This window comes from Saccostrea echinata, unplaced genomic scaffold (genome assembly GCF_033153115.1).
Source record: "Saccostrea echinata isolate AGI-Se365-2 ecotype Australia unplaced genomic scaffold, CSIRO_AGI_Sech_v1 ptg000058l, whole genome shotgun sequence".
NCBI classification, from domain to species: domain Eukaryota; kingdom Metazoa; phylum Mollusca; class Bivalvia; order Ostreida; family Ostreidae; genus Saccostrea; species Saccostrea echinata.
In genome coordinates this window covers 3260436-3332524 of record NW_026889807.1, presented here as the reverse complement: position 1 = coordinate 3332524, position 72089 = coordinate 3260436, and the positions used below count along the sequence as shown (strand labels likewise).

At 33.0% G+C, this 72089-nt stretch overlaps 2 long non-coding RNA genes and 1 pseudogene across 2 annotated transcripts; all 3 read left to right on the top strand.

Moving 5' to 3' along the window:
• The first annotated feature begins 21619 nt into the window (after positions 1–21619).
• On the top strand, positions 21620–25664 carry LOC133174555 (uncharacterized; annotated as a pseudogene).
• A 10541-nt stretch (positions 25665–36205) lies between these two features.
• LOC133174421 (uncharacterized) lies at positions 36206–38607 on the top strand. The gene is made up of 3 exons (XR_009719138.1): positions 36206–36285; positions 37379–37424; positions 38550–38607. It is a non-coding gene; the product is annotated as an uncharacterized LOC133174421 (long non-coding RNA).
• Positions 38608–45913: 7306 nt separating this feature from the next.
• LOC133174420 (uncharacterized) lies at positions 45914–47462 on the top strand. The gene is made up of 3 exons (XR_009719137.1): positions 45914–46044; positions 46940–47044; positions 47370–47462. It is a non-coding gene; the product is annotated as an uncharacterized LOC133174420 (long non-coding RNA).
• Positions 47463–72089: the final 24627 nt, after the last annotated feature.

The following is a 72089-nucleotide window of genomic DNA, read 5'->3' as shown; positions in this document are numbered from 1 at the left end:
TGGTCAATTGCTAGTGGTAAGATCCTCTCTGCGTATTAATGGACTTTTGCGAGAAGCGCTGACTTTTACAAACGACGGCTTACTTTTACACTATAACAATATACGGAAGCCCTTTTGCGATATAAATATTAAGCTTAACGTTAATTAAACGATAATAATGGGCCATTTCAAAGCACATATTACGTTGTCTAGGAACGGAATGGCAACCACCCTATTCTCAATCCCCTCTCTTCACACATTGACCAACTCTTGCTTAGTTTTCCTCCCGGGGATGTTTTTCTTCCTTATTTGATTCCACTAGAAAATGAGATTGAAAGGAGATACTACCCCTCACGAATAAGGTAATTTAGGTTATGTAATTCTGCCTCCCATTATCTCTTGCATTGATATACCAGTTAATCATGTTAGTGCCCCTAACACGATATCTATAACCACTATAAGGGTTTTCATGTCTATTATGAATTCCGTACATTAGGCAGGTTTAAATGTCCAGGTAAGCCGTCAACTGTAAAAGTCAGTGCTTCTCGCAAAAGTCCATTAATCACAAAGGCAATATAAGGTAAACAAAGGTTTATCATAAACATTTCTTCTACCGGCGTATCGGGTGATTTTGGAAAAATTAACACCACTAAGCTCCAAATTTCGCCGTAAATTATCACAAAAGCGAAGATTAATTAAGTAGATTATGATTTTTTAAATCCCACCCATTTCTGTTTAAAATCGAGAAAATCTTTCAGAAAGTTTTTAAAAGAAACAGATAATAGCAATTTCCTGTTTACTGCCAATTTTATTTATAAAACTGGTTCTACCCTATAACCTTTGAATGGGTCAACCTACACCACGTGCCTTGAATATAAATTACAATTACATTAGTTATTAGGGGTGCATATGTGAAGTATGAAAGCCCTAGCACCAACTATTCAAAAAGTAATAGCCAAGCTTAAAGTTTGCAAAAGTAGGACAAACTCCAAAGTCAAGGTCAAATGGTCAAAGGTGATGGTATCCAAAGGAAGGACTTGTCACAGGAACAACATATGTGAAGCATGAAAGCCCTAGCACTAACCATTCAAATGTTATGGTCATGGTTAAAGTTTTGCAAATATAGGTCAACTCCAAGGTCAAGGTCAAAGGGTCAAAGTTGATGGTATCCGAAGGAAGGCCTTGCCACATGGATTACACATGTGAAATATGAAAGCCCTATCACCAACTGTTCATAAGTTATGGCCAAGGTTAAGGGTTTTTTTTTTTTAAAGTAGGTCAAACTCCAAGGTCAAGGTCAAAGGGTCAAAGGTGTTGGAATCCGGAGGAAGGTCTTGTTACAAGATATGCACATGTGAAGATTGAAAGTTCTAGCACCAACTATTTAAAAGTTATGGCCAAAGTTAAAGTCTGAAAAAAAAAATAGCAAAAGTGGGTCAAACTCCAAGGTCAAAAGGTCAAATTTTATGGTACCCAAAGAAAGGTCTTGTCAAAAGTAATGTTCAAAATATGTTTTTAGTCTGCTATATGTTCAACATATATTTTAAACATAAGTTCAACATATTTTTTAAACATATGTTCAAAATACTCTCGAAAATTCATATGGTCAACATATGTCCAACGTATGTTCAACATATGAAACTCGAAACATATGTTGAACATACGTTGCAATTTTACCTGTGTAGTGTACATGTAGTCTGCTTGTATGCCAAGTTATATTAAAATCAGACCAAAACTGTAGAAGTAGTGTTTTAAGGAATTTCACAGATATTTCTATTTTTAGTAACCATGGCAACACTGTTCAACGAAATAAAAAAAAAAAAAACAATGCATTAAATCATGTACCTAACTGAAGTCCACTTGTGTGCTAAGTAATATAAAAATCACATCAAAACTGAAGGACGAGTAGCGTTTTAATGGAATTTTACAGAAATTTCTATTTTTAGTAACAATGGCACACCGTTCATCAAAATCAAAAACAATGCACTAAATTATGTACCATTGTACAGTCTACTTGTGTGCCAAGTTATATTGAAATGAGATCAAAACTGGAGGAGTAGCGTTTTAAAGGAATTTCACAGAAATTTTTATTTTTCGTAACCATGTCAACACCGTTCATCGTAATCAAAGCCGATGCACTGAATTATGTATCTTAGTGTACAAGTAGTATGTTTGTAGGTCAAGTAATATTAAAATCAAACCAAAACTATAGGAGAAGTAGCTTTTTGAAGGAATTTCACAGATATTATTTTTTAGTAACCATTTCAACACCGTTCAACGAAATCAAAAAACTGTTAACTAAATTATATATCTAAGTGAGACTCACTTGTGTGCCTTTTAATATTAAATTCAGACCAAAACTGTAGGAGGAGTAGCGTTTAAAAAAAAAAAAAATACAGAAATTTCTATTTTTAGTAACCTTGGCAACACCGTTCAACGAAATCCAAAACTGATGCACTAATCAATGTATCATTGTACAGTCTACTTGTGTGTCAAATGAGACCAAAACTGTAGGAGGAGTAGCGTTAGAAAAGAATTTTAAGGAAATATCTATTTTAGTAACAATGGCAACACCGTTAATCAAAAAAAAAAAAAAAAAAAAAAAAAAAAATATGCACTAAATAATGAACAATTGTACAGTCTACTTGTGTGCCAAGTTAAATTGATATCAAAGGAAAACTGTAGGAGGAGTAGCGTTTTAAAGGAATTTCACATAATTTTCTATTTTTAGTAACCATGGCAATACCGTTCATCGTAATCAAAACCGATGCACTAAATTATATATCTTAATGTACAAGTACTCTGCTTGTATGCCAAGTTATATTAAAATCAAAGCAAAACTGTAGGAAAAAAGTGTTTTTAAGGAATTTCACAGAATTTCTATTTTTAGTAACCATGGCAACGAAATCAGAAAACTATGCACTAAATTGTGTATCTAAGTAAGATTCACTTGTGTGCTAAGTTATATTAAATTCAGACCAAAACTGTAGGAGGAGTAGTGTTAAAAAAAATTACAGAAATTTCTCTTTTTAGTAACAATGGCAACAACGTGAATCGAAATAAAAAAAATGCACTAAATAATGTGCAATTGTACAGTCTACTTGTGTGCCAAGTTATGTTGATATGAAACCAAAAGTGTAGGAGGAGTAGCGTTTTAAAGGAATTTCACAGAATTTTCTATTTTTAGTAACCATGGCAACACCGTTCATCGTAATCAAAACCGATGCACTGAATTATGTATTTTAGTGTACATGTACTCTGCTTGTATGCCAAGTTATATTAAAATCAGACCAAAACTGTAGGAGAAGTGTTTTTAAGGAATTTCACAGAAATTTCTATTTTAGTAACCATTTCAACACCGTTCAACGAAATCAAAAACCAAAGCACTAAATTATATATCTAAGTGAGATTCACTTGTGTGCCATGTTTTATTAAAATCAGACCAAAACTCTAGGAGGAGTAGCGTTTTAAAGGAATTTTACAGAAATTTCTAATTTTTAGTAACAATGGCAACACCGTTAATTGAAATCAAAAAAACAATGCACTAAATAATGTACAATTGTTCAGTCTACTTGTGTGCCAAGTTATATTGAAATGAGACAAAAATTTTAGGAGGAGTAGCGTTTTAAAGGAATTTTGCAGGAATTTCTATTTTTAGTTACCATGGCAACAACGTTCAACGAAATCAAAAACCGATGCACTAAGTTATGTACCAATGTACAGTCTACTTGTGTGCTAGGTTATTTTAAAATCAGACCAAAACTCTAGGAGGATTAGCGTTTTAAAGGATTTTTACAGAAATTTCTATTTTTAGTAACATTGGCAACACCGTTCATTGAAATTAAAAACCGATGAACTAAACTATGTATCATTATACGGTCTACTTATGTACCAAGTTATATTGAAATGAGACCAAAACTGTAGGGGGGGGGGTTAGCGTTTTAAAAGAATTTCACAGAAAATTCCATTTTTAGTAACCATGGGAACACCGTTCCTCGAAATCAAAAAGCGATGCACTAATGTATGTATCTTAGTGTAGTCTACTTGTGTGTGAAGTTATATTAAAATCAGACCAAAACTGTAGGAGGAGTAGCGTTTTGAAAAATTACAGACTGACGGACAGACAGACAGCTAGACAGAGGGACGACGGACACTTTAGTATCGCATAAGCTCTTCTGGTCTCTGACCAGTAGAGCTAAAATCATTGTTGTACATACAGTACCAACCAGACCCAACCTGACACAAAGCAGTCCCAGAGCAGTCCCGGGGACTGCTTTCTGGGACTGCTCTTGGACTGCTAAAGCAGTTCCAGAGCAGTCCCACAGCGGTCCCAGAAAGCAGTCCCAGAGCAGTCCCACAGCGGTCCCAGAAAGCAGTCCCAGCGGTCCCAGAAAGCAGTACCAGCAGTCCCAGTGGGCGGGGTTAATTAATTTAATGGGCGGAGCTTCCTCAGAAATGAGATTACCAATAAACAATGTAACTATAAAAGGCAGTTGAAATTGATGATCCATTTCTTTCTGAGCAGTATCAATTCTCATGCGACAGTCATTTTTGAACTATTAAGAAAACCACACTACGCGTATAGAAGCAAATAATAAATATTGAACAAAGAAGACGTTCACACCTACTAATAACATGAATATTTAAACACAGTTTTGTGGTATATTGATTTTTCACCAAAATAAATCAATTTCTTAATTTACTGTGATTGATATTGGTTTCCATATTTATTTATTTTTATTTTTTATAGAAAATTAAACTTGAGTTATTTATTTTCTATCAAAACAAGCTTTAAATAGATCTTACATTTATAGAGCAAGGCCGATTTCCGTACTATACTCTGAATGCAGTTTTCTTAAGTACTGGAGCTTTTGAAAAATTCTTTGAGCATTATATTTCAGTCATAATTATTTTCACTGACTTGCCAATTTAATTATCGTTAGATTATCTATGTAACAGAAAACAATAATACTTTTATCATATAAACGTTTGAGTGTACATCGGTAAATCAAGCGAATGGAACCCTCAGATTATGTTCAAAATTAATTAATACCGAAATAAATTTTTACACATTTATTGAAACGAAGATTTTTTGCAGTACATAGATTGAAACTAGTGTCATTGTTGACCAGCATGATCAGTGATGTGTAACACTGATATCCAAATAACATGCATTGACTTTCTGCTAATCATGCCCGAAGGCGATTGAAACCTCAGGTGTTGACACCATTTTATACATCTGTATTGCTTTTTATTAATCGGCCAGGAAAACACAAACAAAACAAATAAGAAATAAGTCACAATTACCAATATTTTAAAATGTTTATAAATTTACTCTTTTAATAACTTGTTTATAAATCAAAAACAAATTCAACAATAAATCCCCCAATAATTGTTCACAAATATAATTGTTCAAATGACTGAAGATTGGTAGAATAATTTGATTTCATGGTCATTTAATAAATTATTAGGTTTCATTTGAGGGCGGTAAAAAATAGCATGGACTGCTCTTTTTTAGCATGGTTTTAGCTTTTTCAATTAAAAAAAAAATCCAGTTCAGTACGTCCCTCTGAATATCTTATTGTAATGACAAGTTTGTTTGTTTTTTGCTTGTTTTGTTTCTTTAATAGTGCTAATGCAAACTTTGAGTACGTACCGTAACTTGACAGCATTAATTGATAAAATAGGCCTAGAGATTTTTCTTTTTTCAAACACCCGTATTAAAGTTTTAATTAGCATTAATTAATTAAATAGGCCTAGATATATTTTTTTCAAACACTTGTAAGTTTAATTTAAGGGATAAAAGTCATCTCCTGACTCCCTTTTAACTACTTTCATTTTTTAAAATTAATTCTAGACTACAATTGTGTAAATTTACAGCCCCTGAAGACATTTAGTAATTACATATATACAATGTATCTATCTCTACTTATTAAAATGTTGTAAGAAATCCCAGTTTTTTTTTTTTTATTTTTTATCTTAAACACCTCTCTGCTGAAAATAAACAAAACATCAACAGGGACCCTGCAAATTCAGAATACACAAGGAGCGGAGCTATCATGTCCCTCAGAACCTTTTTCATGCATGAGTGAACAAAGCAGTCCCAGAATGCAGTCCCAGGGACTGCTTGGACTGCTGGGTCTGCTTTCTAGAGCAGTCCCAGAGCAGTCCCACAGCGGTCCCAGAGCAGTCCCACAGCAGTCCCAGGGCGGTCCCAAAGCAGTCACGGGAACTGCTTTCTGGGACTGCTTAGGTGTCAGGTTGCGTCTGGTTGGTACTGGAAAGCATTATATTCGTACGTTCCAATTTCGATAAAAATAAATGGATTAGAATTCTTTGAACGCAGGACGTTGCCAAATAAAAGAGAGGTGTTTGTAAACAGTGAAAGATACTGTTTACGTTATTGATGAGACATTGTTTTTTTTTTCTTTTTTTTTTTTTTTTTGCATAAATTGGATGGTAAGCATTACTGATCTTTTCTAAAAGTAATAATTAATTCAGACATGTACATTTTAATCCAAAAAAAAAAAAAGAAAAAAGAAATTAAAAATTAAATAATTATAAGCAATTTACTAAAGAAGGGAGAATTATTAAACTGTCGGAGAATTTTTCAAATTTGATTACCTAAATAATAGTAAAGAATAAGTCAATGAAGTACCACTAATAGGTCAATAATTGATTTTTAAATGACCACTGAAAGATTTTTGAACAGTCAATGATCGATTGGATTGGCATAGAAAACTGAAAGTTCTGTCTGACGGTAAGTTGATGATAGCTAAGAGGTTACTGAAAACTGCAAGATATTCGAAAGCTCTAAATAATAGGATAAAATACATATTGAAAATTGAAAGGGGCCTCCAATTTACTTCGATATATGGTATTCGAGATATCGATGTTTGAGATTTCACCGTACCTTTAACCGTACCTTCCCTTATGTGATCAAATAGTTACTGTATGTTGCCTTTCAGCTTTGATTGAAAGTTCTCATTTTTGTCGTTTGAAAGGATACATATTACACACATCAGAACGTGTGAAAATGAACCGTCTTTCTTAAACAGTACTTCAGACAGTGGTACGGTACTGTACTATCTGAGGAAGATGGCTGATTTCCACATGTTCTTAGAATTTTAAGGCTAGAAACGTTTATTGATTTTTTTAAATCTGCATTTAGGAGTATAGTTCATGACAAATGATGATTCACACTGAGTGGGTGTTTAACTCTATTTTTTCTAAGATAAATGTGCAGGTTTTCAAATTTTTGCTTTTACCAACATAACCTTTGAAGGAGGACTGTACAGTGTTGGTTATAAACATAAAAGAAATGCATCTGTTATGTGTTGGGGGTCCGTGACAACGTTACAATGCTCTCAAAAATGCTGGAGAGGACTCTAGTGTTTAGAAAATAGAACACCCACAGTCTATAAAGAAGAATGCGAGTTACTACGTGGTTTTCCATGAAGACGGAATACCTTAAAAAAATAAAATTTCTTTTCTAATATGAATTTGTGGCAATTTTTGAAGTTGAGGTAAAATCGCAGCTAGTTTAAGGAGGCCCATGACATATTCGCCTTAATATATTCAGAGAAAATAAACACAATTTTAAAATTTTTTGAACACATTAGTTTTCACGAATGTGAATTGTGGTGTTTGTACTAGTATAGATCGGGTCTCTGCTGAGTTCGGCCAAAGCGACATCACTTTCATCAGCTGTTTGTCATGTAACAGGTTTAAAATTAGAACATATATGTACTACTACAAAGGTCGTAAAAGTTCAACGATACACGGGTATCTCTCCGCTATAAAATTTATTCTGTTTTGTTTGAGACAAATTCCTTGACATCAGAATAGCTGGGAACAACTTTCTCATGCTTGGGAATTGTGTAAAATTTGGCCGTCTTTCTATAAACTCCAGACATTGATGTAATATGCACTTGAATAATGTCACCTTACGGAATAAATAAACAATGCACAGCCAGCTCCAAGAACTTCTTTTATCTTGCTGCGTCGGACGTTATTTTGCAAGGAATAAAAGGGGAGGTGATAGTAAGTAAGTGTACAATCTATTTCAATTGTATACGTAGCTAAAACTGCTATATAATGTAAACACCGTATATTTTATGCGAGCCGTCTCAACATATAGATATACTGATATATCGACGACGTATTATCAATTAACAATACTTCCTTCCATTCACATGTCGACTGGATGTATTCCAGTGAAATTGAAATGAAAGATACCACAGGGTTTCACACATCTGTATCATATTTGGATTTTTTTACCAGAAAAAAGAAATTGTTAATGGTAATCTAAAACACTATGTACAACGTGGTCCGTGTAAGAGGTTAAGTTTGACCGATTAGCCATTGGAAACGCTCTGGTTGAAATCAATGTCTTGTGAGACTTATATTTCCATGATAGCAATTTCTCTGCTAGAAAAAGAGCAGCATTCCATGGTTATTTCAAGCCTTAGATTAGAAACGAAACCATGTGCAACCTACATAAAATTGCACTTACTTGAGTTTTATATGTTTGCAAAAGATATCGTTGGCTCGCGTATATCACAGTGATAAGCATGAGAAATAGTGCAATTGTTTTAATTCAATTCCTGCACTATTGTTTATAAAGTAGAGCTTTACTAGGAAGATCAGGAGCTATTAGTGTAATTTTGAATAATCCTTGAAATATCTTCTTTTTTTTACCTTATGTCAAAATTCTAGACGCGAGCCCATTGCAATTATAATTATCTATCAAAAATACGGGTTTGTAAGAAACGAAAAGAATTCTTTTTGTTAGTTTGTTTTATTTTTATTCATTTTTCGAGGGTTGGTGAGGTGTATTACCTAAATGTAACAAAAAGTCCTCGACACAAAATAAAAGTCTTTAGGCATTTTTTTAGTGAAAAACTATAAAGAAAAAAAACAAGTTCGTTTTCTATTAAATTCTATATACATGTATCGCTTTGGAGTGGACACAACAGTATGAAAAGGTTAAAAGGTTATACATTAGTTGTTATCTATAATGAACTATAGAGAGGCTAACCAATTTAAGGAGATGCCCTTCTCTAATCTTAACCGATTCTATGGTCCCGATGTACGAGGGGTTATCAAAAAGTTCGTGGACTGACGCGATAAAATTAATAATATGTAGTCTTTGCTTACAAAATTTATGCGGAACATAAAACAACAGAAGTTTAAGAAATGTTGAAAATTTTAGCTTGATACGTTGATAATTTGCCAAATTATTCTAAAATTAAAAAGACTTTATGTGATCACCCGGCGCTGTCGCCGTTTAGTGTCATGACGTCCGCTTAACGTCATTGTTTCTTAATGTCCGCTCTCTCTACCTCATACAATTATCTTGATGAGATTACCTGGAGTTAAGTATGGACTTAAACCCGTCTTATTTATATGAATTTATAATGTCATGAGCAGCTGTTTTCAATGCATATAATTTTGTAAATGGATCTTTATATGGGGAAAGATCCTCACCTGATTATGCCAGAATACTTAGCTTGTTGGAGTTCAATTTCTACCACACATGATCAACGTCACTTTTCGATGTGACTGACTTTTGACACCCTGACTACAAATCGACACTAACTGTGCATATTTCATCTCTCTGAATCTTTTTGGGCATTAAAAACAAGTACTCTGGATGCATTTTATTTTTCTGTAGCCAGTTTAAACATTCCTTAGGTCAATACCAGTTTTTCCAGGAGCGAAACTCTATAGAGTGTTTGAAAAAGAAACCCCTCCCCCTTTTTGACGTTATTTTCAAGCCCATAATTGTTTGGACACTCCATATAAAATTTACGATAAAATTTCATAGAAATTACAGAATGGGGTAAAAATTGCAAATTTTACTGAACAAATGTGTCGTACCACATGCCTGAATTAACGAGATTTTTTGATGACAAATACTCATATCTAAAGAGTTTTTCTCAGTTACACTCAGGTAGAAAAAAACGTCATATTAGAGGTTGCGCCGCCTGGACATACGTTTGCTTACAAAAACACTAACAATTTATTAAAAAATAAAAATTATGATTTATGGTTTATTCTGTAGATAGAAAAGATGATGCTAACTAAATGTGTAAAAATTCATTGATGTATCTAAAGCGGTTTTAATTTTATGACGCTAGTCCACGAACTTTTTGATAACCCCTCGTATGTACACATTAGTGATATCTTCAGTAAGAAATATACACGTTACAAAACATTAACTTAAATGTCTCCATCCTGGAGCAGTGGTTAGAACATGTGCTCTAGACCAGCATCGCGGCGTACTGAGTTTGAATCACACTACCAGAAGTGGAGATGGGTCTTTCGGAGGAGACCGTGTAAACTGATGGTCCGTGTAAGACATTAAGTTGGAGAGATTAGCCACTGGAAACCCTCTGATGGAAAACAATGTCTTGTGAGTCTTACATCTTCAATGAGAGCAATTTCTTTGCATACCAAGGTAATTTCAAGGTTAGAAAAGAAATCATGTGCAACCTACAGAAAATCCAACCAACCGATAAAATGGCTCTTACTAGAATTCTCTATATTTGTAAAAGATATCGTTGGCTTGCGTATATCACAGTGATAAGCATGTTGTTTGTCTAATAAGGTGGAACTGACTAAGTAGGTCTAGAATTATTAGCTTGATTTTGAATAGTCCTTGAAGTATCTTTTTTTTTTTTACATTATGTCAAAAATCTTGAGGCGAGCCCATTGCACAGGTGTCTGAGAAAGTAACGAACGACAATTCTTCGACGAAAATTGTAGTCTAACAACCATCAAAATATAAAAGGAAAAACACAGCAGTTCACACAGAGGAATAGATCACTGCTATGTACATGTATTTGGATGTCAGTCCTAGCCTGCTTCTCTGTAAGATTAATGATAAGTTTTGTATGTGTACAAGTAGAAGTACAAGTAGAAATACAAGGAATTCACAAGGTAAATGGAAATACCCAAATTCAAATTTCACTTAACCTCCCATCGCCAAAATTTAAATCAACAACAGAGACTTTTCAACCATAGATATCCGTGTCCTAACATTTCATGAGAATTCCATGTATAAATTACATACGATTAACATTTAAAATATCTGGGAATAAATGTACTTTGTTTTCTATTCAAATGTACGGAATGGTGCATACACGTTTTATTAAACATTATTGTTTCAACATACCTTCAGATCTATTTTCAAAAATAATCATTTGAATTATTTTTTCTATGTTCACGCACTTTTTTATATGTTTTTACATAATATATGAATTATTTGGAAAATCAAGGAAAAATGATTCTATGCTTTTGATGAAATATAAATTTTCATGATAATAGAAATCGGAGACAAAAAGGATGCCCCAAAAATTCCTTTTTCCATGTAATACAATTTTTTAAAAGTTTAACAACTTTAAATTAAAGCTTTTGCTATTACTAACCATTAAAAATAATCACTGAAAAAATTCAAATGATATTTGAACAATGAAATTTTATTCTGTAAAAATCTAAATATGTTAATTTTACATTTTCTATCTATGTTATATTTAGAATGGCTAATTAAAAAAAGTATCTGATATATTAAAGAATTGCTTGTCTGTATCTTTAAAGTACAAATACATTGTTATTTAAAATAGAATTTTTCCCGATGACCAATACTTGGCTAAATTCTGAAAATAGAGAAAAAAATTAATATCTGATGAAATGTCAGTATTATAAGTTATAGTCTTCCTTATGATAGACAAAGTGTTATTTACAGAGTCACATTTGTTCGACTAAGGGTGATCGACAGTCTGGTGCATTTTAGAAGTTATCAAATAAATGGAAATGAAATGTAGACTTGACATATTTATTTATAATAAGGAACATTACAGCTTTTTTTTTCAAAACTGTGAGGGGCAGCTATATAAAAAGAAAAATGAAAAGCTTTTTAAGAATAACTCACTCAACTTATGCGATTTGATTACGTCAATCCTGGTTGATAACGTTAACTAATCTTTACTACGGATAACACAATACACTCTGTTCTCCTCGTCAATACAGAGGCTTTACAGTGGGTGTGACCACATGACAGGGGACACATCCTCCTCTTGATCCTTCTTCTAGTGGTTTAGAGATCAATAATGTTGTCCTGATTACGATTCTTATTGCTTTTAATCCCCTCGCAACGGAGTTAAAGGGGATATAATAATTCTCTTGTGGGGCGGGGGGGGGGGGTAGTTTGTCCTCGTTAAAAAAGGAAGTGACGTGATTTCCATCGGGATCGACGTCAATACGTTCTATTTCCATTACTGGAACTCTTCAAATAAGGGACGCGTTTGGTCGTCTGACTGGAACAACATGACGTAACGGAGAATACAATAAATGACGATTTCAATTCAGATAAGAATGCTTAATGTATTTGTCATTCGCATTAAAGAGCTGAGGAACTAATAGACGTGTGTGAAAGTGCCAAAACCCTGAATCTATCATCTATTTGAGGAAATGTCGACTTTTCTGAGGCATGTACATTGCATTTCGAGATGGACCGTCAACAATTATTATTAACACCATGTAATGTATATAAATTGATATCATCGTCTTTTTTATTTCTGATGCATGTAAAATCCACAAGAATACAGTGTCTCACTTGCATGTTTGTTATGTGTTTATCACCAACATTCATTATATTGTTTACATGTTGTTACAATGGTCCCAGAAATCCCTCGAGATTTTTAAATGAACACATTCCAACCTTTTCACAAGAGAGTGCACTAAGAACTATAACTCTTCCCCGGTGGAAATAGAACGTATTGCTATCTTGATTCATTGATGCGCTATTTTGCGAGAAGATGCTCCGCTTTGCGTTGCCCTTGGACTTATGAGGTTGTTCACTTTTTTTTTTTTTTTTTTTTTTTTGGTTTTTTGGTTTTTTGTTTTTGTTTATCTTCTTTGTGTAACAAAATACAGTTCAAATAGCTTAGCATATTTCTTATTTTAGTACAATCACGTACGTGTAATTTCGGTAGCAAAATGTGATCAGAAAACCAGAAAAACTCAAGTGAGCTAAAAAGTTAAGATCACAAGTACTTGGAAAGAGTTACAATATTTGAAAAGCAGTTTTTTTTTCATGCATTGTTTTCAGAAGCTGAAAATGTATGACTTGTACCCATGTTGAAAAAACTGCACATTTCAGAAAACAGTATGATTAAAAATAGTTAATCAATTTGTTTTGAGTAGCAAAATAATGCTGAACTTGTATGGCTAATTCAACCATAGAGCTTAATCAGTTTTAAGATGCACAACCTTTTCAACTCTTAATCATTCTTAAAATATTTATATCATCATTTCTGATTCAGAACTAGAGATATGACCAGAAGTATATCTGTTGACTAACAAAAATGTTTATGTATATTGTGTTTTTTAAGTCAGTTGTTTGTTTGTTGTTAAATGTCCCTCTCGGGAATTTTTCACTCATATGGAGACAACACCACTTAAAAATAATGAAGACGTACGAGCCGGATTTGAGTTTAACATTCATTTTAGGAGTTTTCAACAATTAAGACGTAAAGAGATTACTCCTTCCACTCGCCCCTTCCCCTTCCCAGTCCCCTGTTTGTTCATGTATGCAAGTTTTCTACTACATGTACTTGGAGTCACATGATCATTTGTCATTTCAGAGACAGGGAGCGGCTAGGGAGATTGGAACCTCCCCCCCCCCCTCCGAAAACATGGACCCCACCATCACCACCACAAAATGGGATTTTTTTAGGGTACCTGTTGGCAAAGGATTTTAGGTTGTTTTTTTTTTCTTTTGTTTTGTTTTGTTTTGTTTGTTTGTTTGTTTGTTTGTTTGTTTTTTTTTTGGGGGGGGGGGTTGGGGGGTTCTCATGAAATTCTGGGTTGGAAATTTTTTGATTGGGGTGGACCTACCCCCCTGAAAAAAATCCTTGATCTGCGCCTGTAACATACAAAGGACTTAGAAATGTATGTAATGTCGACAACGGGAGATAACTCTTCAGAATGTGAAATTCGCCTGTTGTGGCATCCGATGATCTTTGATCCTTTTTAAACTTTAAAACGCTTTGCACTAAAATAATATTACTTGTTGTTGAGAAAATAAATGTAAAAAGTTCCTTCCAATTATTGGCCAAAAATTTATATCCCCAATTTTATCAAAACCTAATTATATAATTAACATCATTAATTAAATTCTGTAATTTCAGACTGGTAATGAATTAAGTATATAAATGTGTGTAAGAGGCTAATGGGTCACATTGTCACCTGAGCATTTTATGCTCGATTTGACAAATACTAGTACTTGTTCTGTGTAAATTATAGAATCATTTTATTTTGGATTTTTCTTTGGTTATCCCAATATAAAGGGGTGTGCATTTAGAGGCAAACACTCTGGTGCGGGTATTACTGTCTTATGACAGTATCTAGTTTCTCTTGCTTTTATTTATAGAAAACTATATCTCGTCTACTATCTTCGACATTCTTGTGTATTACACTAGATTTGTGAAGCATTCAGAAGAATGATGCTTTTCTTTTCCGTAAGAAGAAGTTAATCGAGCTTCAATTTTTGACCAAATACATCGCATAAAACAATTTACAATTTACGACAAACGTCCATGCAATATGCACCTATGATTCAATGTTTACATGTTGCGAATGGTGGAGCGGATCAATATCCTTTGCGATATTAATAATATAATGTCCTTGTTTAGCACGTATTCTCAAACTGGTCCACATATATAAAATCGCATTCATTCTTACATGTATTCAATATGAAGCTTCTGACAGAAATGAATTATAGATCAGACACTACATATACCAGAGCTCTACCTACATGTAGCTCGATCTTTACTATACGCGGGTATGTTAAGGCCACACCCAGAGTTATTCTACTTTTCTCTACAATATGACGTCATAGTTAGCTGTATGACGTGAAGTTTAGAAATAATGATTTCTTATATCTATATCCTCAATTCTCATTATATCGCGGGGTTCCATTGTATCGCGGTATAATTCAAAAAAATCGGATACATAGCTCATATCCTTTTTGTTGATGGACTATCTGGTCGTCTGAATGTTGACTTTTGTGATGATTAAAAAGTATGGAACATCCATTGGATTTTTTTTTATTCGAAATTAACGGAAGTTTACAGATTTCCATTCCCGTTTTTATTTTATTTAGACCATTGAATTTATAACCTGTAAAATCCATAATAAAATTCATATTTTGAAAGTCTTAAGTTTGTATTATTGTTTAGTTTCATGTAGAATTACATCGTAAATCTAAAAAAATAAAAATTGATGTCCATGTCAACTACAAGCTTCCATGTTTTCCCATACCGCGATACAATGAGACTCTCCAATTTAGGAGGTAAACAAGACTTTCTGTTTAAAAAAGATTTCTACAAATTAAACGATGCAAGCTTGGAAAATAATTTGACATTAAAAAGTTAGGCCATGGCTAGGTTTATGAAAATCATTTGATGAAAGGTTAAAGTAAAAATTTGGAATTACACTTTTATGCAAAAGAATTAAGTACCGTGATATAATGAGACAACAGTATATATAAAGTTTAATTTCAGGTTCAAGAAATGAATGGAATCATTCAAAAACATAATATAAACAAAATTTGTCGTTTTTGGTTGGTATAAATAGCTAGTATTTATCACGGGGGTTAGATAAACCTATGACGCCATAACTATTGATCAAATATTTGCAGAGTGAAAATTAAACGTGACGAGAACTCATGTAAACAAATATATAAAATGGGAGTTTTAAAGCATATCCCGTGAATGTTATATGTGATTCATAAGGAATTAAAGATTAAAAATCAGGTACGTTGTTATATTGTTATCATGTTTTCTTATAATGAACACAGGCAGTGCTTTGAAATCCCGACCAGCCTTTCCCCTGTCATTCTATAACAACAAAGTTGCAAATGCTCAACTCTACGCCGCAGACTTTGAAATATAATTTTGGTTTGTATCGAAAACTTGTATTCTGTAGTACTTGGAAAGTGCTGCTAGAATCGTGTGATTTACATGAATTGATGACAATTCCTTGATTATTTGTACAAAATGAAATAATTTTGGTAAGGTTTCATGCGAAACTTTAGAATATTTTTTCTGCGTCGGGAGAGTAGGATTCTAGCAGCACTTTTCATGATCCAGTTATGTTTTTAAATTTTCACAAAAAGAAATGAATTATCCCTGGAGTTGTATTGAATTTTTCATTAAGGCAATTTTCTGTTTATAGACGTCACGTGATGACGTCGAAGTGGAGTGCTTCTTTTAGCCTTAGACTCAATTACGTTTATACAATAGATTATACTAGTAAATGTTTTATCTATGGCTTTTCCGATTTATCAATGTTACATTTTACGAAAAAATCCTAAATTTGCCGAAATATGATCTGGATACTGCCTTAACATACCTGCGTAGTAAAAAAACCGATCTAGAATAAAATTCTGTCATATCTTTATTAAAACCAGTGGACATAGAGATTAAATAAAGAAATTAAATATACGAATGAACATAATTTTTGTTATTATCAATATTCACATTTACGGCAAAAGTTAGTATCAAATCGTTAACAAGTGGTAAAAAAAAAAAAAAAAAAAAAAAAAAAAAAAAAAAAAAAAAAAAAAAAAAAAAAATCTGCGTTGACGTTCACCGTCACTCTGCAACGTCATCTTTATGACGTTATTTTTCTGTTTTAGTAAAAATGCCATAAGCACCCTTTTCTAATGGGTGCAATCATATAAGTTTTTCTTTCTGACATCAGCTAAGTAAATATGTGCATGCAATCTTGTTTTTTTTTTTCTTTTTAAATGTCAACTGTGGAAACTTATCTTATAAAATGTGATAAAAAAATTGAAGAACACCCTCATTTTTGCTCTTATTGTCATAGAATATCACTTTAAAGCTTTGAGGCTGCTGATTTTTTTTTTACAGCAAGGTATTTGCCTGACTAGAATACATCTGTATTCCCACCAAAAAGAGTTTTTGTTAAAAAAAAAAAAAAAAAAAAAAAAAAAAAAAAAAAAAAGAAAAGAAAAAAAAGGATCATTATTCTACAGGATCATTTTTCTACAACCCGAAGAAGAAAAATGACCCCAATGCCATTATTTCTACAAAAAGTGGGTCATTATTCTACGTAGAATATTGACCATGGGGTCAATATTCTACGGGGGTCACTTTTCGTCGTTACACCGACAGTTGTATTTTAAATTGGCAGGGAGAATGTTTCAAATTCCAATTCTTAATCATTCCAAGTGATTATGCCCAATGTATTTTATTTGTTTTTTATTTATTTATTTATTTATTTTTTTTTTTTTTTGAAAAGATGAAATCAGATCTAGAAATGATCAAAAAAATGTTTAATCATCTTGAAAATACTACAGTATAGCACTTCGCCTTTGGTGTGACGAGACTTTCACACTTGCACGGTGTCGAATGATTTTGATTGACAGGACAAGCAAGTGGACTTCATGTGAACTTGAAGCAGGAACAAACTGATTATGACTGTGAAACAAATGAATTTGTTGATTAAAAAAATGGTTACTTTAATTGCCTGAAATATTAAAAAACATTTTTTTTCTTTGATCAATACAGGTACATGCATTTCGGGAGGGGGCTAAAACGGAATCTCTCTCTCTCTCTCTCTCTCTCTCTCTCCGATGTGTCCGTTTATTCACAACTTTAACAGCATGCTATACTTAAATATCAAGTTCTGACATTTTAATCTGCATATAACAAACAATGTGTATGTTTCTTTGTATCATATTGTCCGAGTATAATCACGGGGTATTGTTACAGATACATGTAGAAGTTAGATAAAGAGTTCTATTGTTAAAATGATATTATCCTACGGATCGGGTGTAACGTGAGGGCTTGTCCCGGGGCACAGTAAGATTATTCTAACTATGTAGAAGTTTGCTCTATAAATCATCATAAATAATAAAAAAAAATACTAGAATAATTACAATGTTTTACAGCGATAAAAATCGTGTGATTAAAAAGTTGAATTTAAACATCATACATGTGTGCAGAGAATATTGTAAGAAACTTAGTCAATAGTTTTACTTAATGTGCATGTTTCATCTTTCTTAGTACAATTTTTGAATAGTTATTTATTTATTCATTGAATATTTATTTATTTATTTATTTATTATTTATTTTTTGGTACCTGAAATTAGAATACAATAGAATAGATTCAATGTAAGGAAAAGATCAGAGGCATTCCGAATAATCGTTCATCTTGCGTTCACCGTTCGTTCACCGTTCACTTTGCGCTCGCGTTCGCGCCTCGTCTGCGTTCTGCGTTCGCTTACCGTTCACCTTCCGTTCGCCAAGTTGCGTTCAGCGTTCACACATCGTTCACTCACCGTTCGGTCTGCGTTCGCCCACCGATCGCTCTGCGTTTGTTCAGCGTTCGCTCACCGTTCAAGTGGGAAAGTAGAACGTTTCAGGGACTGTAGGTATTTCAAATGCAGGCCAGTGTTTAACTGCTGTTTTGCTCTACTCCTAGTAATACCTTGTGGAACATATCAATCTAGTTTTAGATTGGAATAAATAGCAATGTAGCGTTTAGCTATTGCTAAGCATTCCTCGTGATTGTTTAGGAGACGGTTTGTACCTGATATTTTGTTAAACGAGGTCAGTGAATAACTGCTGTTAAAAACTGTTAGCATCCCCCTTACTTAGCTTGCTTGCTGCCTCATTTAACAATAGTTTGGTTTACCAATTACTGTTAAATTAGTATTCTTTTTGATATTTATGGTTCATAGTCTTGTATATAACTATGTCTATGGAGTAACAGTAGTTATAATTGTAGTATACAATTTTTAAAACCGCACTTTCAAAGGAAAGTTCGGGTATTTTGTTGTTACTCATGTCCGTCCGTCCAAGTTAATAAATCACTTTTTGTTAATGTTTAGAGCTTCCTTAAACGGGGACGGGGTTTAGAAGCAAATACCATGAATATTGTTTGTGAGTCATAAGAAATCAAGTTTGTTAACTACGTATGCTGATTTATTATCAATCAATTTAACCGCTTAATAAAGAAGTTGTTAACTAATACCAGTCATTCGTGAATAAAAAAATGCACAAGAACAAAAATACTCTGGATACTTTGAAACAAAATGTTTCTACAAATAGAAACTCTGCAATACTCGAAATGTGCTCCTAGAATCCCGAACTAAAGATGTGTTGAAAAAAAAATGGATGACCGGGTACCAGAATTCTAGCAGCATTTTTTTTTACTATGACACTATAGTGATCACTTTGAAAACGTTGATTCACTATAGTGATAATTATGTCACTTTGATTTACTATAGTTAATTATAGTAAACTATAGTTAACTATAGTATTTTTTTTTTTGTTAGGGAACGGAGCAGAACAAACACGGACCCCTAAAACCCAGAAGTGGGATCAGGTGCAATGAAAAAAAAAAAATGTCGCTCAGGCCAAATGGAAATAAAAAATTTAAGATATTGTTCGAATCATTCACATTGTTGTCTCATACATGCTAAAAATCTAATCAAAATCTGCCATCAAACGTGCATCAATGAAGCTCTATATTAAAGAACATCATATTTAGCTTAGAGTAGATTATGTTCAGGGCTAAATTTGCTCTTTTCTAATACCGTCTCTCCAATATACTTTACAACATTACTACGTGTAGAAAGCTGAAAGTGGCAGATGTTTCCAAAAGTTATGTAAGATTAGTCCGTAATGAAAATAAATTGCATATTCCTTTTGCCCACGTGTTCCTATTACATTTAAAAATAGTCCAGAAACCACATCATTAAATAAAATGGAAGGTTATCCATGGATTACGTTTTATTAAAGGCATCTTTTTAATTTCAGAATTCCCCTGCACGATTTGTTTGTATGAAATTCAATATCCAATGTGTTTAACTACATGCTTAAGCTATATTTAAACACTTAAACTGAAATGGAGGTAACGTGCTTAAAGTATTAAGGCCTTCATCTACAATATTCGTACAATGATAACTTTATTTTTCTAGAATGATTTCAAAAGAAGCTGTGCTTTAATATTATTTGCCTGTTAAAGAATGATCTTAGAAGTTATACAATATACTGCATCTAACGTACCGTAAATACTCGCCTATAAGTATGATTTTTGGGAGTTAAATTTAAGTCAAAAGTCAAAGTTCGACTTATAGGCGAGTCCTAGAAAATTATAAAAAAAAATCTTGCAAGAAGAATATAGTAAAATCGAACAATCCAACGATAATAATGTAAAGATCGGAAATTAATCTAATTCAGGTAATGAAGATCAAATTGTACCATATGCACATAAGGCAATACTTATAGACTTAAATGATCTTGTATTTGTTTAAATTATTATTAAAAGATCAAATATCGATGTTTTACCACAGAATATACTTTGAAACTCTGGTAAATACAAGAGATTATTAATCAAATTTTTTTACAGATTCTAGCAAAAACTGCACCGACTTATAAGCGGTTCATCGGCTAATTCTTCCAAATAAATCTTAAAAAAATTAACAGACTTATACGAGGACCGGATCAGAAGGTCGTGTGTTCCAATCATGGCCGCGACTGACCTAATTCGATAAGAAAGGTAGCAACTGTTCCTTCGCCAAGCGCTCGGCACTTTGAAGTGAAATTTGCTAGACCTTAAAAACCGAGGCCCCGTGTCACGGTTGGCGTTGGCACGATAAAGAACCATCACTGGTCATTGGCCCTGAGTCCCGATTTAAAGGTCTAAATCTGAAGCCCTTCACCGGTTTATGGTGACGTCTCTAAATGAGTGAAAAATTCTCGAACGGGACGTAAAACAGCACACAATCAATCAATCAATATACGCGAACCGACTTATAGGCGAGTATATACGGTACGTAGAATATTTTTTAAGAAAAAAAAAAAGATGGGCGAACAAGGCGTGCGAAATGCCTTTTAGTGCGACAAACACGAAGGTGAAAAATTAAATCTCAATTTTAACAAAATTTTCTTTGATATTTCATTTCAGATTAAAGTATACTTTATGTAAAATTTCTCCAATTAGCAAAAATCTCACATTGAAATTATTAGCCTATATAGCATACACACACTAAAGAGGGCAAAATAGATCATTTTCTAGTAGTATAACACAATTTTTCGATATGCATGGCACTTCGCTCCATTTTGTTGAACGTTTATCCTGAAAGTTTGCGTAAAAATATATATGAGCCAGTGTATGAGAAAAGGGGTCTTATGACATAACGTCATAATGCACAGAAAACGTCATAAACGTCAGAATATTGCACGACGTCTGCATTTTCAAAGACGCTCCATTTCAAAGTGGAAATAGATTACCTACGCTATTGAACGTTATCAGTTGACCATAGTAGTCACCACCATCATGTGATCATGGATGAGGTCAATTCTGAATTTCAGGTATTTATTTAAGATAATTTTACACATGTATGTACAATTTAGTCAACAATTATTAAGATCGATTATGTAACCTACTGACGCTACGTACAGCTATAAAGACCGGCATGGAATAAGATATTGTATAGCTGCTATAGATAACACGTATTAAAAGTTTTATGAAACATCAATATATTAATTTAATACCAAGGAAATAAATATAAGATTAAATCCGAAATGAACTGCAAAAAATGAATCAACATGAGCATGTGAGTCTTATTTTCTCGGTCAGACAGGGGCGTAGCTTCCATTGTGGCAATAAGGTAACTGCCATCACCCCCTCCCATAAATAACAATACATTGCAGAAAATATTTTGTAATATTATCAGCAAATCTTTAATGTACGTTCATATCATCAAGATCGGGCTCTACCTCCTTTACCGAAAAACTCCAGGCAGGTAGTGATGGGAAAATATTAAAAATCGATGAATGTTTGACAATTATAGTTTTGACGAAATAAAAACTAAGTTTGATAAAATGTGTATTCATCTGAAAATGCGTTACAGTTTTAGTAAACATATTGATTAACTTTTTAACATCACCAGAAATCCGAGGTCGGTGAGCTTTTAAATACTTTCATATATAATGTATAGTATCATATCCACGCTATGAAATTGGTAAAGTTGACGAAAATTCTGTGCAGGACAAGTATGATATTTGCATTTTAAAACCCCTAAATCCATTTTCTGCCCGGGGGGGGGGGGGGGGGGGTCAGTCCACTAAACGCCTACCAGGGCTCTGTTTAACTTTTGGACCTACTGGGGGCCCATAACCCCGGACCCTATGGTTTGACTCTTTTTTGACTCTATAGAATGTATTTAAAGTCAAGCTACGCCCCTGTTAGAATAATGCAGCTATGATGCGTTGAAGTAATTTCTCACATCACTTGTAAAACTGCATTGTTCGGTAATAAACTGAGAAAACAATACACACGCGCACACTGCAATGTGCGCGTGTGTATTGTTTTATAAGTTTATTACCGAACAATGCAGTTTTACAAGTGATGTTTAAAATCACTACAAGGAATTTACTTATAAATAACTTTTAGTCCATATCCACGTTATTATAAAAAGAAGGAAAACAAGTCACCGGCACAATAAATGTTCACATATATGGTAACTAGTCGGACGAGTGTTTGGATTTCTTACAGAACTATAACTTTCAGATTAGATGTTATATATTAAGATTTTAACACACAATTACGTTTTGTACAGTATTTTCAATTTTACGTTTACAAATTGCTTTAAATTAATCCTTGAACTTTCTTTAAATAGTTACATGTACATTAATGAATAAAAACGTCCAATAGATATTTTAAATTTCCCTCTGTTTACGTGGTGCTTAGCATCAGAGTCGTCATAACTCTCAGAATATTGACGGACAGACTAGATAAAGTCTACAAAAATCAAATAAATAAAAATAATAATGAAGATAAATAAATAAAATTAGAGAAAGAGAGTATATACGAATTAAAAAGTAAATCATATTCTTTTCTCCAGTTTTAAATAGTTGAACACAAATCAAGATTAAAAGAATAGAAATTAAAAAAAAAAATTATAATAATAAGAAAACCATACATTTTTTGCAAAATTCTACTATTTAAAATCAAAGTGGATCTTTCAAATTTAATTCTATGTCATTTATATAGGACTAATACATTTAATAATTATAAATGAACATGAAGTACATTTAGGGGATAGATTCGTTAAATAAATCAAGTAATTTATTATATTTCGTCGATTTCAAAGATTTAATAGTCTTTTAATTTTTAGGAACTAGATGATCTTTTCAGTACACACTTTGGGTTGGAATCAGCTGCCAATTCACACTCAGATTTTGAGGAAGATCGTTCAACAAGCGATCAGGACGATACACCCTCTGATCCGAATAGATTAGACCGAATACGCAATTTTGTTCTCTCTCAATCAGGAAATGAATTGTCTGACTGTGAGAGTGAAAATGAAAATGACACCCCTTCAGAACTGAATGACATTAAACAAAATTGTAAATGTGGTCAGCGTTGCTTTTCAAAGTTTGAGAATTCCGTAATTCTTGACCATGTATTTAATGTTAGAGAAATGGAAAAAGATGTAAAAGATTTATACATCATGGGTTCTATTAGCATTGCCGGGTCATCTGTCACTCGAAAAGGATCAAGAGTCCGGAACTCGTACCACTACAGTTTTAGAAATGTGAAAATTTGCAGATCGACTTTCCAGTGTTTATTTGATGTCGGGAAAAAGTCTCTCTCTAATCTCTTGAAACATTATTCAGCAAATGGGGCCGTCCCTAGACGACATGGAAATCATGGAAGGAAGCCGAAGCATGCAGTCAGTTTTGACGATGTACAGAGAGTGGTAAATTTCATTTTGGGCTACGCCGAGGAACACGGCCTCCCTCAGCCTGCAGCCCCTAGAGGTAGGGATGATGAGCCTCCCATTTTTCTTCCTTGTAATTCGACGAAGAAAGCTATTCATGGCCAGTACAAGTCGGCATGTGATACAGATGATGTAAGGAAAGTAGAGTACCACACATTTACAAATATATGGAACTCCTGCTGTTCACATATTAAAATATGCGGTCCTCGATTTGATGTTTGTCATAAATGTGAATTGCTGAGGAAGAGGGTACTTGATGCAAGATCAGAAGAAGACAAATTAGAGGCCTTAAGAGAATTTCAAAATCACATCGATATAGCACAGAAGGAAAGATATCTCTACAAAAAACTGGTTAAAGATTCGCTGGAAGAATTACAAGATATCGATTGCCAGGAACACCATAACCAACCGTTATCCTCTGATATGACTAAAGTTCACTATACGTTTGATTTTAGCCAAAGTGTTGCTTTGCCTCATCATGCACGTCAGATGGGACCCCTATATTTTCTTACTTTAAAGAAAGTACGCATATTTGGTTTTCGAGTTGACGACAAACCTATGCAATATAACTACTTGATCGGGTAAAAATGAAACACTTGGACTGCATGGAACGCATTCGCATGGTCCAGATACTGTTATTTCCTTGGTGCATCATGGCCTTGGCAACTATGGTTATGGAGAAAAAGAGTGCTTGATACATGCTGATAATTGTGCAGGTACACACACACACTCTCTCTCTCTGTTTATAACCGTAAACCGTATCACGATTATGTGTAATAATCTTTTAATCCAGTGTACAATATTAAATGTAGAAATATTACTAAGCAAAAGAAAGCAGTTTTACAACAGCACCTCATCTCATTGATGCGTTGTAAGTTTTTTAAACACAAAGAATCTAATATATTATTTTGTTGCAGTACCATTTATAATTTTTTTTTAATAAATATTCCGCCTTTAGAATATTAAATCTCTAATGTTAATTTCCGGGGGTGGGGGTGGGGGGTGGGGGGGATATTATAATTTATGACATATTGACTCTGTATGAAGGCAACCTAGGGGCTTGTATATTTGAAACTAAATGGCGAGAATTTTAAGCAGTATACGGACAGTATTTGTTAATTTTCATTTGGGTTTGAATCATGTTTGTGTGCATGAATAAAAAAAAGTATTTGTACGTTTCACTTACATCAAGATAAAATGCCATTTAAAGATAAATACAACATTCTCTAGTAAATTATTGTTCCTGTATTTTCAGGTCAAAACAAGAACAAGTTTTTGATTGCGTACTTTGCATGGCGAGTGATTACTGGTTTGCATCATCAAATTACTTACCTGATGCAGGTAGTTGGTCATACACGATGTCTGATTGACGCAGGTTTTGCAAGGGCAAAAAAGCTGTTCCGTCGCACAGACTGTGATAGTATGAGTGAACTTCAGAGAGTTTTTGATCATTCTTCAACAACAAACAAAGGTATTCTCTACGACAACGGAAGAGAGTCTACATGGAAATACTACGGTTGGAAAGAGTTTTTGGGCCGTTTTTTCAACTCATTACCTGGTATTTCAAAATACCACTCTTTCCGATTTCATGTGGACTTTCCAGGATTTGTATTTGTAAAAGAAAATAGTGATTCGGCCGAGAAAAAAATCAAAATATCAAAACCAGATGGACTTCAGCAGATTCCGGGAAATTTTCCTAGGGAACTTGCACCCCTCGGAATGTCTAGAGAAAGAGCTCAGTATCTTTATAAGAAGGTCAGACCGTATGTACGTCCAAGATGTCAAGATGAATTATGCCCTCCAGCCCAGACTGAAGAATAGCTTACCTAGGCTATTTATTTTCCATTAAAAATGTGACAAATGCCATATTTTGTTTATTTCACAAACAACAAATATTGATTGTTAAACATTTTTTGAAAAATAGAATTAATGCAAAAGAAAAACAATTTTAAATAGTACTCTGTTCATTAAAACCGTAACTTCACCGGGGTTGATATATGACGTTTTTGACGTCAAAATACAGGATTATGACGTTTTAGCCATTTTTGCACTCTTTTGTAACCATAAAATGAAGCACTTATCATTAAGATATACTATTAAAACTTATATATTCTGATTCCTTGCGTTTTATTCTACAAGAATCAGCAAAAATCTGATTTTGTGATTTTTATGTCATAAGACCCCTTTTCTCATACACTGGCTCATATATTTTTTTGGTTAACAAAAACATGAAGCAGATCATAAATAATATAACACCTTTTAAAGTGTAAATGAGTAATTTCCTTCTTTTACATCCATTTCCCAGCAGCGCCCTATTCATACAAATAAATGATTAACGCTTTGAACATTTTCATCAATATTTGCTTCCTTTTGATTCAGTAAAATTCATGAAAAAGTGAGGTTGTATCTTGGTAAAACTTGTGTTTTTTACTATAGAAATCATCGGAAAACGGAAATCATTTTTAAAGCATCCCCCCCGTGAAACAAAAAATCCTTTTTACAGGTATTATGAATTGTTATTTCACAAATTCGTACCAAAGCTTTTATTGTTTCACTGGGGGGGGGGGGGGGTGAGGCATGTTTACAGACAAAAAACAGCAAAAGTGGTCAACTTTTTTACCAATTTCAAATGAGATTACAAATAAAATTTTATGTACACCTGTACTTTATCAATCATATATGTTGAATTTAACATAAGGTAAACATACGAAAATATGTAAGGGTCATTTATCCATTTTCATGCGTATTTGAAAATCTGGTTATGTTAAAAAAGCCTGATTTCAATGGATAAAATTCCCTAACCCCTTAATACCCATACATTATGACATAATCAACATTCAAAATTAAGGTTACTACCGTGGTTGCCATTGTAACGGACTTATATAGATTTTTGTCCCATTTACTCTCATTTCAAGCATAAAATGCTATATACTTGATTTCATGTGGTCTAATCATCTTTATTATTTTGAGATAATTCATACATTATATGAATAGAACAAATCAAGCATTATATATCACAATTAAAAAAAAAATCTACAAGTCACTGCAAATTCTTCAATTAATGGTTCAAAGATGTCCAAATTCTTCCGTTTTAAAAATGGTCATTTTTACCCTGTATTTCAAGATGTCTCTCAAGAAATACAGGCAATTCAAGAAAAAAATCACCTGAAATTTTAAAAACACCATAATGATATTAGTTTCCTTTTATGAAAGTAGAGTGGGGGTTTATTCCGTTTTCAGTATTTTTAACTTCGAAACCAAGCAAGAATCTACATTTAATTATTATCCAAAATGTGTATTTAGAGATAAACAAAATGTAGAAAATAGCTGTCATGTAGCAATGCTGTAGACAATAGAAACAGCTAGGCTTGATGTTTCCATGATTTCTCTTTACACCAGAGGTTGACCATTATGTAATGTGTCTGACCAATCAAGAAGAATTTTAAATAGGATTGAAAAGTGATACTTGAAATAATCATCTTCAACTTATCCCCTAGGATAAAAAAAAAAAAAAAAAAAAAAAAAAAAAAAAAAAAAAAAAACATACATGTATACTTTAATTTAAAATCAATTGTTTAATATCTACTACATATTAGTGGCCAAGCAATTCTGGTCCTTACAGAGAATCGATGTTAAAACTGACATGATTTTGAAAAATCCCCTCCATTTAAAGGAATCTAAAAAAGTAAAAGTTATATTTCCACTTGTAGAATTGATTCTTTGTTCCTCTAAATTGCAACTGTAATAGTGAGTCTCAGCAACAAATCCTATTTTGTTACCTGCTTTGTCAGCTGGGACCACTATATTGATTCTGACATCTATCTAATTCTTTTTTTTTCTTTCTGAAATATGGACGGCAGAAGGTCAACTGATCTTGCAACCTAGCTCGAAAGGCCATGATTTGTGTTTCTTGAGTGCAATTTAAAGCCTCAAGCAGGCTTATGTAGTTGCGTAGGGCAGCTTCGGAAATTGAAAGATAATTTGATGGATTTCAATAACTCTAGGTGAACGGGTGACTGTCGATTTTAAGAATATGTGTGACCAAGCTGGGTGTTCAATCCGCTGCCTTCCTTAATTCTCCTCTTAATGTTATTGTGATTTAAATTCAAGACGCTCCTGGTTTACTCATTAAAAGGTTATAGGGTAGAACCGGTTTTATTGATAAAATTATCAGAAAGCAGGAAATTGCTAAAGTCTGCTTCATTTAAATACTTGAAAAAAAAAGGTTTTCCAGAACGAACTTTTTGATAAATAAATATTCATGATTTGAAAAAGGAAAAAGGAGGGGGGGGGGGCGGGTTGAGGGTTAAAATAACATATTATGTAATCGTCCATTTTGTAATAAATAACAGCGAAGATTGCAGCCCATGATCAGTTGCGACTATATTTTTTTTTCCAAAGTTGCCAAATAGGCTTGTAGAAAAAAAAAAATTGCAATATATATCTACTGTTTATCTGTGAAAATAAAATGACCCTACTGGATACAGTTTTCCCTCTCCTTTTTTCCGAATTGTATTCTTTGAAATAAAACGTGTTTTGTGATTGCAATTGTAGAGAACAGTATTATACACATATATTAAACTGCTTTGCCGGACTATCTATTCTATGGATATGGTAGTTTCCCTAAATTTCTATTTTCAGGCAAGTTAAGCAACAGCGATCCCGAGAGCCCTTCAACTAACCGCTTCACGTTATGATGATAATTAACTGATGTTGAATTTTTTTTTTCCCGTGTACATGAATAACAATCAATATCAGTCTATAAATATTTTGTATTATATTGCAACTTACAAACCTCTGTTTGCTTATGTTTTGATATGAATCGTAAGTGAATAGTAAGTAGTGGATGCTGTCTAAGAAACAGGCCATTTCGAGATGTGCTCTTTTGCGTTTGGGTGCTCTGCTTAATGGTGGACTTGTTTTAAAGATTTTTTCATATATACATGTGTAGACAGAATTTGATTCCAATTTCTAGCCCAACCCTAACCCTTATGATGCACAATTTGAAAAAAAAAATATATAAAGAGCGTTTTCATATGATTATTTCTAAACATATATATGCCACAATCAAATTCTGCTTATAAATCTCCTCCAAATTCATATATATTTTATATCTATTTAACATCACTTTTTACAAATATGAGCCTTAAATGCATATATAGAGGTTTATGCATAGTAATATGAGTCAATGCAGGCAGTGTTATACATCTAATTTTGTTTGAAGCTGTGGAGAAATGTTAAAAAAAATGTCCCGCCTTAACAAGCACAAAGAGAGGGGGACGTCAAGGGCTTCATTTTATCGTGAGCGTAATATTTCTTTTTTTTTTTTTTTTCTTCGTGGTGGTGTTGGTGTTGTTGTTGGTGTTGTTGTTGGTGTTGTTGTTGTTGGTGTTGTTGGTGTTGGTTGTGGTTTTGGGAGAGGGGCATTTTATTCAATCAGATGCAAAAGAACCTGTGTTGACTGTGAACTATCGCTTTTAACGTCGATACACAATGACATGCTTCAGACAAAAACTATTGAGGGAATAAAGAGCGGGGTAGTGAAAAGAGAAGAAAAAAAAATCTCTGATTGATGAAGGTAGTTCGCTACAAAAAGCGAGAGCTTCTGGACTTTGTATTCTTTAAAAAGAATTAACTGTAAGGAAACGTTAAAGGTAAAGTAGAGGTAAAGTATCCAACATCAATAATTATCCCACCTGGCAGTTAACGCCGAAACTACACTCCCCTCCGTAACGTAAGAGCGCACCGAGGGAGAAAATCTCGAAACTTACGTATTGAAAAAGACACATGCAAGTTTGTTATTAACCAAAGACTATTCTTATTATGTTTTTCTCTAAAAATGTTTTACACTCACATAAATTGTTCAAAATTTCTTTAAAAGGACTAGGTATGGTAACGGTCGAATTTGGCCCATTACGCGTTCACTAAAGAACTTACGACTAAGACCAAAAAGTTAAGTAGATTGTAAAATCTTGCAAAATGAACGGTTCTGTTAAAAATTGCTTGCATAAAAAATCGTTCTAAATTCTTTATATTAACAGTTTAAAGCCATTTCAAAATGAAATTAAATTAGAAAGTTATTCATAAAATTACATTTTGGTCTAAGTTGTAGGTTTTCTTTTGTAAAATTTTTGTTAAAAGTGTACGCGGGGGTTTGAAGATGGTGCCAAAGAAGTACATTTTACCGAATTTCCTCAACTCTGATAGGATCTTGTCATATTTGAAATACTCTTCACTTTAGGAAACTTGGAGTACAAACTTGCCTATCCGTGATTTTAATACACAAGATGCAATCGGATACTAGTGCATGGAATACATAAAATTGGTAGATAGGTAAGATTGTGCTTTTTGTTTTCTGAAAGAAAGTGTGCCATACAATTACTGAATATTTGCATAAAACTGAAAAATAAAGGTTTGAAAGAAGAATGTACGGTTTTGGCTTTATTATGCACTTCAAATTTGATTTTTTTTTTTTCAGAATGCTTTTTTTAGTATGATTTAATATAATGAAGATATGAATGTGATAAATCATGAAAGAATTTGGCATAAAGGAGGACTGTTCTGGAAGTATGACGTCATTAATTTGTTATATTTCTAAGTTTTCAAAAGGAAGGGCCTCTCTATTACTTAAAAGAGTGTCCACAGCCATCGCTAACATCAATTTTAGGATATGTAATCATATTTCTTTGTGGTCGATTCATGTGCCGTATATTGTCTGAAATTGATTCCTTCTGCAAACTTTTTGAGGAAATTCTGGGAAAAAATACATGTTAATGACGTCATCATTGGCATATAGGAGGTCATATAAAAAAAGCAATCTGCATGATCTTACTGTATGAAGTTTAAGCAATTCAGAAAGCATGAGTCATTACCCACAACAATTTCATATTTAAAAAAAAATAATAATAAAAATGAAAAAAAAATAAGGGCCAAATTTTTATCGAAACCGTACGTTCTTGACATTTGATATTTTGTCCTTCATTTTACCTTCTTGTTACCTTTTGAATATCTTATAAATTAGCCTCCATACCCATTGTGTAAGAGTTTTAAATGAAGAACTATTCCATCGTTCAAGGAGAAACAATATTCATTTTCATTCCTACGTTGATTAGATATATATTTTTGAACTCGAAATAAAGGATACAACAGAGACAAAGTATACTTGATATTTTGAGAAGGATAATTAAATCTAGGTGATTTTTTTTTTACTATATATACTACTGATATGGATGTTATCAGTAATTAAGAAAGAATATTTATATAAAAAAGCATTCTGAGAGTTTTGCATTAGCAATACTAGTTACCTACCGGCAATTGTAATCTGGTTCCGGTTAAAAATTGAAAACGCCACAATTCCATCAAAAATCAATGAAGCAGAACGAAATGCGAACTTGATCTCTAACTCATCAAGGTAAAGTCACATGCCAAAAATCAGCCCAATATCTTCAAGCGTTTAGAAAAAAATTGCGGAAAAAACTGAAAAATTGAAAAGGTCGTAATTCCGTCAAAAATCATTGAAGCGGAATGAAATGCAAACTTGATCTGTAACTCATCAAGATACACTCTTATAACAAAAATCAGCTCAATATCTGCAAGCGTTTAGAAAAAAGTGTGGAAAACCAAGTGGGACAGACAGACAGAGGAACAGACAGACAGACGGACGGACATACTCAGAGGAAACCTATAGTCCCCTCCGGTTTCACCGGTAGGGGACTAATAATGTACCGGTTTTTTTAAAGCAATGTTCTAACTTTTTCATTGACTGAGAAGTTATTTTATCTCGGAACATTGCAATGTTTTCGTTCTTGGATGGTATTGATGATCTTATTGAAATATCAAAATAAAATACTTTTTAAGATTAAACATTATTACTTGATTAACATCACTTACCCGTTATATTATGTACATGTATTATTTGTCAACTAAAAATGAATTGATAGAAATAGACTTAAATCTGTGTCACTAAAGGCAATATGTAGTTACTTAATTTTCTTAAAGCCCTGTTTCCCCCCTAAGCTGTATATGACGAAGGCTTATAGGCTCAGCGGTTAATGTTGTACTTGAAGCTTTAGGTAAAATAAAAGAGTAACCACATATATTCTATAATTAGAAAGAAGAAGCTTAGCTGTATGTATACCTTACTGGGATTGGAGAATGAGGACGAGAGGGGTGTCATTAACTGCTTCCACTGTTAAACAAAGCTGAGGTGGAAAGAAAGAAATGACAAAACAAGCTGTCACTGAAAAAATGCTTTGCTGTCTTTTCTTAGGTTTTTCTTTTTTCATCATAAAATGATGCAGTCTTCATATACGAAAAATGTTATTTCAGATTTATACAATATATTTAACAATTCATCCACTAGACAGAAAAAAATGATATTTTTCAAGTTATTTACAACATTTATTCCATTTTTTTTAATGCAAATTAAACAACAATAACGTTTCTCTCATTTGTAAACACAGAATAAAGAAGCATACTTCATTATAGAAATTAATCTTATTATTTAACTATTCATAAATGCATTCTACTAAATTTTGTCGTAAAAAAATGTCATAACTTTGTATTTTAAAAAAATAAACAATCATTCATTTTTATCAAAAGTGTACAGTAAAAATAACAACCCTTCATTTACTGAGAAACCTGGTTGCTTCGGAGATTGATTATATTGCATGTTGTAGAAAAAAAAAATTAAATAATCAATTTGAATATTCTAAAATCAATCATCGTAAAAGGTTCTAAATACAGAGAGTACCAGGCTTTTAGTTGGCGATAGAACGTCATTTCTATTTTGAATTCTGCCGAAGATTATTTCAAACCTTGGGCTAATTAGGGAAAAAGAAGATCTGAACACCCTGTCAAAATGGATTAAATGTATTATTAACATATTAAAGAATCGTAAACGGAAATCTAAAGGCAAACGGTGAACCATCTATCCTTCCGTTTTCACTAAATGGAAGGTGATTAAAGAATGAGAGAAATTGATGATCAATATGTAATGGTTTTAGCAGACAAGGCTTGTAACAATATCGTTTTTATAAAGCTCATTATTATGAAGAAGTGACCTTGAGTCAGGGTCATGCCCTATTCTAAGGTTATAAGCAATCTTGTAAGGGGTATCAACTAGCAATGTTTCACTTTATAGTAAAATGTACTTGACCTTGAACTTGTCAAAACAACGTTGTAAAAGCGTAAAAGCCATGACACACTCTTGTTATGAGGAAACCCCATCTGTGTATTACTGACTTCTCAAGTTCACACATTTCTTACAGTCCATACATACAGTCAATACATCTTATTCTTAGTGACCTCGAACTTGAGTTAAGGCCTTGTCACACTCTGCGTGATACCAGCAATGTTTCACTAGAAAAAAGACGGTAACTAATTTATATTTCTCATCCAAACTCATCCAAATACCTTTCATCAAGGCCATAACACGCACTGGTTAAGAAAAATCCCAATCTGTGAGTTATTGGCTGAATAAGTTCAGGCATGTTCTTATGTTCTTTCAGACCATAGATCGGATCAACATAATTTATTGGGTTCAACACAATGATTTAAGGATTCATTGTGAATGTTTTTGTCCAGTTTGGATATTGAAAGATATATTGAACGAGTGGTTGTGAAACACTGATGCCACGGTATTGCAGCTTATGGCAAAGCTTTAAGTTTCTAAAAAATCCGAATCCAACTCCAACAAGGTCAAAGTCAAAAGAAAAAAAGTTATGTTACCCAAAGAAAGATCTCGTCTCAGGGAGTATAACTGTGAAATAGAAACCGCTAGGACTAAATGTTGAAAAGTATGGCAAATGTTAATTTTTTTTTTTATACTCAAGTCAAAAGTTAAGGTCAAGGGCAGATTAACAGTGTCCAAGGGAATGCTTGTCACAAGAAATAGAAATTGAGATATGAAAGCCCTTGCATTAATTAATCAAAAGTTATGGAAAAAGGTCATGTTTTTTTTCCCAAAAACATGAATATTTATAGGCTGAAATTTTTACGGCACAAAATACATTGACTTCCTTTTTAATGTGAACTAAAATATACTGAATTCGAAAATACTGACGAAGTGGTAGATTCGGGAAGGGTGGGGGGGGGGGGGGGGTGTCTCTTAACTATATCGAATGGTAAACATACATGTATGTACAGTTACAGTGATGAAGGATTTTTTTCTCTCTCTTACAATAGAGTAAACTTTGAATATATTTGTAAAGAAGAAATCCTGAAACCCTTCAAGCTCCAGCAAAAACTTGCTGTTTTTATTTATCTATTTTTTAGTGTATTTTAGTGTATAACAATTGAAATAAATAATATTTTAACCACACTATTAATGTACATTGCGCCGCAGAAATTTAATCCGTAATACTATCTATAATTCTCAGAAATAGTTGTAATATGTACATGTATTTCTATAGTAACAAAACGAAAAAAGTGTTAGAAATGAGTATTTTGGTGATTATTCAGCAGTTGGTTAATAAAGCGACCTGCATTATCATCTCTCAATGATTTGTGGTCTTTGACATAATATCAAAATGTTGCAGCGCAGTATCCGTGCATGTATGTTGCAGCGCAGTATCCGTGCATGTATGTTGCCGTTTTTTAACTTACTCTTGTATATGTAGTATAGTACGAATTGAATATATTTCAAACAACATTTATTTTAAAGATAAATTCAATAAATAATCAACAGTTAAGATAAAAAAAAAATAATAAAGATTGGAAATATTTTTTTTTTCTAGAAAATAATACTTTAAACCAGTGAACCGTTACTTTCACGCCCGTTTTCCCTTTAAAAAGAGAAGTCCTTGCACTTTGCATTTTCGAATGACAGTGAAGAATGAACGATGAGTGAACGCTGAACGCAAGGTGAACGAAAAGTGAACGAACGCTGAACGCTTTGTGAACGGTGAACACGAGCGCACGGTGAACGCTGAACGGAAAACTGTGAACGGAGAGCGGAGAACGCGCGCTGAACGAACGGTGAACGAACGGTGAGCGAAGGGAAAAATGGGAAAGTAGAATGTTTCAAGGACTGTAGTAGTGAATTAAAGGAGACATGGAGTATAATAGGTTTATAGTAGGACCGATGTCCATGACTAGGCTTACGTCTCTCTGTTCAAAGGTTCCAATACATTCACATTACTACAGTGTGGGCTGCTGGTTTCCCGACACTGTCAACATTGTCTTTGTTACCATTTGGAAATGCCGTGCCTAGTTTTCTAATCCAGTGTTCTTCTCGTTGTTTACGGATATTAATTCATCTTTTTTTGGAGTGTTTTGAAAAAGATTGTACATCTGTCTCCAGAACTATCTCTTTTCTTAATTCATGCTATCTGTTTTCTTTATTAAAACTATTTGTGAAATTATTTTGCTAATTTTAAATAAAACAGATGTTTCTTTGTGGACTGATATCACACATTATTGACAGAGTGGACCAATCGTTTGTCAAATTTCTAATTTCAACTTTTCTTTTTGTGTTTATTGCACACGATTTGTAATTTAATCGCATTTCTATTTCAGAACCGTAACGTATAAATGAAGCTATCGTTCCTATGCTTACCATCCACTCTCAAGCAGAATGTCCACGATGCGTTATCTATACATCTGCTTAATGGTAAGTAAACTGCCTTAATGTACGTTTCTTCATCAAATTTATCATCTGGCTTTCTTACAAATATATATATATATATATATATATTTTAAATTAAATCAAATTTCACTTAATTTGTGCATATCAATTGAAAAGCAACAATGAAATCATTTTATCATGCAAACAGACACTAATCAGCTATAAGTCATCACTAGTGCATGCAGCATGAAAGTAGCTCTCTGTATAAATGCATGAGCTTTGATTAGAATTCTCAATCTATTTCTTTGTTACCATTTCCTAATAAACACATGTCCTGTTTCATATGTTTTTTTTTTCTTTTCTTTTTTTGTGTTTTCAAACTCTTATACAATTGCCCGAAAGGTCTGTTTTAGAATTTCATAATAAAGATTTGGAATAGTTAATCTGCAAATCAATCGTTTCATAGCGTATTTATACAAACCTCTGTCCATAAATTGCATCGAATTTTTTCCTTTCGTCAATCCATCATTGTTCGTTAAATTAGCCTTTAAAAGGCAGCTAGGTTAAGGACGCCCATAGGAAAAACGCCTTTAAATATTCAGAAAAATGAGTATACTGTTGATATTTTTTTTAAACAGCATGAATTTTGATGAAAAGGAATTCAACTATTTGCATATGTATATATTTGGTCTCTGCTGGGTTCGGACAAAGTGACTTTACTGTTTACTGCTTTTCCGCCAGAAAAATAAAACTTAACACACATCCAATTGGCGTTTCCTAAGACCTGTTTATAAAAAAAATCAATCATAAATAATGATTTTATTAACTTTTCAGTTTGTGATGCTTCTGCAAATGACAGAGCCACTGAAAATAGTGGAAGTGAAAAATGGAAAAGGAAGAATGGATCTGCAAAGTAAAAGCAAACCATGCATTTAATCTCTCTCTCTCTCTCTCTCTCTCTCTCTCTCTCTCTCGATCACTCTCTCTCTCTCTCTCAATTTTGTTGAAGCTCAATTTAACATTTTTTAATTAAATCTAAAAAGTAGAATTATCAAAGTTACAGAATAGTACACTGTGTGTTTAAATGTGTTTAAATTTCCTTTAAAACGCAGTAATGTTTTATTTCAAAGCGGCATTTGAATGCTTCTTTGTAAGAGATAAGCTGTTAATACATTTAAGGAGGAACAGGACTTAAAGATTATTTCGATAAAAAAAAAACATCAATCATTTTTTTTAAAATTGATGCCGAAACTGAAACCTCTCATTTTCATCATAAACTAAGAATATTGAAAGAGGAAACTTGCTTCAGTTCATTGTAAAAAACGCTTCATAATCATATCTTTCTCATACCGAACACACACACACACACACACACACACACACACACAACTTTCATGTCACAAGAAAACTAAGATTAGAAAAATGGATTATTGATAAAATTTTTATTACCAATTACGCAAAATAATAGTAAAAATAATGTTCAAAAAATCCCTAACTATAAACTGAACTGTGATCTGTTAAAATTTTTACAATAAATTCTGAAGCTCAATAATTTGCACAAAAATACAAACCTTAACTAATAATTTTAACATGCAGCATCAACATTAGCAAAGATTGTGACGTTGATAATTAGGTTATGTGTCTTACGTCTCTTATGAAGACTTCGGTTTACATGAAGAAATATTTTGTTGATAAGTATGAATTAATGGACAAACCTTCAACATACAGTACATATATAGATAATTGAAGTAACACGTTTACTGTATATATTATACAGTACCATATCTTCCTATTGTCTATTAATTCTTATAAATATAAAAATATTCTCATAAATTTCTTATAAATTCTTATAAACACAGAAAAAGTTTTAAAACACTTTTCTACAGTTGTTGCATCCTTATCTTAATTCTAGTGTTATACAATTATGTGTAATTTTTAATCAAATTAGCTCTTTTATCAGTCAACAGTTGCTAGAAGCGTGATCTAATTCTTTTGATATTTTTTAGCGCTTGAAAACCAACAGTCGGATACAAAGACTTCGAGACCTTCGCGGTAAGGAAACTTTAAGATTTTTTTAATGTCTTGTTAGTTTCAAAAGAAATCAAAAGTAATTGTATTAAGTCTTTCAAAAGTCTCAATCACAGGATAAAACTGCACCTTTCAGTCAACTGAATGATCACTGAAATGTCTTGGAAGATGACAGAGCGATGCTTATCCATCACGTTCCAGGAAACTTTCTGTTACCTTTCAGTGAAGTGTCTTACTTTAATTTCGCTTTCTGCACCAGATTTTTAAGTAATTGCCAAGCGGGCCTAAGGAGTACAGAAAAATGCATGGATTACATTCAACAAATTACAACACACTTGACAAATATCGATGTGTGTTTAACTCATTGACTGAATAGAAAACAAACTCTCTCTCTCTCTCTCTCTCTCTCTCTCTCTCTCTCTCTCTCGACCGATCGATATGCAGAAATAATATCAGAATTAACCACTACTTGTGAAGGTACAGACATGTTTTTCAAGAGAACTAAGGATAGTTTCTTTTCTCGAAACAGAAATATTGCAGACATTTTGACATCTGAGTCTTCAGCCTTTGGGGTTTTACCAGACTTCTTACTGCTTCTTACATGTTGCATCTTTACTTACATTACTGTCCTTCATAGAAATAATTTTTTTTTTTTGAAAGTGAGAAATATTACCTTTTTGGTGCAATTGTCCAAATTTTTCCTGAGCCAAGCTGAAGTAATGTATGTAGTTATAAACCAAACTAAAATATTAAATACCATCTGATCAGAATCTACTTTTTTAAAAGGACATAAAATATTTTAGAAGAAAGTATGTACACTTCTCCAGATGCAGAAACTTGGATGCATTTTCCAGTTCTCCCTTTAACATTTCTTACAAGTTAAAAACATGTACAATTAAGAGGTATGTTTATTTTGTAAGCAAGGGGATTAATAAAAATGATCAATAAATAGATATCACGGCCGGTGTGACCGGTCAACAGGGGATGTTTACTCCTCTTAGGCAACTGATTAGAGCTTTTGAGTTTCAGGGAAATTGCTTTTAATGCCCTCTATAATTAATTGTATATTTTGTAACTTTTTATGGGTCGATCACTGTTTGTTATCTTCAAATTTTTCATTAAAGATTTAATACTGTTTTCTTCTTTCAGTTCCTTCTGGAATCGTAGACGACCTGGATTTCGAAAAAGGGCTTAAAGATAATCAGAGCTTTTAATCTGCCAGGCTTAACTTCCTAATCTTAAAAAAATTATAATTACAATGTCTAAGTAATAAAAAAAGAAGGAACTAAATTATCAAAGAAATTTGTATATGGCATCATATATATATATATATATATATATATATATATATATATATATATATATATATATATATATATATATATATATATATATAAAGCACTAAAAACCAACAACACTGTATATCCTAAGTGTCGGATCTACTAAGTAGATACAAGGTCACGGATGGAAATTTATATAAAGCACTAAAAATGACCAACGACACGAACAATAATAATTGTCAAATTTTCGGGACAACCTGTCCCTTCCTCAGGACAAAGAAAAAAGTTAAGAAGTCATAAAAACAAAGGAAATAGAGAAGCAAAAACACAACTAGCACTACTACTAAACTACCAAACACTAAATATTTACAATGTTACATGTTTAATTTGGAGTTTATAAACAGTTGTGAACAAAGAAATCCGGAGCGCTATGAATTGCGTCCGGTCTATCGGGTGTAGTCTGGTGAAGTGTGATTTACATAATTGAACGAATTAATTATCGCTAATTAATTACGGCCAACAGTAAATCGTACATTGTCTTATTCTCTCAAAATAGCGTAACTCTACATGATAAAAAGAAATTAAAGAAAGATAATATGGAAGGACAATTTTGAAATATGAATTGGGATATTTTATAAATTTGGAAATCGGAAAAAAGAAATAAACAAAAATGTGAGCTGTAAATATTTGGGTAGGTTGTTCCAGGATTACTAATACGAATTAACGGTAAAGTTTACACTATATAGAGAGAATGAACTTGTTTGTTACAATCCGGGATTGGGTCTAGTTCACGTTCATCCTGGCGAAGTCATTAAGTTTGTTAATACCATTAGGGCGGAATGACTTCAGCCTGTGCATCCAGAACTTTTCCTTGCCTTTTCTCTGCGCGTCTGTCCATCTTGGATTATGGTCAATAACCACTACTGTCATGTCCTCCCATTTGTGACCTTCAAGGTTGAAATGTTCCCCAACGGGTTCATTGAGTTTTTTGGTCCTAATGGTAGAACAGTGATTATTGACCCTCCTGCGGAGATCTCCTGTTTCACCAACATACTGTTTGGAGCAAACTTTGCAACTGATGAGATAAATGCAGTTGTCTGTTTGACAGGACAAATTCCCTAATATTTTGTAGCTGCGGCCTGTAACGGGGCTGTTAAAACTGTCTGTGTCAGAGCTGTACTTACAGAGAAGACATATTCTGTCAGAGCAAGTTTTAAAGCCCCCGTTAGGTAATAGATTGTCCAATCTGGTTCTTACTACCATGTCCTTCAGGTTCCTCGGGCGTCTGTATGCAGCCAATGGGGGCTCCTTAAAGACCTCTGCCATTCGTTTATTTGAGTGGAGAATTGGCAGATTCTTTTGAAAGATACCGCTGAGGTTCTTAAGGACGGGATGGTATGTGGTTACCAGAGGGACCCTGCCGCTATTGTCTTTTTCCTTGTAGCGTAATAGGTTTTGCCTGTCATGTCCCGCCATCTCATCAATAGCAGTTTGTACGGTGCGGGCATTGTAGCCTCTCTTGCATAAGTGGGACTTAAGGAGACCGCTTTGTTCCTGATATAAGGCATCTGTTCATCCCCTGTTCTGGATGCACAGGCTGAAGTCATTCCGCCCTAATGGTATTAACAAACTTAATGACTTCACCAGGATGAACGTGAACTAGACCCAATCCCGGATTGTAACAAACAAGTTCATTCTCTCTATATAGTGTAAACTTTACCGTTAATTCGTATTAGTAATCCTGGAACAAACTACCCAAATATTTACAGCTCACATTTTTGTTTATTTCTTTTTTCCGATTTCCAAATTTATAAAATATCCAAATTCATATTTCAAAATTGTCCTTCCATATTATCTTTCTTTAATTTCTTTTTATCATGTAGAGTTACGCTATTTTGAGAGAATAAGACAATGTACGATTTACTGTTGGCCGTAATTAATTAGCGATAATTAATTCGTTCAATTATGTAAATCACACTTCACCAGACTACACCCGATAGACCGGACGCAATTCATAGCGCTCCGGATTTCTTTGTACACAACTGTTTATAAACTCCAAATTAAACATGTAACATTGTAAATATTTAGTGTTTGGTAGTTTAGTAGTAGTGCTAGTTGTGTTTTTGCTTCTCTATTTCCTTTGTTTTTATGACTTCTTAACTTTTTTCTTTGTCCTGAGGAAGGGACAGGTTGTCCCGAAAATTTGACAATTATTATTGTTCGTGTCGTTGGTCATTTTTAGTGCTTTATATATATATATATATATATATATATATATATATATATATATATATATATATATATATATATATATATATATATATATATATATATTGAAAATAATCATTGTTGTACATAAAGCATTATATTCGTACGTTCAAATTTCAATAATAAAATATCTATAGATGATCTTTCTTTGAACGGAGGACATTGTGTTAAGTAAAAGAGTTATTTTTATAAGTTAAAAGGACATGTGTTTGTTAACACTGAAACGTTTTGTTTACCTTATTGATGAGACATTGCTTTTAATTTTCTTGAATTAAATGGTAAGCATTACTGATCTTATCTATAAGTAATAATTAATTCAGACACGTAATAAATAAAATGAAATTTAAAAAAAAAAATTAATCAATTTATGAGCAATTTACTAAAGAAACGAGAATTATCAAAGTGTCGGAGATGTTTCAAAATTACATTATCTAAATAATCGTAAAGAATAAATAAATGAAGTACCAGTAATAGGTAAATAATTGATTTTTAAATGACAACTGAAAGATTTTTGAACAGTTAATGATCGATTGAATAGGCATGGACAGCCAATGAAAGCTGTGTCTGACTGTAAATTGATGATAGCATGGAGGTCATCGAAAACTTCAAGATATTCGAGAGCTTTAGATAATGAGAAAAAATACATAATGAAAACTGAAAGGGGATTCAAATTTACCGTACCTTCACTTAAGTGTTCGAATGGTCACTGTATGTTGCCTTTCACCTTTGATTAAAAGTTCTCATTTTTGCCGTTTGAAAGGACAACATATCACACATCCGAACGTGTGAAAATCAACCCTCTTTCTTAAACAGTACTTAAGACAGTAGTACGGTACTGTACTATCTGAGAAAGATGACTTATTTTCACACGCTCATAGAATTCAAGGCTAGAAATGTTTATTAATTTTGTAAATCTGCATTTAAAAGTATAATTCGTGACAAACTATCATTCAACACTGAGTTTTTGGTGTTTAACTCTATTATTTCCAAGATGAGTATGCAAGTTTTCAAATTCTGATTTTACCAACATAACCTGTGAAGCAGGACTGTACCATGTTGGTTATAAGCATAAAAGGAATGCCTCTGTTGTGTGTTGGGGTCCGTGACCACGTGACAATGCTCGCAAAAATGCTGGAGAGGAGTCGAATTTTTATAAGATAAAAAGCCCAGAATTCATAGAGAAGGTAAATGCGAATAATAAGGTTTTCCATGAAGACGGAATACCTTAAAAACAAATAAAATGTCTTTTGGTATCTGAATTCGTGGCAATTTTTGAAGTTGATGTAAAATCGCAGCTAGGTTAGGGACTCCCAGAAAATATTCGCCTTAATATATTCAGAGAAAATAAATATAATTTGAAAATTTTTTAACATTAGTTTTCACGAATGTGAATTGTGATATTTGTACTTGTATATACCGGGTCTGCTGAGTTCGGCCAAAGCGGCATCACTTGCATCAGTTGTTTGTAAGGTTTAAAATTAGAACATATATGTACTACTACAAAGATCGTAAAAGTTCAACGATACACGGGTATCTCTCCGCTATATAATTTATTCTGTTCTGTTTGAGACAAATTCCTATATATCAGAATAGCTGGAAGCAACTTCCTTATGCTCAGGAATTGTAATTGTAAATTGTAAAATTTAGCCGTCTTTCTGTAAACTCAGGACATTAGATGTAATATGCACTGGTGTAATGTTATATTACATAATAAATAATCAATGCACAACTAGCTCCCAGTACTTTTCAGAAAGGTAGGAATACTACATGTAGTTATACGTGTTTAAAAACTCAGAATTTATAGTGAATTTGATATCGTTGAACTTTTGATTTTTTCGAGAGGCTGGACCACTCATTATAGCACGTAACTGTACTTCGTACAGCTATCTACACATTATCAAGTTAGTTTGATAATAAAATGCAGCCGTAACCTAGCTGCAATCTATTGAAACTAATTATTTTAACATTTTTAAAAATATGTGTGTCTTGTGTCTTGTTCGTACTATTTCATATCTATTATCATGAAGTAGCACACATTTTTTTTTTCTTTTTAAAATTTAATATCTACGAACCAAATTGTCGAGTTTTGTATGAGGGCAATCTGTATCGTTATCTATTCACTCTGAAGGCGCTGGATAATAATTTGATTTCTCTAAATTTTCACTTCAGCTTGTAAGAATTGTTTGAATTTGTCAGCTGGTCTTGCTTTTAAGAAAAAAAGAATGTGAGATTCATTTTAACTTAAAAAATTCAATGGATTTCTTGTAATTGCAAACTGATGCATAATAGACTATTTTCTCTTTTGACTAATATTCCTTATTAAAAAAAAAATCAGAATATGATGAAGGATTTTATTGAGAGGGTTGTACCTTCCGATGTTGGCATTGCATTGAAGCAGTTCAATGTCATCCAATAAATGGGACATGTTTAATTGGATGTGCTGGAGGTTTTGAAGGTCCATTTTGTAACAAAAGTAAATGGAATTTGAAAATATAACTTGCTCTAGAATTCATGTAGATTAAAGCAGATATTTCTTTAAGATATTTTTTTTTTAAAAATCATTGATTACAGGGCTAGCTATCTATTCGAAGAACACAAAACATTGTCCAACTTCTTCATCACATAGTAAGTCGGTATATACGCATGACATGATTTAGTAGCGTTAAGGTTGCTTTCTAGAACTGAAATGTTTATATATTAATTTTTTTTTTGCTTTTTTAGTGTGCAATGCTAGCTGGTATGGCTAAGAATGTCAAAACCAGTGTAGATATTGTAAAGGTTACAAACCGTGTAATCACGTGACCGGATCTTGTCTCGGGTTTTGTTAACCTGGATATTCCGGAGAGAAATGTACAGTCAACGTCTTTTCTCAGCTTCTTGCTAATCAAAAGGAAATGATAAACCTGATGAGGGAATTTATATCCTATAAAAGACGCAAAACTGAATTGAAGGAAAATGACACATCTCCCACGAACTTTAAATCAGAGCTTTATTCTATCTTGAAAAAGGTAATTAGAGGATTGCATTTTCACATAAAATATTATTTTTTTCATAAAAGTAGCATATTGTAGATTTTTTCTTCACTTAGTTGAAGTGACAATCTTAAATGAATTTTATCAATTTTATTCATTAATTTGACTGAAATGTGTAAATTTATGTATTGTTATTTATTGTTAGTTTGAACTCTGGTGATGAGTTAGTAACTCCGGATAAATCAAATAAAATGTAAACCCTTTTTTTATCAAAATGGGTTGATTTTTTTTATCTTTGCGTTGCAATTGTTCTTGGTTTCTTGGGGTACTTTGCGTTACGCAGCACTGTTATGACGCATTACGAAGAAATCAACGGAATATAAACGTACATAAATACATACATATTAAAACTGAATTTATGTTTGTGAAGCTACTATATCGTCACATGATTCTAATATTTATTTAAAAAATATTGTATACTCCGTTCTGTACTGAATTTGGTTCACGTTATTTGACAGTCACGTGATAAATGCACGTAATATGTACTGTATGTTATGCGTCAGAATAATCCAAAATGCCAGCAAAAATCAATCACACACTTTAAATTTAACAAAAATTTATTTACAGTAATAGATAAAAACCAAAAAGCACAGACTGACAGCAAGAATCCAAACATACATACATGTACAACAGAGTGCCCGTTACTGCACACAATGCCCCAGTGAGAGTATCCTATCCCAGACTTGTGCTCCGTACGCCAGTCTTCTTGTACGCCAGTCTTACCCATGCATACAATCGACAGTGTATTTATACATTAACATAAATCTAAAAAAAATCTATAAGTTGTAAATACATTATGTTACTTTAACATTGGACATTAACGAAATTCAAGCATGTTCTAGAAAAAAATGACCATACATGTTTACCATTCCTGGAATGTTCCAGAAGTTTCTTTATGTTGAATGGACACATAAGAATCAAAAGTCTAACAAATATCATACATAAAAGGGAAAAAAACACCAGTTTACACAGAAGAGAGAAAATTACTGCTAAGTACATACATGTATATTTGGATTTCAGCCCTGGGCTGCTATGCTTTAACATTTTAGATTCATGGTAAATTGTGGTTAACTACAGTTAGGCATAATTACATGAAATTCTCATGGAAAATGTAAATCCTAAGATTAAAAATTTTGATGATCAGTCCATCGCCGAAATATGAATAAACAAAGTAGATTTTTCCATATTGGATTTCCGTGTCTTTACTCCCCATGAAAATTCCATGTAGAAATTGCATACAGGTTACATTTAAAATACATGGGAATACATGTACTTTGTTTGATATTCACATGTACGGATTGGTGCATACACCTTTTATTAATGTGTTTTTACTTTTGTTTCAACGTACCTTCAAACCTATTTTCAAATCTTTATATTTATTTTCTTTTCCATAAAATACGAATTATTTGGCAAATTTAGGAGATGTCAAGGTGTGCGTCTGATAAAAATATCATTTTTCATTAGAGCATTTAGAGAAAAAACATAATTTTACCCACCAGCCCCGAAACAAAAATTCCTTTTTCCATCTAGGACAAATCATTATAAGTTCAACAACTAAAATCAATATTGTTTTGTTACATGAGAACTGTAAAAAAATTCGTTGTAAAAATTGAATCCATATTTGAACAATGAATATTTTATTGTCAAAAATTAATAATGATAGTTTTACATTTTTTCTTTCTATAATATATTCTCTATGGCTAATTGATAACAATGTCTCTAAAATATTAAATGATCATGTGTCTGAATCTTTAAAATATGAATAAATAGTGTTTTCTCCGGTAAGCAGTCCTTGGCTAAAATCAAAAAAAGATAAAAATGATTATATGATAAAATATCAGTCATTATAAATTCTCGTCTTTCTTAAAAGCTTTATGAGAGACACAGCATTGTGAACGGAGTCACATGGCTCGGATATACTTGTTAGACCAGAGACATATAAGAGAGGGACCGCTGACTCATTTTCGCGCCAAATTATCTTCATGTTTTCGCAGCGCCCCCACCGGGAGGCATAGAAAGACTTCCTGTCATAACAGCTGCTGTGTTGTCTTCGCAGCCTTTGGGGTAAATATTGCGATTATATTCTATATTTTATTATATATAGCCTGTACGTCAATTACTATTTACATAAGTTGATATCTTAGATGTATTTTTCAAGCTATAACGAGTTATAAAAAAAAAAAAAACAACGTAGAACTTTAGATCATCAGATGTTGACACGCAAGTCATGGTCACATCGATACAATAATTTGAGTTAAAATTTTGTCTTGTATAAAAGTTGTTCCCATATATCATCATGATAATTGTAGACTCAGGCCCGCAAGAACCGGTGAGCAAGGGGAAAATAATTTTGCCAGTATACAGGCACGTAGTTAAGTATCATTGTAAAAGGGGGGGGGGTACATCTGAAAATCTTGGACAAGCAAAACCAAAAAAAAAAAAAGAGTAGAATTGTCGGAAATCCTATTTCATGGAGAAGGGGGGGGGCAGCTTTCAGTGGATATTTTCAACAGTAAAAGGTTGTGTAAAAGGGTATGTTTGGAAAAGGGGAAAGCCCCCCCCCCCCGATACTACATGTTACATGTCAGAGTGTATACAAAGCTTAACATTAGAAACTACTGTACAGTTACTATAATGTGTCCCTTAAAAAAAATATTTAAATTAAAGTCAGACAAACTATTTTTTTGGCTCAACCAAAATTTCTAAAATAGGTTGTGTCCCCAGAACTGAAATTCCTTCCCTCCTATGGGGCCTGAGAGTTTCTCAACATAAGACCTGATGATAGTCATGGAATGTATTATTTTATCTTAAATGTTGATGGTTTTATGTAGTCTGTCATGTGATTGAATTTTTGTATATCCAAGAGTGAATAATCAGCATGTTATTTTTTTACATCATGTAAACATGTAGATACTCATTATTCAATTTTATGAAAATTGGTTCTTCATGTTATCTCCAGGTATGAAATCAGTTTCCTCAGCAACAGATACAGCTTGCCAGCAGTGGAAATGCAGAATGCTTATTTTAATGTGGGACTTTATTCCTACCACCATAAATCTATTAAGTGAGTGGCAATTTTCTTTCTATTATTTCACAATGATTTTAAAAAATATATCAACCTGCTACATGTAACTGTTAACATCTAAATTTGCATCAGGATCGATGTCGAATGCTGCCATGATTTAAAGATAATTATGCTCTTTGTGAGGGGATGCTCCGCCTTTAGGTGCCCTTGTTTTAGGGGGAGAATGTTTTTTTTAAAACTGCTTTTATAGTGTGTGTGTGTTGTTTTTTTTTTTTTAAATATACATACAATTGCCCTAACCCAGGTTTCATCTCATGAAGCTATTAAATTCTTTATTCATTGATTTGCATTTTCCTATTTTCAGATATTATGGTACCTCTACTGATTGATTCTACAAGATTCTAAAGTTTCCTGTTGTCTTTCAAAAGACCTTGACCTGCTTTATAATGGTGTTTAAAGTGAGATCTTAAAATGAAAAAGGCAACGAATAGTAGTTTAGTAAGCTGCAAAGCTTAAAATTGTACCATGCTGCTGCATCAAACATGGCCAAACTCGAAACGCCACTGAAACAAACATTGGCTTGTATTGCACTACTGTTGCGAGGTTTTTCAACAATACAGCAACTGAATTAATGATATCCTTAACTTTTAATGGTAAAATCTGAGCTATTTTCAGTCAAGGACATTTGTAAAGGCTTTTTTTATGACTTCTGAGAATTTAATGATTGAATATTTTTCCACATATTTTTCCACTCCTTGGACTGTAAATTCTGAGTAAAGAAAAGCTATGTGTGATGTACATTTCAAATTTCAATGTGATGTATACAAACTGGAATTTACTACAAGGCCTAAATGTGTGACAATAAAACATTAAGTCAACCAATACATATTTTTGTCTTTTTTGAACACCTTTTTCAAGTACACACACACACACACACACACACACACACACACACACACACACACACACATATATATATATATATATATATATATATATATATATATATATATATATATATATATATATATATATATATATATATATATATATATATATATATATATACAATGTTATGCTCATGCAAGAGTACATGTTTGTCATTTGAATTTGAATAAAGGACATAATAACCAAGTACCTCTACATATTCACAAAGAGTCTTTATCATCCTTTCTATGATTTTTTTCACATTCAGAATATTTAAATTGTATAAAGGTTTGTTACATATAAATATACTTTGTAGAAAATACAGGGTTTTTGTATGGGCAAAACATTCTTTAACTGTGTCAGCTTGCAGGGCTGATATACATGTATATAAAGTATTCATTAAATTTTATTTTTGGCTTAATAAATGTTAAGAATGCTTGAATTGATTAATATAAATAAATATACTGTAAACTTCAAATTATTTCATTTTTAATTAGATTGTAGATCTAACAGAAAGTCAGTCTTCCTGCATATAAGTACCACATAATAAGTCTAAGGTGTGCAATGTATAGAGGGCTCCTAAAACCATTAGCAGTACTTGAGTTGCATAGACCATGTGCACTGTGATGGGGTTTTCTTGATCAGCACCACTTTAGTTAATTTTTTTGCAATTGACTTTTTTTTTTGCAAAATGGCACCTGTAACAATGTTTTATAAATGCAGTAAATGATAAAATGTATGAGTTGCTTGATTAGACTACAAGTCACAATTTATGCTTGGTTTCATGATGGTGTATTTTGTGTTTTTAGATATGTTATAATAAAAAAAAAATAATAATATATTTTATATACCACAATATGATATTTTTAAAAAAGGGCTTATTTCAGCACTTTTTATTTTAATTTTAATGAATGTATACAGATATATTTATATAACGATATAAAAAAAAAAAATACGGGAAATACACAAACCTAGCTGCATGAAATCTAGCACGTAACGTTACGTGCATGTATAGGTAACCACTAAATAAAATAATACATGCCAGTGCAAAACCAACACTGCAAACAAATGGCCTCGTCAAAAAAGGTCTTCTTATCCTACACTATAAAATGCATATTACAGTGTATTTCTCATTGTAGATGTTGTACAGAAGACAAGCCATCATGAAAAAATGCAACTCGAGTCGGGGTTAGAAGATCGATTCCATCTATTTACTGTAGATAAATTTGTTCTCAATTCTTTGTCGTCATGAAAATGAAAGTAACTCATCCCCCTGCGATTAATGCCACGAGTAAAATCGGAGTTGTAGCGATGTTTACTACCCGTTCTATGATGAAACGCCATACTGTTTATAGTTTCTATGCCTCCCGGTGAGGGCGCTGCGAAAATCGGAACATCATTTTTCCATTCGGAATTAGAGTACTCAACTTAAAGTGAAAAGTCTAGAAACGTCCCGAATGAGTCAGCGGTCCCTCTCTTATATGTCTCTGGTTAGACTTAGAGTGATCGAAAGACAGTTGGACGCATTTCACAGGTTATCAAATAAACCAAAAGAAGATCAGGGATATCTGTTTTTGAACGTTTATTTAGAAATATGTGAATTCTTTGTGACATTGATTCAGTACAACTTTTATTTTGCTGCGTCGAAAGAAATGTGGACGTTATTTTGCAAAGAATAAATCGAGAGAAGGTGATAGTAAATAAGTGCACAATTTATTTTTAATTGTATACATACGGTAGCTAAAACTGCTATATAATGTAAAGACCGTATATTTCATGTGAACCCTCTCAACATTTAGATATATCGACGACGTATTAAATTAGCAATACTTACATCCATTCATATGTCGACTGGATATATCCCAGTGAACTTGAAATGAAAGATATCACAGGGTCTGAATCATTTATTTCATATTTGGACTTTTTACCAGAAAAAGAAATTGTTCATGGTAATTTAAAAACATTATGTACAATGTGGTCAGTGTAAGGGGTTAAGTTTGTCCGATTAGCCATTGGAAACGCTCTGGTTGAAAACAAAGACATATCTCCCATGAGAGCAATTTCTCTGCTAGAAAATGAGCAGCATACCATCGTAATTTCAAGCCTTAGGTTAGAAAAGAAATCATGCGCAACCTACAGAAAATTCTGCCAACCGATAAAATTGTTCGTACTAGAATTCTATATATTTGTAAAAGATGTCATTGGATTGCGTATATCACAGTGATAAGCATGAGACATAGTGCAATTGTTTTAGTTCAATTCCTGCACTATTTTTAATAAGGTAGAGCTTTACTAGGAAAATCAGGAGCTATTTGTTTAATTTTGAATGATCCTTGATTTTTTTTTTTTTACCTTATGTCAAAAATCTTGACGTGCGCCCATTGCAGAGGTGTCTGAGAAAGTTACGAACGACAACCCTGCGACGAAAATTGTAGTCTAACAACTATCAAAATATAAAAGGAAAAGCACAGCAGTTCACATAGAGGAATAGATCACTGCTTAGTACATGTATTTGGATGTCAGTCCTAGCCTGCTTCTCTGTAAGATTAATGATAAGTTTTGTATGTGTACAAGTAGAAGTACAAGTAGAAGTACAAGTAGAAGTACAAGTAGAAATTCAAGGAATTCACAAGGTAAATGGAAATATCCAAATTCAGATTTCACTAAACCTTCCATCGCCAAAATTTAAATCGACAACAGAGATTTTTCCACCATGGATATCCGTGTCCTCACATTTCATGAGAATTCCATGTATAAATTACATACGATTAACATGTAAAATATCTTGGAATAAATGTACTTTGTTTGATACTCACATCTACGGAATGGTGCATTCACGTTTTAGTAAACATTATTGTTTCAACATACCTTCAGATCTATTTTCAAAAATAATCATTTGAATTATTTTTTCTAAGTTCACGCACGTTTTTATATGATTTTACATAATATGTGAATTATTTGGAAAATCAAGGAGAAATGATTCTTTGCTTTTGATGAAGTACTAATTTTCATTATAGAAATCGGAGACAAAAAAGGATGCCCTAAAAATTCCTCTTTCCATGTAATACAACTTTTTAATAGTTAACCAACTTTAAATTAAAGCTTTTGCTATTACTAACCAAAGTACTGTGAAAATAATCACTCGAAAAATTCAAATGATATTTGAACAATGAAATTTTATTCTGAAAATCTAAATATGTTAATTTTACATTTTCTATCTATGTTATATTTAGAATGGCTAATTAAAAAAGTATCTGATATATTAAAGTATTGCTTGTCTGTATCTTTAAAGTACAAATACATTGTTATTTAAAATAGAATTTTTCCCGATGACCAATACTTGGCTAAATTCTGAAAATAGAGAAAAAAATTAATATCTGATGAAATGTCAGTTTTATAAGTTATAGTCTTCCTTATGATAGACAAAGTGTTATTTACAGAGTCACATTTGTTCGACTAAGGGTGATCGACAGTCTGGTGCATTTTAGAAGTTATCAAATAAATGGAAATGAAATGTAGACTTGACATATTTATTTATAATAAGGAACATTACAGGTTTTTTTCAGAACTGTGAGGGGCAGCTATATAAAAAGAAAAATGAAAAGCTTTTTAAGAATAACTCACTCAACTTATGCGATTTGATTACGTCAATCCTGGTTGATAACGTTAAATAATCTTTACTACGGATAACACAATGCACTCTGTTCTCCTCGTCAATACAGAGGCTTTACAGTGGGTGTGACCACATGACAGGGGACACATCCTCCTCTTGATCCTTCTTCTAGTGGTTTAGAGATCAATAATGTTGTCCTGATTACGATTCTTATTGTTTTTAATCCCCTCGCAACGGAGTTAAAGGGGATATAATAATGCTCTTGTGGGGCGGGGGGGGGGGGTAGTTTGTCCTCGTTAAAAAAGGAAGTGACGTGATTTCCATCGGGATCGACGTCAATACGTTCTATTTCCATTGCTGGAACTCTTCAAATTAGGGACGCGTTTGGTCGTCTGACTGGAACAACATGACGTAACGGAGAATACAACAAATGGCGATTTCAATTCAGATAAGAATGTTTAATGTAATCTAAACCTTTCATGAGAGTAATGAGAGTAACGGGATGCGTATTTAAAATAATACAGATTTTATTTTATCGAATATTCGAATATATTCGAATACTTTCATTGAATATTCGAATATGAATTATTGACAAAATTGACATCCCTAATATATACATTTATATATATAGTACTTTATTGAGCAGAAGAAACCGTAGTCGATTTAAGTGATCTACTTACCTTATGTTTAAAAGTAAAATTGCCGTTAATTTTGTCAGCTGATCAAATTGCCGAATGTAATTAAAAAAAAAACGTTAGAAGAGTAAAATATTTTTAGGGGGTGCCTTTAAATTCTTCAACAATTTCATCAGTTAAACATCGTCACGGTAGCTCAGTCTGTAAAGTGCTCGATCCGTGCTCGGAAAGTCGTGTGTTCTAATAATGGTCGCGACTTACTTAAGTCGATAAAAAAATAAGCAGCAATTGTTCCTTCACCAAGTGCTCGGTACTTTGAAGTGAAAATTGCGGGTCATTCAGATGAGACCTTAAAAATCAAGGCCCCATGTCACGGTAGGCGTTGGCACGATAAAGGACCCTCACTGCTTGTTTGCCTTGTGTGCAGAGTGAAGTTCTAAATTTGAAGCCCTTCGCCGATATATAGTAACGTCTCTATATGAGTGAAAAATTCTCGATCGGGACGTGAAACAACATAAAATCAATCAATCAATCATCAATTAAATGATTACGGTATTTGACTTACAGTGCCAACGTAATTCTAGAGACGTGGTTCTAAAGTAAAGGCATATAAGATTTCCTTTATTTTTTAAATAACATGCTTAATAATTTAAAATGCAACTAGCAATTATACGGTTACATTAAAGTTTTAAAAGAAATATTTTCTCTTTGTTCCTTCATGGGTAAAGTCGAGCGAGGGTCTAGAAAGTAATTGATTATGCAAGGTGATGCAAGAAAAAGTGCCCTGATTAAGAGACAATTAAGTGCTTTGCCTTAAAAATTGGAAGACTGTAGATATGTTTGATTAAAGTATCAGTTAGGGAGCTTTATGTTCTGATTTTCAGATTATCAAAGATCTTACTGTGTCCTGTCGCAAAATTTTAAAGTTTGAATCTTAATTTGAATCCTTACTGTAGGGGAGAAAATTTTAAAGTGTCGGGGTCGTGGAGAACTCTAGCTGTTACTGTATGGTTCTCATGTACCCTCTCCTGAAACCATTTTTCGACCATGCGTCGTATGAATATACCTTGTGCATATTTAAGCATGATAAATTCCTTATCCCTGACTATATTCTGTTTAAAAAAAAAATATAAAGTTTCATTCATTTAGAATAAGTGGACACTTGCTGCAAATTTCAGCTACGTGTGCACTCTATTTTTCTGAAAAGAAAAACCACGTTGTCTACGACTTTACCATAAAACCATTGAATATAAAAAAAAATATGGCACTTCATGAAATCCCAGATATGGCTTTAAAATAGAAAGGCTACCTATATAAATGACCAAAACTTAATGCATAGGTAGGACAAAAGGATGAGAAGTATGCATTTATCTGAAGTCAATAATTTGTCGGGTATTACACTGCTGCCGTGTCACTCTGTCTGCGACAAAAGTCTAGATATATCCACTAAACTTTTGTGTTCTGAGTACACAAATTTAATGAAACATGGAGATAACGAACAGTATTCAAGCTCAAAATTCATTAACCCTTTAACTACCAGAAATTTTTCATTTTTTCTGCAAAACTGCCTTAAAAATTCAAATAGAAATTTAGACATTTTCTGGTCACTTTTACATAAATCAACCTATATATTTTCTGAAAGGTAAAATCTTAATGTATTTAATTATGTAGAGTAAAATGACTTCGCGGTTGCCATGGCAACGAATGAGACCCATTATTGCCAAGAGATGTGTTTTTCCCCTTTTTCATCCAAGAAATACAAACAAATTTACAAATAATGATTCCATAACAGAGGATTTAGTGATACTATTAAAACAAAACATGCAGTCAATTATTTTCTTTAGTTATACTGGTCAATTTTATTTGATAGAAAGAGTTTATACAATTACACATAATCATCCGTAAGACTTTGGCTTTACAGCTGTCTGATTGTCGTAAGCAAATTTCAAATCGCTTTCCCTCCTACAGCTTTTGTCTGACTTCAATAAAATTTGGTACACATGTAGAGTATACTAAGATACACAACTCTTTATTTTAGTATTTTTAGTTCAATGAACAATGTTGCAATGGTTACAAAAACAGCAATTTTGAGAATGGAACTTCCTAACAAAACACGGGTATACTACCGTAAAATGGGTATTTTCTGCGGTTGGAAATTTTTGCGATTTAACCCCTAAAAGGTAGCATTTTCAATTTCTGCGGTTGCACTATACCGCAAAAAATTATTTACGGGGTATGATCATGCACTAAACTTTATGAACTATCAGAACGCTGTCATGTTTACGTTTTATAAATTCATTAAGACATATTGATCAAAGGTGCATGAAAACTGGTATTGAGCTATTATGCTTAATTAAACTACTATCTTTTAGTTAGTTTTTGTAAAAATATTTCAAGCACCAATTGAAATGAATTAATGCAGTGTCAGTCCACCCAAACAACAATAGAAATCTTTATTCTAGCAGACGTGTTATGCGATCTATCAAAATAGTAGTATTTAAATATATGTAGATAATGATAATAAATACATCCAAGCCATATTCTAAAATACATTTCTAGTTAACTGCCATCAAAATTAATTTGGAGTTTATATTTTAAGCTGAAACAAACAGTTGCATAATGAATTACCCTAAAGTTGACGGTTAACAACAGGTATCATGTGCATTGAGGCGTAACTAATCCTGTCAGTCTTATGCATTAGGTGAAATTCACGAGACAATCGAGCCAAACAGTGCATACAAGCAGTAATTAAAAAACACAAGATTACAGTAATTATTGTCTCAATGTAAAACACAAGATTGAAAAAAAAGTGTTTAAAAAAGAGAAGCTACCATGTGTCGTTTGCAGCTATCGGAGTTTGGACTAATAATTGCGAAATAGGTACAAGTAAAGATGTTTTTTTATCAGCTCTTATTTCATTGATATTATTTACAGGAATTTCGATGACACCCGAATTTTCTCGCTAGCGAGGATGTGGCCACTCATGAGTCTGCATATGCATCGATTTTAAAAACCTTGCGTTCCAAATAATTTTGCTGTTTCCAGTACGCAGGTTCTTGCGATAATGAGAACCCTGTCAGACATACGCACCACTTATCATAATTGCATGTACAAAATATCTGAATGAATATTGAAAAAATATTTTGCGATTGTAATTTTTGCGGATTTGTCCTGTCCGCAAAATTCCGCAAAATTTGGACAACGGCAGAAAATACCCGTTATACGGTATATTCAGCAATTTTGAATTCGCTTTCCCTCCTACAGTTTTTGCCTGACTTCAATAAAATTTAAAGCACATTAAGATACACAATTCTTTATTTTACTATTTTTAATTCAATGAACAGTGTTGCCATGGTTACAAAAATAACAATTTTGGGAAGGTGGCTTCCTAAAAATATGGGTATACTATATTCAACACCATGGTACACATTAAAATTACAAATATAAACGTTACAAAAAACTGACATCTATAAAACGTTGGTCGATGGGAGAAGAGGATGGGTATTGCTGAACATTAATTCGTTTGTTAAATGTTGATTTGATGTCCTCGGAATCATGCGAGAAAATATCTCGCCTTAAATACCCGTTTTTTTTTTCTTTTTGGAAAACCCATGTGTTTTAGAAGAAACAATGTCCAGTCGTTTTTGACATCAAATGGGGCCCCATGTACTTTCAGTACAGTTTTATCATTGAATAAAATTACTTGCCTGTTTCCAGCGATCTGCATCTGAGAATTCACAACACCCTGTTATGTACTCAAATATACAATATCACTAGTTCATTATTTTTTTAAAAGACGGCCATGGGGAGAGTATGGCAAAGAACTACACACATTAACTCTCGATTCCAGCCTACATTTTACACCCCTTTATTCAATAAAAATGACAATTTTGCCATTAATTTTTTTTTATTGCAAACAAGATTTCACTAGTGATAGAATTATAATATTAATACCAGTGTCAAATTGTTGATTGCTCTTAAATACAATTCTTTTTATAAGGGGGCTAGAAGATGAATATCCATTGAAATCAGGCTTTAAAAAATCACCAGATTTTAAAATAGTACTAAGATTTTAAAATACTCATGGAAATAGATAAATGATCCTTCATTTTTTCGATATGTTTAACTCATGTAAAAAAAAAAAAAAAAAAAAACTTTTATCTGTAAACATACCCCCACCCCCACCCCGTGTGAAACAACAAGAGCTTTGGTATAAATTTGTTAAATAATAATTCATAATCACTGTAAAAGGAAAGGGGAATGTTTTAAAAATATTTTGTGTTTTATACTGAAAAAAAAAAAACGTTTTCCCAAAATTATAGAGCTTAGGCATAGTTTCCGGATACTTCTGATGATTGTACTTTCGTTAACATTTCTCCACAGCTTTTAAAAAATTAATAAAATGACAGTTTTTATATTCAATAGCTCATTTTGCTTTTTACGTTCGATGTTCTGGCAAATATTTTACATACTCGTCCTGTTTTATTTTTGCTTAGAAGTAGATTCAATTTTTTTCGACTTCCTCAATACACATTCACATTAATTTGTAATCCCGGCTAATCTGTAAAGAATGAGGTAATGAGGGAGAATTTGTTATTTATCCCAAGTTCTCCATTTTTATCCAGTTTGATAAAAGACTTGTTATTAACTCTGTGAGGACTGAAAAAATGAAGTAATAAACCTGAACAAAGAAACATGAGTTTCCTGTGTGATTATTCAGAAGTTATTTCTATAAATATAGCAATCTGATTAAAATCACCTGTTTATTTGGCTACGTTTACGACGTACTACGTATTAAACGTATTGACTGATTGATTGTATGTTGTTTTACGTCCCATTCGAGAATTTTTCACTCATGTAGAGACGTCACCATATATCGGTGAAGGGCTTCAAATTTTGACCTTTACTCGGCACTTAGGGCCGTTGAGCAGAGAGGAATCTTTATCGTGCCAACGCCTGCCGTGACACGGGGCCTCGGTTTTTAAGGTCTCATCCGAAGGACCCGCAACTTTCACTTCAAAGTGCCAAGCGCATGGCGAAGGAACAGTTGCTATCCATTTTTTTTTTTATCGACTTAGGTCAGTCGCGGCCGAGATTCGCACTCACGACCTCCCGATCATGAAGCGAGCGCCCTACCGACTTAGCTACCGTGAACGTTACGTAGTAAACATAGCCAGACAAACAGCTGATTATAATGACTGATCAATATAGGTACCTGGGAGTACGTAATTGCAATCGATAGCGTATACGTATAACAAATTGTGAAATTTTTGCATCGTGATTAAGTTAAAAAGACTTACAATATTAATGCGAGTTTTCATGACTTTGGAATTTTTACTGGTCCACCATCGTCCGAAACCCACGGGTGATCTCGTCTTTACTCATCACCCGTGGGCAAACTCGCTGAAATATCGCCGTAAAATATGCTAATTTGTTGATTATAGACAACCAATCAAAAAGTTGGAACACTTCAATTTTGAAAATACGTTTATTAGTTTGCTATTTATGGTGAACATTTTGAAGCTCGTTAAAACTTGCGAAGTTTGTTTTAAAACGATTAAAGTCAATTCGTACAGGTCAGTGACATAAAATGCCAGTCAGAAATTGTAAGGGAGTACCTTTTTTCAAACTGCAAAATGTACCGTTGAGTGGATTTATTAGCAATCAGTGTGTTAACAATATAAGTCGACTTTCCATATCTCAAAAGAATCAGTCCATATATCAAAAGAATCAGTTTGTTCTACACTGAGCTCATGAACGATTTCATTGTGCATGTAAAACATCAAATGACGTCATAGTGCATTTTGTGTGTTTTACTCGTAAAAGTTCCAATATTCAACAACAAATATCTCTTTAACGGGTGCACGTACTTTATAATGTCCGTAATATAGAATGTAGGGAAAATTCCCAGCTTATAGGTTATGGCATTCATTTTTATTTTATTGTGTATTGTAATTAAGATAAAGCCAACAGAGGATAGCACAAAATCAGTCATTTATGCGTAATTTTATCAACTTCCTGTAATGATATGCAATATTCAATTCAAGTTTAAGATAATTTCTTAACATAACACAGAAAAACTTTGACTAGAAAAAAATGTTTAATTTCTTCTCTAGTTTCAGAAAATATCAATTGTTTTGTTGTATCCCAATTATTTACAAAAAAACCCACAGTTGAATATATGTGATGCTAAAAATGCGTCAAAAGGCGCACTTGGCCGTTAAGGGGTTAAACAATAAAAATCGGGGGCAGAACAAACAACGACTTCCAAAGCAGAGGTGGGATCAGGTGCCATGGGAAGTGGACATCCCCACTCTTTACACCCGCCGTGTGCTCCTTGTCATGATCGGGTAATAACGAAAAAATCCGTCGACTTTTCAGTGTGGAAATAATGACCTAACAATTAGCATGAAAAGCGTCAGTCAGCATTTGACTTAATGAGAGATTGCATTTACTGACAAGGTCATTGTATCTAAAATATAGATTTCGAAATGACGACTTTAAACGAGACTCTTGATTGTATCATCAACTTGTTTGTCAATAACTAGCTCCGTTTTAGAAATTGATCAAACGTAGAGCATACTCTTGCGTATCGAATCAACTGAGAGATATACACACCATATGCAGGTGAGAAGGGTATATTGCTGCATAAGGAAGGGAAGATGACGATTGAAAAGTTTAATTGATCACGTTTATCATAAAGCTATGTTGTTAGATTACCATTAGCGCCTTTTTCTAGTAAAATATCCAAATATGATACAAATGTGTCACACTCTGGTATCTTTTGTTTCAAGCTCACTGGGATATATCGTGTCGACATGTGAATGGAAATAACTATTGTTAATTGATAATACGTCGTCCATATATCTAAATGTCGAGTGGAAGGCCACAGCAAGAGATTTCTTTTTCTCATGTATAAGATTTTAAATAAATTCCACTTCATATGAATACAAAAAAGGTCTGCTAACCCTTTAACGAGGCGCAATTGGTACCCATGGGATTTCCAACAGATTGTTGGACGACCTTGTCTCAAAAAACTACATTTTACCACAACCACAGATATTGCCAATAACAAACTGAAGCACCTTTGAAATATAAACTTAAGAGTACTTGTGTGTACAATCAGAATGTTTTAACAAAATAATATTGCAATTAACGAGAGACAAGGTAAATTTCCATTTTTATTGAAAAAGCAGCTGTCAAATGAAGAAAATGAAGAAAATGCCGTTTGGAAGGAGCATTGGTATCATAGAAGAAAGTTTCTTTTTAAAAAAATCATTGTTGTACATAAAGCATTATATCCGTACGTTTCAATTTCGATAAATATAAATGGATTATCTTTCTTTGAACACAGGGCGTTGTGCCAATTGAAAGAGTTATTTTTGTAAATTAAAAGGACAAGTGTTTGTAAACTGTGAAAGATTTTGTTTATGTTATTGATGAGACATTGCTTTTACTTTTCTTGCATGATTTGAATGGTAAGCATTACTGATCTTATCGAAAAGTAATAATTCAGATATGTACATTTTAATAAAACAAATTAGAAGAAAAAAATGAAGTTAAAAATTAAATAATTATAAGCAATTTACTAAAGAAGCGAGAATTATTAAACTGTCGGAGAATTTTTTAAAATTTTATTACCTAAATAATAGTAAAGAATAAGTAAGAATAAGTAAATGATTTTTAAATGACCACTGAAAGATTTTTGAACGGTTAATGATCAATTGGATAGGCATGAAAAGCCACTGAATGTTCTGTCTGATGGAAAGTTGATGATAGCTTAGATGTCACTGAAAACTTCAAGATATTCGAAAGCTCTAGATAATGGGATAAAATACATATTGAAAATTGAAAGGGGCTTCCAATTCACTTCGATATATTGTATTCGAGAAATCGATGTTTGAGATTTCACCGTACCTATAACCGTACCTTCCCTTAAGTGATCAAATAATTACTGTAAGTTGTCTTTCAGCTTTGATTGAAAGTTCTCATTTTTGCCGTTTGAGAGGATACATATCACACACATCAGAACGTGTGAAAATCAACTGTCTTTCTTAAACAGTACTTAAGACAGTGGTACGGTACTGTACTATCTGAGAAAGATGGCTGATTTCCACACGTTCTTAGAATTTGAAGGCTAGAAACGTATTTAGGATCTGTATTTAGGAATATAGTTCATGACAAATGATGATTCAACACTGAGTGTTTGGTGTTCAACTCTATTACTTCCAAGATAAATATGCAGGTTTTCAAATTTCTGCATTTACCAACATAGAAGGTGAATGCAAATTACCGTAAGGTTTTCCATGAAGACGGTATTCCTTAAAATTAATAAAAATTCTTTAGGTATATGAATCCGTGGCAATTTTTGAAGTTGAGGTAAAATCGCAGCTATGTTAGGGAATCCACTGAAATATTCGCCTTAATATATTCAGAGAAAATAAATACAATCTAAAATTTTTTAACAACAATAGTTTTCATGAATGTGAATTGTGGTATTTGTGCTTGTATATATCGGGTCTCTGCTGAGTTCGGCCAAAGCGGCATTACTTGCATCAGCTGTTTGTTACGTGACAGGTTTAAAATTAGAACGTATATGTACAACTACAAAAATCATAAAAGTTCAGCGATACACGTGTATCACATTTGTTTGAGACAAATTCCTATACATCAGAATAGCTGGGAGCAACTTTCTCATGCTTGGGTATTGTGTAAAATTTAGCCGTCTTTCTATGAACTCCAGACATTAGATGTAATATACACTGGTATAATGTTTCATTACATAATAAGTAATCAATGCACGACTAGCTCCCAGCACTTTTCAGAATGGTAGGAATACTAGTTACACGTGTTTAAAAATTCTGAATTTGTAGTAAATTGGATATTGTTATTTTTTTTTTTATATTTTCGAGGGGCTTGACAACTCATTATAGCACGTTACTGTACAAATGTGCTTCTTACAGCTATATATAAAATCTGCACATTATCAATTTAGTTTGACAATAAAGTGTATCCTTAACCTAGCCGCGATCTATTGAAATCAATTAATTAGATATTTTTACAAATATATGTGTCTTGTTCGTACCATTCCATATCTCATATTATGAAGTAGCACAGGTATGATTTAAAACCCCTATATTACTGACTTTACATGTAATTCAAAAAGAATTAATATATATATATTTTTTCCTTTTAAATTTAATATTTTCGATGCAAATTGTTAGTTTTGTATGAGGGCAATCTGTATCTTTATCTATTCACTCCGAAGGCGCTGGATAATAGTTTGATTTCTTTATATGTTCACTTCAGTCTGTGAGGACTGTTTGAATTTGTCAGCTGGTCTTGCTTTTAAGAAAAAAAAATGTGAGATTCATTTTAACTTAAACAATTCAATGGATTTCTTGTAATTGCAAACTGATGCATAAAAGACTATTTTCTCTTTTGACTAATATTCCTGATAAAAGAAAAATTCAGAATGTGATGAAGGATTTTATTGAGAGAGTTGTAGCTTCCGATGTTTTGCGCTGCATTGAAGCAGCTCAATGTCATCCAATAAATAGGACATGTTTAAATGGATGTGCTGCGGGATTTGAAGGTCCATTTTGTAACAAAAGTAAATGGAATTTGAAAATACAACTTGCTCTAGAATTCATGTAGATTGAAGCAGATATTTCTTTACGATATTTTTTTTGAGAAATCATTGAATACAGGACTAGCTATCTACTCGAAGGACAAAAAAAAACTGTCCAACTTCTTCATCACTCAGTAAGGCGGTATATTGGTATGATTTGATATAGTAGCGTAAAGGCTGTTTCCTAAAACTGAAATGTTTACTGTAAATGTATTATATTTAGCGTGTAAGATATTTGGAGGAAATCGATTTTTTAACAGGTAGATTTGATTTAGCGCATTTCTTCATATCCTTATTTATCTGTATGTGTACAAGACATTTAGCTTTGTACCTGATTTAGCGGTTGCTGCCTTCCGCCAAAGCCGCTAAAAAGAATACACAGCCAAATGTAATACGCTTACAGTATATATTAATTAATTTATGTTTTCACTTTTTCAGCGTGCAATGCTGGCTGGTATGGCTAAGGATGTCAAGAACAGTGTAGTTATTGTAAAGGTTACAAACCGTGTTATCACGTGACCGGTTTTTGTTAACCCGGATATTCTGGAGAGAAATGTACAGTCAACGTCTTCTCTCAGCTTTTTTGCTTATCAAAAGGAAATGATAAACCTGATGAGGGAATTTCTATCTTATCAAAGATGCAAAATTGGATTGAAAGAAAATGCCATATCTCCCACAAACTTCTAATAAGAGCTTTATTCTATCTTGAAAAATGTCATTAGGGGTTTTCACGTTAAATATCTTTTTTCCATAAAAGTAGCATTTTGTAGAATTTTTCTTCACTAAGTTGAAGTAACAATCCAAAATTAATTTTATCAATTTTATTCATTAATTTGACTGATATGGTAATGTGTAAATTTATTCATTTTTAGTTTGCAAGTTAACCGGTTAAATTAAATAAAGGTAAACCCTTTCTTTATCAAAATGCGTTGATTTTTGGTCTTTGCATTGCAACTGTTCTCGGTTTCTTGAAGTACTTTGCGTTACGCAGCACTGTTAAGAAGTATTACGAAGAAATCAACGGGATATAAACGTGCATAAATACATACTTTTTTAAACTGAATTTATTTTTGTAAAGCTACTATACTATCACATGACTCTAATATTTATTGAAATAACATTGTATACTCCGCTCTTTACTGAATTTGGTTTGGTCACGTTATTTGACAGTCAAGTGATAAACGCATGTAATATGTACCAAACCTTCATACATGTACAAGAGAGTGTCCGTTACTACACACAATGCCCCAGTGAGAGTATCCGATCCCAGTCTCTTTGTACCCCTTACGCCAGTCTTCCTGTACGCCAGTCTTACCCATGTATACAATTGACAGTGTATTTATACATTAATATAAATCTAGAAAATTCTAGAAATTGTAAATACATGAAGTTATTGGAACATTTCTGGACATAAACGAAATTCAAGCATGTTCTTGAAAAAATGACCATACGTGTTGACCACTCTGGAATGTTGCAGAAATTTCTTTATGTTACTTTATATATACATGATGAAACAATACCAACATTTTCAATTACACCACACATCACAACAATACTAATTGTCAGACAATTATTTACACACTGAATTTTCTAGGGATTTTTCCCCACTTTTCCAGATCATGACAAGGAGCACACGGCAGCTGTGACCGGTCGGCAGAGGATGCTTAATCCTCTTTGGCACCTGATCCCCACCTCTGATGTTTTAGATGTCCCTGTTTGCTCTATTCCTGATTTGTATTGCTTGAAAGGACTAATGACCCTGAATACTATTCTTTGTCTCCATATTTCAAACACTTGTTCAAGAGAACTTTTAATATTACTTGTGTATGAAGATTATTATTTCATTTAATTTGTCTTTCTAAATGATAAAAATTTTCTAGCACTATTTCTTGCTTCTGCATCATCCCCCTACTTTGATAATCGATGCAATGTTTCTGCAGTATGAGTTCCTCGTTTTTCCCCCTAATTTAGCTGCAAGACTTTTTACTCATAGATACGAATTCTGCATCAATAAAATCGTTTCATAAAATTCCATGAAATTTACAAGTACATGAACCAAAGAGCACAAAAACATTTATGAATATTTTCTCAATTCAGGTAATGCGTAACACGGAAAATGGAAAATAATAAATGCAAAATACACATAAGAAAATGAAATTTGAATTTTCATCGAAATACTGTAGAATAGTAGCATTGTCAGGTAAACAATATGATTATTTGATTACTCATTTGATTTAGTAGAGATTTGTTTCTTCCTAGAAAATTTTCGCAGATTGTAAGAAAAAAATCCAAAGGGGAAAAACAAAAACCATTCGTCTTATACCCAGACGCGAAAGTTTTAGATGCCGAGTCTAAAAAGAATGACAGAAATGTCTGAAAGAATGGTCACATAAGAATCAATAGTCTAACAACTATCATACATAAAAGAAAAAAAAAACACTATTTCACACAGAAGAGAGAAAATTACTGCTAGATGCATCAATTTGGATTTCACCCCTGAGCTGCTTTCTTTTAACATTTTACATTCGTGGTAAGTTGTGGTTAATTACGATTAGGCATAATTATGTAAAATTGAAAAATGGAAATCCTAAAATTAAAATTTTAATGATCATCGCCGAAATATCAATAAACAAAGTAGATTTTTTCCTTATTGGATTTCCGTGTCTTTAATCCCCATGAAAATTCTATATAGAAATTGCATACAAGTTACATTTATAAAACATGGGAATATATGTACTTTGTTTGATATTCACATGTACGGATTGGTGCACGTTTTATTAATGTGTATATACTTTTGTTTCAACATACCTTCAAATCTATTTTCAAATCTTAATATTTGAATTATTTCGAAGCACGTATTTATTTTCTTTTCCCTAAAATATAAAATATTTGGCAAATTTAGGAGATGTTAATGTATGCGTGTGATAAAAAATATCATTTTTCATTATAGCAATCAGTGAAAGACGGAATTTCACCAACCACCCCCGAAACAAAAATTTCGTTTTCCACCTAGTACAAATAAGTTCAACAAATAAAAACAATATGGTTTTGTAATTACCTACCAGAGTACTGAAAAAAATATTGATTTTTAATTCGATCGATATTTGAACAATAGAAATTTTATTGTCAAAATCTAATAATATTAGTTTTACACTTTTTTTTCTATCTATAATATATGCTCTATGGCTAAATAATAACATTGTCTATGATAAAATTAAATGATCATTTGTCTGTTTCTTTAAATTTTCTCCGGTAAGCAGTCCTTGGCTGAAATCGAAAAAGATAAAAATGAATATCTGATCAAATATCAGTTTAAGTCATTATAAATTCTGGTCTTTCTTAAAAGCTTTATGATAGACACAACACTGTAAACGGAGTCACATGGCTCGGCAATAATTGTTAGGCTTACGGTGACAGTCGGGTGTATTTCACAGGTTATCAAATAAATCAAAAGAATATCAGGGACATCTATTTTTGAACGTTTATTTAGAAGTCTTTGTGAATTCTTTGTAACATTGATTCAGTATAACTTCATTTATTTTGCTGCGTCGAAAGAAATGTGGACGTTATTTTGCAAAGAATAGAGAAGTTAACGGTAAATAAGTGCATAATTTATTTTAATTGTATTCGTAGCTAAAACTGCTACATAATGTAAACACCGTATATTTTATGTGAGCCCTCTCAACATTTAGATATATCGATATATCGACGACGTATTATCAATTAACAATACCTACTTCCATTCATATGTCGACTGGATATTTCCCAGGTAAGGATTACCTACGAAATCCACGAACATTGATCCCCTACAAACAATGATGATTCCACAGTACTTTTATTGAGGCAAATGAAATCTCAAATACCTCACGAAAAACAATGGGCCATTTGAACATTTTACGCGAGTATTTTGAAATTAAAGGGGAGTGGAAATAAACCCCAAAGGTCCGACTCTTTAACACCTGATGAAATTGAAACCCTTACAAGACTGAACAACTTGGAAAAGCTACACCAACCCCTTTGATAAGCACGCTTTGGTTTTCACATCACATTGTATTTTGGTATGCGAAGGGGGACTGAAAACCGTAACATGAGGTGGTGGGAAGTAGTCCTAAAGAGGGATGAGGCACTTCAACTCGACTACTTAGAGTACCATGAAAGGACCACGAGGACTAGAACTGGCGTGGATGTCACTGATAGCCGGGCGTGTATGCAACCCCTGCCAACCCTGAAAAATGCCCCGTATCAACCTATATTTTGTATAGAGATAAACATTCAAAACATGAGGACCCCTTTTATATTTCAGTCGTTACTAACGGAAAACGTCCTAGAATGCAGGATGGATGGTTCATCTGTAGCCCTATGGGCGTCAACAAACTCAATGACCTATGAAAAGAATACTAGCCTACCTGACATAAAGTAAAATCACCAACACAAGTGTCCGTAAAACTCTCATCCAAAGCATGACGGATTCGAATGTCCCTGACACATTACAAATGTATGTAACAGGTCACAAAAAACATTCAGCCATTGGATAACTACCGCACAATAAACGACTCACAGAAATACGCAGTAAGCAGCATTTTATCAAATTCCTCCGGCAATGTATCCTCATTAGTTCCATTCTCAAATGCTTGTACACAAAACAATTCTCGTTTTGAAACATCATCATCAACAAGAGCCCTACCGAGCTCTACAGAGACACACGCTTACATGTAGCCGTTCTTCGACGTCGGATAATACCGCCATTGAAACACAGAACAACCAAGTTAATATGCAGCGCTCGACATCAACGTCTATGGGATCAATATTTAGCGGGTCACAAATTCATGGAAATGTAACATTTAATATCACAAACAACACCTATCAACCCAGAAAACGAGTTTGTGTGTTTGACTCCGACTCGGACTAGGCTAAGCTAAAACATGCTTCACATATAATGCATATGTAGGTCATTTTATGTAAATGACCCATTTCGAACGTAAACTTTGCTTCTGATATAAAATTTGTAATAATGTCTAATAATAAATATCACATATACTAAAAATATTGTTGTTAAATTTATTAATTCAAATTTATTTTCATTCAAAAGATTGTTGTGTTTTCACTTTTTTAAATAGCACTATCTGTAGGTCGCGGAAGGATTCTTCTGAAATGAATTGTATACGCTATCGGATATATATATTTTTTTTTAAATTCCAGTTTATGTCATTCAGAATGATTTAAGTGATTTGAAATTTATTTTCTGAGTTTACACATTACGTGTAAACCATTTTCAGGTACGATCTCTTTGATGGTGTATTCAGATTTTTTTATTAAATACAAAATAAAAAAAAATATTTTTTTTAATGGTCGTTATGTTCGATAAAATAATTCGTGAAAAATAATCATTCATCACATACTCTTATGGGATAATGAAATTCCACCTCGGGACCAAGATTCACGGTCTAGGACTCGGCAAAGCCTCGTTCTAGACCCTGAATCTTGGACCCTCGGTGGAATTTCACTATCCCACACTCGTAGTAATGAATGATTCCATTAATCCTTAAGCAAGGCTCTGTTCTGTGTAATATATCATTTTTCATGAAAAACATTATAAAAGAAATCTTGAAAACTGATTTGAATAAAATTATCTTTGTAATTAAGTTCCAAATAATAATAACTTTTTAAGTTAGGTATTCGTCAACTTTTTATATCAGGGGAGCCAGTTCACAATAAAAGAATAATAAAGAGAATGCATGAATAAAGATACATTGAACAGTGTCAGAGTTATAACCCTTATGATATTTTTTTAAAAAAGGAATTGGTTATAGTAGATTATTAAAAAAAAGAATTTAAACAATATTTTTAATTACACTTTTTAAAGGCATTCTATTTGACAAGAAGTTAAAATAATGAAAGACTTTGTGAAATTCTATTATTTCACAAGAGGGTGGAATTACATATGAAATATAGCATACAGTGAGTTAAAGATGCTTTACGATTATTACAGATTTCAAAGTGAAAATAAATTACAGAGAAGAACAATGCTTGAATCAGCTGCTTTCTGTTTAACTTTTTTTAATCTGTCAAACATCTGGATTCAATATTTCACGGCTGATGACCATTTATATGGAAGCCTGTGGAGAGAAACACATGTGTTTTGATTGGCCAGGTATGACAAATTATGATCCTCACGTGATACTTTCTCGCTGTCAGCCATGTTCCTGTGAGGAAACTTGCATTCAACATTGGGACTGTTGTCCTGATAAGTTTTTTCAAAGACCATTGGCCAAATTAGATACCCCTCATGTCCATATGGAAAAGAAATCAGAATTCGTCGGCATGCCCATGTACGAGATAATCACGAACTGTCCTGAATATTCCACGAAAATTGAGACGCAGAATTGTACAAATGTCTCTGACGATTTTGATTTTAATGCCCCGGTTAGCTCTGTTGCTAGTAATTATTCGTATCGCAATGTTTTTTGTGCATTTTGTCATGGAGAAAACGAGATAAATTTAGTGAAATGGGAGGTGTCGAGAGATGAATTATTAAGAGTACCGAATTTCATCAACTTCATTGAATCTTATCAACAACTGAAAGACATGTCAAAAGCTTACAAAACAACTGTTGTTTATTCGCCCCCAACTATTATGGAGGAAATTGTTCGTCCAATATATCTACATCCAAATGAGTATTTCATTCAAAGTTGCCCGGATCATGAAGAATTAAATATTGCTTGTTCATCCTCTTTCGTCAATCAATTTAGACTTCATAAGAATATATTCTGCTATTTGTGCAAATTGATAAAAAAGAATAGACCTGGGCCAGTCATAGACTCCTGTTCTATACAAAACAATGAAACAGTCCTCAAATGTCAACAGAGTTCTATTTCAAATATAACATATCCGTATAAAAATTTCTACTGTTTCCAGTGTAATTTTAATATAGGGATCTTAAACATTTCTGACTCTAAGCTTTGCCATGGAAGTGCCTGCCAAGCGGTATTTCGTTATCATTTTCCGGACTTTTCAACAGTTGTAAGTGAACATTATATTCCTGGAAGAAAGAAAAAATTCTACTTGAAGCTTTTTAACACAATCTTTAGTAGTGATTCTATTTTTGAAATGATAAGAGATTCACAAATGAACAAGATTTATTTTCCATTCGAAACTGTGGAAAAATATGACAATGTCAGCCTTGGCCAGCTTTTCAATACAATAGCAGCAATTTACCCTGAGCGTCTTTGTAGACAGGACCTGTTACCAGAGAGTGTTCGAAACATCACTGCAAAGCAAACTTGTGATTGCTCATATTCCTGTTTATTTCTTGGAAAGTGCACTTGTTTCATTGACACAGCATTGCTGCATCCAGTGGAATGCATTGGCCGAATGTCTCCGTTCTCAAAGACTCATAAAGATGGAAGTGTCCTTGTAGTCTCAAAGTGTTATGAAAATATCTTGAAAAAGATATCAACAACTGAGTATAACAACGTTAAACAGCTTTGTGAAGAGAATGCTAAATATTATGATGTTCTTATCTTGTCAAGAAACATAACATACAGAAATATCTTTTGTTTTCTTTGTAATACGAAGTACACGATAGAAGATGGCAGTCTATTTCACGATCACTATAAAATTGTCGACTTCAATATTATTTGTGAAACTCAATTCAATTTCATTTATTCGATGAATTTCAGCCAACTCATGCAACAGGCTAAATCTCAAAAGAGCGATATATCGTATGACACGTCCAAGCTGGTCACATGTGATCAAAAACCTTCAATTTCCAAGTGGAATTGTCCTCGATCTGAAAGAGACGGAGTTGTTAAATGGATGTGTGAAAATTCGAGTCCCCAAGCATTTATGCCCTTTGATAGTTCTAAAAACGTATTTTGTCAAATGTGTAATTCATATCAAAACGGTGACATAAAAGCTTGTAATCATTCAATTATCTTAGATGTGAAAATCAAAGAGGCCTGCTTGACTTTACCTGACGTTAGCAATCACCCATTTGTTTATCCGTTCAGAAACCAGTTTTGTTCCTTTTGTGAGGAAAATAAGGCATGGATGAAAGATACAATATCATCCAGAAGCGAATGTAGGCCGATATACGGGACAGACGACATATTCCGGAAAAAAATTAATGAGAGAATTGCTTTTCCCGAAGATAGGCATAAATGCAAAACTCATGGAAAGAAAAGTCGAGGTAACATGCATTTTAAAATCAATATCAGTGAATGAAACATTTAATGTTTGACTGTACCATTGTATTTTCAAATTTAACGATTATCAAACATTTATTTGCGTATTAGCTTTCTCAGTTCTATGTTCCATGCATTATTCATTATTGTAATTAGAAGATTTGTAGCTCAAAAAAAAAAAAAAAACGTTTTAACCTAACATGCTTTTGTGAACTAAGGAAATGCACATTTAGGAAATATTGATTGATTGTATGTTGTTTTAAGTCCCATTTGAGAATTTTTCATTCATATAGAGACGTTACCAAAAACCAGTGAAGGGCTTAAAAATTTTGATCTTTGCTCGGCACTCAGGGCCGTTGAGCAGTGAGGGATCTTTATCGTGCCAACGCCTGCCGTGACACGGGACCTTGGTTTTTAAGGTCTCGTCCGAAGGACCTACAACTTTCACTTCAAAGTGTCGAGCGCATGGCGAAGGAACAGTTGCTACCCATTTTTTATCGACTTAGGTCAGTCGTGGCCGAGATTCGAACTCACGACCTCCCGATCACGAAGCGAGCGCTCTACCGACTGAGCTACCGCGAATGGTCATTTAGGAAATACAAGCACTGCTAATAACGAAAGACGTAAAGAAAATATATGACGAATTTAACAGTTTAAGTAAATTCTATGTATTCATGACTGATAATTGTACTTTCCTTTGAAGAACTTTGTCCCCCCCCCCCTTTTTTTTGCACGAATATGAATCTAAACGTAATTACTATGAGGTCTTCCCTGAAGAGGAAATATCTTAATAAGATACAGTACCGACCGGCACAACCTGATACCAGAGCGAACCCAAAGCGCACCCGGGGTTCGCTTCCTTGTTCGCTCTGGGTCCGCTTTCAGAAAATTTGGGACCGCTCTGGGTGCGCTTCGGGTTTGCTCTGCGTTCGCTCAGGGTCAGCTCTGGGTAGGCTATAGCGGACCCGGCGTTCACTTTCCGGGTTCGCTTTACGCACTCATGTGTGAAGCGGACCCCGCTTTAATCTTGCCGCTAGTAAGCCCCGCCCCTTGTATATTCCAAATACAGTAGTGAAATCGATCGTTACTGTTTTTATGGCGATCGAAACATGTACATGTAATTGACAATGTGGAGAACGTTGATAAATTTTAAATAATTTCAACGTACATTCGACGTAGAATTATCACTTTTATTTTTCTTAACTTACAGGCTAAGTATATCTTGAAAGAAAAAGAAGAAAAGGTGTTAAATTTATTTCGATGTATCGGATGGAGTGAAGTTGATAAGAGTATCTTAATTAAAAAAACCTTTCAAATTCATTTGTTTACATTATTCATGCGTTTTAAAATCAGTTGGAACTTCCAACTGTAATTGCAATTGCTAAATCGTAATTTAAATGTTTGAAAGAAAAACAACTGAATTATGATCTTATCTATGAAATAGCTGAGACACGTAAAATGCTAAGTTTTCATATTAGCAGTTTACATTTAAGCTAGTTTGTCGCGCATTACATGTACATGTTGGTCGTGATAATCACTAAAAATACTCATACAGTGTAATTTGAGTTTTGTTTTACAGATCATTTATAATTTACTTCCATGCTATAAATCATTGTTTTATAAGGCGAGTTTAACGGAAGTCTTATAAAAAACAACAACAACAATAAAAAAACCAAAACAAACAAACAAACAAAAACTAATAACTGGTCCACTGATGAGAATATATTATTTTTATTATGCCCCTGGATCGAAAGATCCCGGGGTATATTGTTTTTGTCCTGTCTGTCTGTTTGTCCGTTTGTCTGTTTGTCTGTTGTCAACTTTAACCTTGTCCATAACTTTTGATTGGTTGGAGCTATGACTTTCATGTTACAGATCATTTATAATTTACTTCCATGCTATAAATCATTGTTTTATAAGGCGAGTTTAACTGAAGTCTTATAAAAAAAAAAACAACAGCAATCAAAAAACCAAAACAAACAAACAAACAAAAACTAATAACTGGTCCACTGATGAGAATATATTATTTTTATTATGCCCCTGGATCGAAAAATACCGGGGTATATTGTTTTTGTCCTGTCTGTCTGTTGTCAGT